This window comes from Capsicum annuum, chromosome 8 (assembly GCF_002878395.1).
Source record: "Capsicum annuum cultivar UCD-10X-F1 chromosome 8, UCD10Xv1.1, whole genome shotgun sequence".
In the NCBI taxonomy this organism is placed as follows: domain Eukaryota; kingdom Viridiplantae; phylum Streptophyta; class Magnoliopsida; order Solanales; family Solanaceae; genus Capsicum; species Capsicum annuum.
The window spans coordinates 24,299,059-24,371,147 of NC_061118.1; the positions used below are offsets into that span (position 1 = coordinate 24,299,059).

Genomic DNA, 72,089 nt, shown 5'->3' on the forward strand with positions numbered 1-72,089 from the left:
TAAGGTTGAGCACCTCGTCGTTGTGTCTAAAACCTTAAAGAAAGATTGGTGACAACCTGTCATTGATTACTTTTGTTATGGGATACTTCTAGAGGATCCAAGGCGAAGGACTAACATCCATCATCGTGCACCTTACTTCCTTTACTAAAAATACAAAAAAGACACATTATACAAAAGATCATTTGAAAGAGTACTCTTGAGATATTTGGGAGAGGAAGAAATAATTTAAGTTTACAAGAAGCACACTTGAGAGTATATGGATCATATTAGTCTGGACCAAAAAGTTCTACTTTCACATAAAAAGGATGAGATATTATTGGCCAACGATGGTGGAAGATTGCTTAGACTACAGTGAAAGGTGCAAGACTTACCAATTTTATGTGAATTTCATACATCAGCTTCCCAAATATCTATACTCGACCATCGCATCTTGGACATTCGATGCTTGGGGATTGGATGTTATTGGACCACTACCAAAGTCTTTTAATGGACACATATACATCTTGGTTGCGACAGATTACTTCTCAAAATGGGCTCAAGTTGTTGCTCTCAAGGAATTGAAAAAAAGAATGTTGTAAACTTCATTTGAGTAAATATCATCTATCACTTCAGAAGCGCTCAATATATAATAACCGACAATGGCAAGCCATTCGATAACAAGTCGATGAACAAAATTTATGATCTCTTTGATTTTAAGCAGTGTAGTCTTCTATGTATGATGTTGTTGCTAATGGTTTGGCTAAAGCATTTAACAAGACTTTATGAAACTTGTTGAAGAAATTCATCCTCCAAGTCCAAATGATACTGGCATGAACAAATAGAAGAAGATTTGTGGGCATATAGGATGACTTACCATACACCGACATAAATAACCCAATCCTTACTTGCTTTTAGAGTTGAAGAAGTCCTACCTTTTGAACGTTAAATACCTTTTTTAAGACTTGATATTCAGGAAGGACACACCACAGAAGAAAATTCTAAGTTGTATTTTGCGGAGTTTGAAGCTCGTGATGGGAAGAGGTTATAAGCTTAATAACATATTGAATGTTGTCAACCATGTCTAACTCCTTCTTTTAACAAAAGGGTTCGCTTGAGATATTTTCAAGTTGGAGACTAAGTCCTTGTAATAAGGAGGCTCATCATTACTTCTTATAAGTCTAAGGGCAAATTCACCTTGAAGTGGGATGAACCATATGTTATACAAAAGGCGTATTCAAATGGTGCTTACAAGCTTGTGAATGTAAATAGTGTGAATTGGTCCTATCAATGTAAAATTCTTAAAGAAGTACTATACTTGAAGGAAAATGATGCTACACAAGGCATGAGAATAAACTGCATATCCACTCTTGGCCCACAAGAGTAAAAACTATGTACAGCTCAAAAAAAAAGGTCCGCTTTGAAAACCTCAAAAGAGGAAGCCTAGGCAAAAGATAGGACATAAAAAATATATTTAAAAATACTCAGAACTATGTTGTGACTTGATTCTCTTTATTAAGGTACGAAGGTGCTTAGAATTTCATTATGAGTATAATTGTATAGGTGTCAAAATTTAAGTCTGCAAGTATTCTCCTCAAATTTTGAACTTGCACCAAATATTCATAGCACAATGAAGGCAACCCTTAAAAATAAAAAAAGGGGCTATTCGATGGGATTTGGAATGCTAAAGTTCTCCAAGACTACAACTATGGGCACAAATCTACCAAGCCTGTAGTTGAAGCCAAAAATCTATCAAGCCTGCAAGCTGAAGTCTCCAATTATGCTTATAAGCTGAAGTCTGTAAATTTACAAAGTCTACAAGCTGAAATTGTCAAATTTGCCAAGTCTACAAGTTGAAGTCTCCAAATACACCAAATTTGAAAGTTGAACCTCCAAAACTGCCAGATTTACAAGCTGAAGTTGTCAATACTTCTAAGTATTCAAATTAAAGCCTCTTGGATTTCCAGGTCTAAAGGTGAGCCCCTATGCACCTTAGAGTGACAAAATTTACCCAATACTTCTCAGGATTTTCCTTAAAAGGATCTCTAAATTTCCACGCCTTAAAGTGACAAAAATTGTCCATTTGCACCTTAAATTGGTCTCTCACAAATTTATCCTTAAAAAAATCTCTAAATTTTTATGCCTTAAGGTGGACAAAATATGTCCCTTTGCACCTTAAGTTGGTCTCTTCACAAATTTATCCTTAAAAGGATCTCAAAATTTCCATGCCTTAAAGTGGAAAATATTTACCCTTTTTCACCTTAAGCTGGCATTTTGATGGATTTGTTATGTAAAGCAGCCGAACTTGTCATGTCTCAAAGTGATGGAGGCGAAATTAAACTCTCGCACCCTAAGCTAACTGTGTGTATCGTTGAAAGAGACCTAATTTAAAGTCGTACTTGTCAGGTCTCGTAGACAAAGTTAAACTATTGCACATCACGCTGACTCGTTATGAATTCTATTTCAATCCTACAAAAAAAGGACAAGACAAAACAAATAAAGTACAAATAGAAGAGATATTATTACCTGTCAGGACGTTTCAAACTCAAAAGTCATACATCAACAACTTGGATAGGCTTGAGATAAGATATTCTAGTGAGAATGAAGCCCCGAAAGTCTGATTTCAAGCAATCAAAACAACTTGAATATCTTATCTCAAGGCAATCAAAACACCTTTTGATGGTGATGGTCCATTATCAAGATATAAATTATTTAGTGAGACATCGCAAATCTGAAATTCTCTTAGGGACAGAATTTAGGGTTAACTTCAAAAATTTGTCTAGAATAATCCCAGAGGTGTTGAATTCTAAATTTTGGATATGTTCTATTGCATGTGTCTGGTATTTATAGAATCAAACAAGTCATGATTTCAGTACTGCCACACTGAGATACAATTTTTTAGTATCGGGGTGTAAATTTAAAATTGTCGATGCATCAAAATCTAAGGTTGATTTCAGGATAACATCTGAAAAAATACCAAAAGTTTTAAATTATGAATTTTGGATATGTCATAGATCTATGTATCTAATTTCAAAAAAATTAAATGGCTCGCAATTTCGTCATTCTTGCTTCAGGATATAAAAGTTTTAGTAAAGATGCATAAATCTAAAATTTTCAACATGAGAAAACTCAAGGCTAACTTCATAAAAGTTTCTAGAATTACGATTTTGGATATGCTATAGATCTCTAAGTCTAGTTTTTAGAATATTAAACCATTCATGATTTCAATATTTATACAATAGATATGGATTTTCTACCACTAACATGTTAAGCTGGAAAAAAGTGACAAAAAATAAAAGAAAAGTAGAAGCGAAAGAAGCTACCTCGGCATTATTCATGGCATAGAAACCCCAAAACTGATATTTAAAAAGTGGGCAACCTATATCCTTTTATAGAGTTGTAAGGAAGTTGTTTCTATCTTCAATATAAATTCATATTGGAAGAGTTATATCCCTGATTAAAACTGGTTAAGTAAGGTGGTGAAAAGTTCTCCAAAATCTATTTGGAATTGGACAAAGTTAAGATATCCTAGTAGAAGTGGATATCATTAAGCAATTCATTATTGGAGTTGAATATCATGTCTCACTAATGGGTCTTACGTGTAGAAATTTATGATAATTTTTTTTTAAAAGGGAGTTTGTGACTTTAAAAAAAAGGTTTTTTCAAGAGGCAATATTAATATATAAATTGCATGGTTTAGCCTTAAATTTTCTCAACTAATGAAATGGGGTATTCATATGCATGAAAATTTTTGAACCACGAAGGTAACATGTTTAAATAAATCATACTTCCAGTCTAGTCTCTAAAGTATACACTCGACCAGTCCTGAAGCAGGGGCATTTGTAATCAAATAAATTTTATTCAAATTAAACTCAAGATATATTAGTCAAATAAATATTATGGATTAATTTAATTATTAAATCCAACAAATATGGATTTAATTAAAGTTCAAATTTTATTGGGTTAGTCCATTAATTTAAGCTACAAATGATGAGCCCAGTTTGCTAAGTCCGAGATGTTATCTTATTCGAGCAGCCCAATTAGTGTCAAATGACAAATGACATGGCACACCAAATCAAACAAATGAGTCAATAGAACCATGCCATGTGCACAAGATAACATGTTCCAATCAATTAAATATGGCCATGTCACTTCAATCTGATTGGTAGAAAAGAGTTGGTACTGACCATGATTCTTTCCTTTCCACAACTATAAATAAAGATTTCATATTTTAAAAAAAAGGTCAAGAATTCTAACCAGAAGGAAAAGAGAGCTCGTGGATCAAACGTCGCAGATTTCTCTACAAATTCAAGCATTCAAGATCAAGTTCATCAAGATTCAAGATCAAGACCACAAGATTCAAGAACAAGTTCAAAGGCCCTTGAATTCAAGGATAAGTCGAGATCATGTTCATCAAATCCATAAATCAAGATCTAATTCATCAAGATTCAAGATGAAGACCAAAAATTCAAGAACGGGCTCAAAAGACCATGAATTCAAATACAAGTTATGATTAAATCCATTAAGTTTAGCAACAATCAATATCAAGCTCGAAGCCCTTGAATTCATATTTGAAAAGTCAAATCAGAGGATTAATAGAGATTGCAACACTCAGATATTGAAATAAAAATGATTGTTGCGATATTTTTCTTGTTCGAACAATTATTTTCTCGATCACGAATTTTATTATCTACAAAGTGATAGAAAAAATTGAGTCCAGAAAAAGTGAAAACACCTCAAGAGATGTTTTCCGAAAAATCAAAAATTATGAAAACATATTCTGGAATAGGTTTTTGGTTTTCATAACCAAACAAGTATTCCGTAATAAATTGAAAACGTATTTCAAAATATTGTGATTAATATTTATGGTTAAACATCTACTTAGAATATTAGGTAAGTAAAAATTGACGGAGGGAGAGTACATTTTTTTTACCTTTTTCACGGGATTTTTTTAATTAGTTTTAGTTAAAGTGTTTAATAGTTATTGCAAGTGACGTTCAATTTCCAATCACTAGATTTTTGTATATCTCAGTTAGCTCATTTTCTTCCCTTCACTTAAAAAATGAACAAACAATTACTACACGATGCCTCTCAATTTTACCGAAGAGCTTAACTGCAATAACTCACTCAATAGCCTATCCAACTTTTAAGAAAATTAATTATATGAACTACTTATTGCCAACTATACATATTATTGGATGAAAAAGGAAAGAATAGTTAATCCTTATACATGGAGTAATAAAGTTTTGTTTTATAAAATACGTGTGTAACTTTACTTTTAAAATAAAGAGACGTGTCCTTTGAGAACTTTGTAATTATGAAAGTATAAGAAAGTAGTGATTTGTGTTTCTATTTGAATTTTCTTACATATTTTCATTATGCATTAGATTGATTTTGAAAGGAGTCTTGGAATAACTGGTAAAGTTATTTTCATGTGACTGGTAGATCACGGGTTTAAGCCTTGAAAACAGCCTCTGGCAAACTGCAGGGTAAGACTGCTACAGTACACCCTTGTGGTAGGACCTTTTTCCATACCTACACATAGCGGGGCATTAATGCACCAGGTTGTCCTTTTAACATTAGATCGATTTTTTTTTATAAAAAAAAGTACTAACAAAATACATTTTTAATTTTTAACATTATAAAACTTTCATTTTAGTTTAATTTACTAGTTTATTAAATAATTTCATCATGTTATTTAATAGAAATTACATCTATAGGATTATTAATAAAAATTCCAGCATGTCAGTCTGGGCATTGTTCATTTAGTAATGTTCAATTTTAGCAAGTTAATTAAATCTGTCATATTTTTAACACCAGATTTTAAGACTTTAAATTAATTTCATTATGTCAATCTGTCTTGTGTCTATAAGATTTTTAATAAGAAATTTTCAACATGTTAATTTGTCAATTTTCACCTAGAATCATGCCTATAGGACTTGTTTAAACATCAACACCACAGACATTATGCCTATAGGAGTTAATCATTTCCAGCATGTTTATCCCTTAATCAACTTTAATAAATCAAAATTCTACTTGATGTTTTATGTGCTAATTGCTTAAGTTATTTATTTCTTTTGTTTGATGCTAATTTCGAGTCTAACTAAGAAACTTAAAATTATATTTTATCTAAAATCAAATCCAAAATAGCATATTCAATACCTCTTGGACATTAAGTTAGGACGGATAGGCATTTTAGGAAATGCTAGTTTTTATCATTTTCTTTAGCGTGCTACTCAAGCTAATAATCAAACTTAGGCAGGAAGTGGGAGATGATAGTATGTATCCACTAAATAATATAAGCAATCCTCCCTCAACTGGGTTGCGAAGTATTATTTTAGTTGTATGGGGTGATCTCGTTAGGATTAGAAACCTCTCCAGCCTCAACTGTCTTTCTCCTATGTTGGGAGTGATCTAGATAATACACTTATGACTAAATGTCATGACCCAACTGGTCATGATTAGCACCCACCCTAACCTATAGCGGGAGAACCAGACTAACCGCACCCTTACTAACTCAAGTGTTACTCTTATATTCACCTTATATTAATTCTCAAGTTCTAAACAAGTACAAAAAGGAGTTTCTTCAATAAATTAAACTACCTATCAAGCCAACATCAATACTCAAAATCAATAGAGTGTGAAAACCACTATTTATTATATCTAGGATCTGAAGACACTGTACAAGAATATATAAGAATAAACTAAGTCTGAACAACAAAAATACCCAAAAACATAATTATAGGAAATCATTTTTATCCAGAAACAAAGGACATCAACATTAATAGAAGGATCGAAAGGTTGCTCGGTCATGGTGCTCACCCTCAAAATCAAGTTTGAACCACTAACTAGAGTTGAGGTAATGTGTCAGCTGCTGAAAGATGTTCTGCACCAACAAAAAAAGAGTACAGATAGAATCAGTATATCAACTAGTATTGGTAAGCATCATAGGCCTACTAACTCAATAATGAACAAATAAACAAGCTAGACAAGTACAAAAATAATCATAACCAAATTCATAATTAAGGACATTAACAACAAACTACATCATACAGAATTATGGATATAGTTCATAAGTTTACTTTCATAAGCTTTTATACATAGTCACTTTCATAAACAACTCATCACTATATATAATCTTTAATAAGACACCCAGTGCATATAAATGAGTACATATATGCAAGATGTGTGGATCATATCTTACTCTTCTCATCATCAACAACAACATCATATCGTACCAATATGATACCCGATCCTTTATCACAACACATTATATCTGTATTGGTGTGATACCCGATCCTTTATCACCCAATATCATCATAATGCATATGAAATAAAATGCAATCATAAATCATAAGTCATACTAAAAGGCAATCATAGATGCTTAGTTTACAAACATGCACAAAGCCAAGAACCATAGTCTACCTCAATTCCTTGCTCAAGTCACCTTTAAGCCACACTTTTGTCCTTTCATTCTCATACAATCCATTCTTGATCTAAAACAACAAGAGCATACATCCATTTCAATTATCCATCCCATTTTCAACTACTAGGGATCAAAATCATTGATTTTAGTCATAAACTCACCTTATTTCATTATTTTATGATTTTCTATTTCTTAAGCCACATGAATTCTACTTGAGTTAGAATGAACAACCATAATTCCACTCCCATTAATATTTTTTATCACCCTAAAATCATTCTTTATTGAATTATACACATTCTCACCCTTTTTATTAATATCAATACCTAGGGCTAAACCTCAATTTTCTACCATGAATTTATTTTTAAAAAATTTCCATGGTTATAGGAAGTAACTTCAAGTATAGAATGTAATTACTTACCTCCAAAGATGAAAAACATCAAAAATCCTTTGAAAATCGTCTTTCCTAGAGTTCTATGAGTTTCTAAAAAAATGGAGAATGAAAATATTTCTGATTTTTAAAATTATCAAATCCTGTTTGTGACCACTACAACAGTTAATTGTTACTGCCATGATATTGATGCAATGGTTAAAGTTTTGCTGCAGTGGTTTGCGCCTTTAAATTAAGGTCCGCTGCTGCGGAGGTACCACTACAGTGGTTATTTTTTTCATTGCAGCATTTTGAGGCAAAACCTCATGACCTCTCCCCAATTTTTGCTCATTTTACAACACACACCACTAATTGTAATATCGCAAACCAATTCCTCCATGATAATCTTTATTACCAGAGTTCTCGGGTCCATTTCAGGTACTGGAAATTGCTATGGCTTCCTAAACTCGTCGTATATCCAAATATTACATCAAACGTTACTATAAACCATCACATTAGTATCAGATTTCATTTTGCTAACACATCTCAAAAATCGTTCCATCTTAGACTAGCCTTAAATTTCTTAAAAATTGGCCAAGGAAAGTTTAAGTGCAAATTTATCCCATTTTTCATCGTAAAGACAATTTTGGATTGTTACATCCGATAATCATTGCACCTTGATTAAAAAATCTTTCTAAAAGATTTTGCGTTGCGTTTATCGATTAGTCCCTAACTTAACAGATTTTTATTTTATTTTGTATGTTTGTTTGTTTGGGTAGTCTAGGTTTATTTTTATTAAGTAATTCCTTTCTTGCACTATATCATTGGTTCCATTCTATCTTCTCATTTATCTAATATTCTTTATTAATTGTTTGTTTTTTATACGTCTTATTAATAAATAAAATTCATTTTCTCTTATCGCTTAAGGTTATATTAGTTAGATAAATATTTATTTCTTATATTTAATCACCTAGTAATTAGATTGATATTAATATTTTACTAAGCTTTCCTATATATTTTTGCTATTTAATTTAATGCTTCGTTTCTTGTTTAATTTACTTAGACGTTCTAAGATAAATATTTTTTCCTGTCTTAATCACTTAGTTGATAAATAAATTATTAAAATCAATTGACTTTTGTTTACCACATAAATCCCCCCACATAATATATGAATTAAGCTCGGATTCACCTTTGTGGACCTCGAAAGGTGCTTGACACCTTTCTTTTAAGGTAATTTGAACCCTTACTCGAATTTTTTGATGACATAAATTAATAATTAAATAATCATGATTGATATAGAATGGTGCTGTAATGACCCAATTTTTTGGAACCGGAACATCACATGGTGCTCATGATCCTGAAGGACCACAAGCTAACCCTCTACTGATATCTGTACCGGAACACTACATAATATAGATAATAAATGCAAAAATTGGCCATAAAGTTCAAAACATCTAAAAATACTCAAAATTTAAAACTGAATACTGATACATCTGTCCGAAAAGCCTTTAAACTATCTGAACTGTGGAGTTGATGGGACATGTCCCCAACTAACTCCCTACTGAAAATAAACTGTCTGATACGATAATAATAAGAATAAGGATCATTCTCGATTGAAGAGGACTCACTGCTATGTCTACTACTACTGACTGGGACTGAGCTGTTAAGGTTACTCTGGATCTCGTACCTCTGAACCTATAGTGTCAAATAAAACACCATAGCATAAATGTGTTAGTACGGTAATGTACCAAGTATGATTATGAGGTAAGGCTAAATGTAAGGGCTTATACATGAACAATTACCTAACTGAATAATCATGAGAATACTGAATGAGGACATATGCATGAATGCATAAACCATAACTGAAAATATCACAACTCGAAGTATTGAAACTCGGATACTACTTTACTGTCATCTGAACTCACTATTAATACCTGAGATACTGAATAACTGAATTTAATTATATCAATGGTTGAAAGTTGAGCTTTCTACTCTCCACTGACTGCATCGGAGATCAAACCTCTCTAACGGATGATTTCGGAATCTACTATCAATGATAAGAAAAAATTATATCTGAGATCAAACCTATCTATCAGAAGATCTCTGAATCTGATAATGAGATTACTTAACTGAATCTGAGCCTGAGATCAAGCCTATCTAGTGGGTGATCTTTGGATTTAATAATGAGATTACTCAACTGAATCTGAGACTAAGATCAAGCCTATCTAACGAATGATCTCTGGATCTGATAATGAGATTACTCAACTAAATCTGAGACTGAGATCAAGCTTATTTAACGGGTGATCTCTGGATCTAATAATGAGATTACCCAGCTGAATCTGAGACTGAGATCAAGTCTATCTAACGGGTGATCTCTGGATCTGATAATGAGATTATTCAATAACTTTATGTGGGACCATGCCTATCTAGCGGGTGGCCCATGAATCAATGGAACTATCTGAGTTCCTCACTAAGATAGATGATTGTATCTGACAGTCCTGATTTCTGAGTTCTTTTCTGAAGACTGATACTAAAACTGTAACTGTAGGAGTGCTCACTTAACTGACATACTCCGAATTTGAACTGGTAGGGTCCAACCTGTAACCCCAGCTAGAAGGGTGTTAATACCATGCCATGGGTAAAGACCTCTCTGGTCAAGCCTCTCTAACTGGTGACCCTCGCAGGAAGTCAAGCCTATCTAGCGGGTGATAAGCCTTTTCTAATGGGTGACTCCTACATTCTGCACTGGCTATGCAGTTCTAGAGTTCAGGGATTGCTCCTAAAGACTCTGCCTCTCTAATGGGGAGTCATCATCCCTGCACTCGCTCGGTGCTAGCTCCTACTCCCAACTGAAAAACTCTGAACTGATTCTCAACTTAAACTGAACTGAATCTGATACTGGTCATATTTCTCGACTGATCTAACTGAGTTAAGCTGAATTTACTTAGTTTTGTATCTGATGGAATACTACTGAATCTCATTATCTGACTGAATGATACTGAGCTTGGGATAGATTACTCGAATATTATTGAGAATTGAACTAAACACTTGAATACTACTAGATCTGAGCTGAGTACTGAACTGGGTCTAGAATACTAGCGATACTGAGATTACCAAGATTTCTAAGTTCTGTATTTATCTGAAAGTATAGAGTTCTATAACTCACTGAGTTCTGAGAATCGTGTCTTGACTGAGATTATCGTGAAAACTGACACTGGCTCTAGACTGCAGCTAAATTGTCGGGTATAAATACCCTCAGGACTCGATAATATAAAAGTAAAGCATAACCATTCTTGAATTATCAAGAACATAGACATTCATTCACCATCATAATCACTAAAACATCTCTTCAAGCATTTAGAAATCATAAACATGTAGTAGTATAGGGAGACATGTTATTGGCTCATGCTCCATTCAACAAGGTCTTGCATCAAACACTTAGCATGTATTAAAGTCTTAGCATGTATCGAAGAGCACATAATTGGGGAATTTCATGCTATTGTGTCACAATTTATTCACTAAGGCTTTTCAACAAACACTTGGCATGCATGAGCTTGTACACAATTGGAGATTTCTAGTCAGCATGCTATAATGGCTCTAATCCTTTCACACAAGCATTTTATCAAACATGTGAGGAACATGCTTTGCTTATTCAACAACTCCTACACTTAATTGACATGAACACATCACTTAATAGGCAACTTGATGAGGGTTTATCATGAACATCACATGAATATCACTTATTAGGGTCAAAGCTTGAAAACCTTGGAAACAAATATGAATCAAAACTTAATAATAGCATGAACATCAATTTCAACACACATGAATCTTGAAACCCCATAAACATAAGATCTTTGAATTTTTGAAAAGGGTTTTTGAGCTTCTTGGATGAAAGGGACCAAAAATCAACATCTATATACCTTAGGAAACTCTTTTTTGAAGGCTCTTAGAGAGATTCTTGATTTTTCTTGAAGAAGGAAGAAGGGTTTTGATTTGTAGGAAACCCTAGTTTTTTATGTTGAAGATGAGAAATGAAGTTATGATCCTTGATTGGATATAAATAGGGGCTGAAAAGAGTGGGAAAATACCCATAAAGCCCTTTTAAATTCGAGTTAAAAATGCTGAACGGGGGCTACGACGATCGAAGTGACGGTCCGTCGCTCAGGCTAATGGTCCGTTAGATCATCCATCGCACATTGGCCCAAAAAAAATACACTGCCTCGAAGTGACGGTCCGTCATACGTTGGCTAAGATTAGGTCACACTGTCTCAGCGCGACGGTCCCAGTGACGGTCCGTCGCAGCCTCGACGGTCCGTTGTCCTAGCCGTCGCACTTGGACTAGGAAAGAGAGTCATTGCCTTGGTTGCGACGGGCTGGGCGACGTTCCATCGCAAACTCGACGGTTCGTCGACCTGGCCATCGCACCTGGGTGGTTCTGACTGTTTTCAGTAAAACGGTCATAACTTCTCATTCGATGCCAGATTTTGACAAAATTGGTATCGATGGAAAGCTTATTCAATTCTCTACATGACAAAAATTCGATATTATGGTTCAAAATATTTATCACTTAGGAAGGCACTTCTCAATCTTTTAGGATCGAAGTTATGCTTCACTTGACACACTCTAAGGCTCAGACTATGAGAGAATTTTGCGGGGTCTTACAGGTGCCTAATTGCACCTTAATTCGCTAGGTGAAGACTCTTCTCATTAAATTATCCAAAAAGAGTTGTCACATTGAATCTCACTTTTCGTGAAAAAATAGGGCACGACACATGTAACAACCTTACTTTGCAAAATATGGCTAACTTTTTAAGTTGTTATAAAGATGGTCCAATGTCTATAGAAAAAAGAAAGCTACTTTACATTTTTAGCCAAATTATTTTTTTCTCTCTATCACATCTTTAATCTTTATCTTTTTTACTTCTCTTTAGTCATTTTTTATCTTAATTTTCTCTTTTTATTTTATATTTTCTTCTTCTTCCAGATGAAAAGAAAGAGCTTATTTCCTTTTTTTTCTTCCTTTTTTTTCTTCTTTTTTGCTTTTTCTTATGATAATGTTAGTTTTGAAATTGATATGTAATAGATCCAAAATTTGATTTATTTAAAAAACTCCATAGTTGAACTTTAAGTTTGAATCAGATCTCAAATTTTGAGTTTGAAAGTCAAACTCGCATATAAAATTTGAGATTAATTTTGAAATAAGTGCTGTTAGGTTTGCTAGGAGATATTATTGGGTGTTGTTTCAATTGATCTGAAATATCATATAAGAGCTTAAAACTTAAAATTTGAAGTGATTTAGAGGATATTTGAGTTGAATTTTAGAAAACACTCAAGGAAGAAGAAGATGCTATAAATTTTCATTGATTTTGTAATAAGCTCTGTTGTAAGTGGGTATTCGTGTACATATTGAGGAAATCAAATCTGAAATTTTTGGTGATTTGTTATAGTTTTTAGGTATTTTGAATGAATCTGATGCTTGGAACCAAGGAAGAAGACGCAATCGATTATTTGTATAATATTATATATGAGTAATTATATACCTCTAATAATTTTGCATGATGTTTTATATTGTGTGCGCGTCTATATATATTTATATAATAATATATATCTAATTGTACAAATATACATATATGTATATAAAATATTTAAATGATGTATCTACATTGTTTAGTTTGTGTAAAATAAAGAGGAAGAAAAATAATTGAAATAAAAAGTCTGTATTGCATATACAACAATATAAAAAATTATACAAAAAAGAACTTCATCATCTTCCTCAAATCCAGGCACTAAATTCATCAAAAAAAAAAAATTTTAAACTATACCAAATCATCCAAAATTTCAAATCTTGAATCCTTAGTACATAGTTGATCTTTTGTAACCATGCCCCTCGAAATAGAATTTATTTACGAAAAATTGGAACCTCGAATTGCAGAGAAAAAAACCTCAAAATAATATTGAATTCTTTCACCAATTGTGTATATTCAGTTTTCAATTGTATATAATTCGTCTTGTATAACAAGGTGAATGAAGTTTTTTGGGAGAGAATTAAGAGAGAAGTTAAATTGAGGAAGCACTACTTCATATATAACATATGACCGAAATAATCAGGTGTTATGCGGAAGTGAGCAAAGCAAACCTCGAAAGACGCTGCATAAGAAGATAAATGAGAAATACACCAAAAGAGACATAATAATTTAACATGGTTCCGTCAATTAACCTACATTCCCAAAAGGAGATGAACAATCCAATATATAAAAGAGAGTACAAAATATAAAGAGAGACAACCTCACACAAATTCACTCGAAATAAATAGAGGTTCTCTCAAACCCCTAGGACTACATTGGATGCTACCAAACTAAAGGAAAGGAACCTCTATTTAAAGAGTCTATAACTTTTTTTCTATAAGAATAAAGATTAGTCAAATATGAAGAATATGTTTTCCTTTTTCTAAAAGAAAACTCAATTATGATATTTAAAGAAAAATCAAATTATGGTAAAAAAGTCAGGACAGACACTCAATAATTCTCCCCCTTGACCTGAATTTCTGACAAAATAAATTTGTTTCACTTTTTTTATGTAGTCTTCAACAAGTTCAATTCTTATCTCCAAAATATTCTCTAATAATTTTTTGTCTCTACACAAAGTAATACTCTGATAAAAATTCTCAAATCAAAATCTTCACTATCATTAAATCGATTGCGACTAGAACTTAACTCGCCAAGATGACCACCGATTTAACTTGACTCTAATATCACTTGTTAGGACCAAAATAAACAAATGTCATGGGAAGCTGGCGAAACAAACCTTTTCTTTTGGCCTCGGACTCAACCACCCCTCCGGGAAACCCCAGAAACCACTTTCCATTGACCCCTTTCCCCATCTTCCACCCTTTTCTTTCTCCCCAGATCTCTCTCTCTTTCCAGTTGGCTTAATCTTCAATATGAAATTGCGCACTTTTTTCCTCTCAATTTCTCGTTTTTCCACTTTCTTGCCTTGATCTGTAAATGTTTTGATTTTCGGTTTTATTTCGTAATTCGTTGATTTTCTTGTTTGGTAATTTATGGTGGATTCCGAGAGCTTAACGCCGCCGCCGGCAGAAGCCGCGCCACCGCCGAAGAAATATGGAGTCACCAAGCCTTTGTCTCTCGCTGGGCCCACCGACGCAGATCTTCAAAGAAACGCAACATTAGAAAAGGTGCCAACTTTTTTGTTTTGAATTCAATTCTGGCTATGAATTTGTACTGAATTTTGTGTCTTTTTTTTTTTTTTGTGAAGTTTTTGAAAGAATCAGAGTTGTATGAGAGTGAGGAAGAGACGGCAAGAAGAGAACAGGTGCTGCATCAGCTTGATCAGGTAAGTTTTGAAGCTTAGTAGTATTATAGCTTAATCAGTTGTAGTTGCTTTTGCTATATTTTTACATTAATTTTGTGGGGGTATAAGCTTTAATTTTTGCATTCAACAACATACCTAGTGAAATCCCACGGTTGGATCTGGGGCGAGTCGAATGTGCGCAGACCTTGCCTCTACCTTTGTGGGGTAGAGAGGCAGTTATCATAATCCTTCAGCTCAAAAGGAATGTCGTTATAACAGGATTGCAAGAAAAACATAACAACCAAATAGCACAATACAAGCAAATAAAAGCCCAAATAGTAACACACCTAAAAGAATAGGAGGCTATGCAATTACTAAATATTACTACTATTAAAGAGGAGATAAAGGAGGAGGCGAGTCCACTAGTCTCTCGCATAAAGTGCGACAATCCTAAGGGCTGACCCTTGGTGCAACACCAGCATCATCGAAAGTGTTCTGAGTTGTTAATATGTGTTTGTGTTTCAGCTATACTGTATTATAAATTTAGGGGCTGTGATATATTGGGTTTTCAGCAAATGGAAACACTATATGAGAAGTTAAAAAGATCTTTTCTTTTTGGTTTAGGGTGTTGATTATTAGCCTCTGATTGCAGCTTTTGGCTTAGGGCGGAGTTGAATATGTGAAGACTTTCTTTGTTGAACCCTGCAATTAAACAACTGTTTTTGAGTACATTGCTAATAATCATGATGATGTCCATATTTGTTGCAAGAATTAGATCACTTGGGGTTTTATTGCACTTCCGGCTATTCATATTTTAGCACTTTAATCGGATGCTTTAGGGCTTTAGTAGGAATAAGTATCAAAGGAAGTGCAGGGAAGATAACCTGGCAGAATATTTAGAGCAATGTTCAGGGGAGCGTGATGCGGGAGAAAGCGACAAGGCTTCACATCACGCATTATGTGATGTATGATGCAATGTGACCACATCACTGAAGCAAAGTGCAATTTAATAGAAAAAAGACCTAATAGAGCATTCAAATAGTAAGTTATAACTGAAAAGACCACAACAACTATATAATCAACAATAAAGATAATATATATAAGCAAAATTTTAAATGAATCACCAAGATCACTTGAACACCTATTGCAAGAAACAAAATAGTTCAACAAAGCAAAACAAACCAGAAAAAAGAAAACTCAAATCTAAATTAATAATGTTTCAATCTATGGCTCTTCTAGTCCATCAAGATTGTCCAAATCTTCTATTCCTTCAGTATCACCATAGTGCTCATCTTCCTTATCTCCTGTTGAAGTAGCAACTTCTTTTCCCTTATTGTGTAAGCTTGAAGTACTACCCCTTAAACCATAACGACACCCGTCAACTCCACTTGCCTCTTTAACAACACCCCAAGTGAAATTAGTATCTCCCTCAAAAATTGATTCATCTTTAGCATTCTTAATTCCAGTTAGCCATTCATTGGCATCGTCAATGTTGTCCAAGCTAATTGGATCAAATCCATTGCGAGCGTTGTAACGATGCCTCAATGTTTTGTTGTATTTTATGAACAAACAATTCATTGAGGTGCTATAGAGTTAGTCTATTCCTCTTTTTGGTATGGATTTGCAAATAAATATTGGCAAGTATAAAGTCAAGACATTTGAGATATAATATACTTATCTCAATTTACTAAAGCTTTTCTTTAACTCTTACGTATACTATTTGAACACACTCCAATTTCTTTCATACACAGATGCACTACAAGTTAGACCTAAAATTTTGATGATGAACTTTTGTAACTCTAGAGTTTCTGAACCATAAAGCGGACACTATTCAACTATTAAAGTAAAGTAATTATTCAAAATTAGCAACTATGAAGAAATAACTCAAAAGTGTTAATTTGATAGAAATCTAGAAGGAGTCATTCACCTGGGGACTTCTTGTCTCTTTGTCTTGTGGCGGTTGGCATTCCAAAAAGTCCCTCGACATTTTGGTAAGAACTAATCTGATCGGTTATTTTATCTTGCATATCTTTATCACCAACCATCCTTTCAATGCACGTATGGAATTCTCTCATCAAACTCTTATTCAGTAAATCATCCTTACGATTATAATAGAGTAATGGGTTCAAGATATTACCAGCTGCATGCAATGCTGCAATGGTTTGTGGAGTTGATCACTCTACCTTTATCAATGATCTCAGAAACCTTTGCATATTTATGCTCCTCAGTAACAAAAAATTGTAATTGCCTCCTTAGCCTTACTCATTGCTTCATAAATGTAACTCGTTCGATGGTTTTGCCTCAACATCTACCAAACGAAGAACTGTAACAAGGGACCACATACTTCAAAAGCATAAGCAATATTGTTCCGAAAGTAGAATGAAAGCATTATCCGTGCAATTTCTTTTCCTAACACTTCTTTTGCAAATTTACTATTAATCCATTCTTCTCAAATGAACATAGTTCTCAAATTTGGCTTTTGCTTCAACATCCTCTGCAAGGTCAAAGAAAGCGTTAGCAAAGATAGTTTTGCCAGGTCTCACCAAGTTTCTTTGATGAGTGAATTTTCTCATCATATTCACCAACTAAGGCCTTTTGAGCAATGTAAGAATGCACCTTAATTGCCTTGGTGAAAACACCTTGAAAGGGTCTTGGCTTGAAAATATCCTCAAATATTGAATTCACATAATGGGCTGCACATGGAGTCCAATATATGTGCTGGAACACTCCCATTTCATAGAACCTGCCTTAACATTTTCAGCCGCATTATCTGTAACCACTTGAACAACATTCTCTGGTTCATTATTCTCTATTGTACTCTTAAACAAATAGAACGTTTTGATGGAATTAGTGGACGAGTCGCGGACATCAATTGACTCAAGAAATAAGCTTTATGTCGGAGAATTCATCATCACATTTATGCGTATTTTTCTGGTTCTTGCTATCCATTTATCCATCATAATGGAACGTCCGTACTTGTTCTATTCCACCGGATTCTCCTCCACAATTTTTTGTCTCTTCAACTTCTTTATATTTAGATAAGTGACACTAACCTCATGATAAGTGAGTGGCTTCATCCCTGGACCATATTGGCCTATGGCCTTAATCATGTCTGCAAAAATGTCGTAATTAACACAATTGAAGGGCAACTTTGCATCATACAATCACTGTGAAAAGGCCGCAACAACACGATCCTCAAAATTCCCTTGGCCACAGCCTGTAAATTCTTACCAGTTTTCCTTGAATCATTTCCTGGCTTCTACGGAAAGTAAGTATCTATTGGACCTTTCTTACCGGTTGATCCATAACTTGAAGAGGCTGATGCATTTTGTGATTGTTTTTGTGATTTTGAAAGAGTGACAAATACAGCTTTTCCTTCCTCCATTTCATCATCATCATCAAAATTAGTAACTTGTGGTGGAGATAACATTTGATGTTTTAGATTCTTTTTTCGCTCAACATACTCTTTAATTTCTTTTCTCACAGAATCAAGACACTTTTTACATTGCTGCACATCACGACAATTACCAATAAGATGTTTATGGCTAAAAGCTCCACCATTAAACGTCAAGCCACAAAAAATACATGTAACTTTGTTCCTATTGGTCTTACTTGCCCTTTTATTATATTTCCAAGCCGGATCAGACATTTAGAATTTGCTGTAAAGAAAGCATAAGAAACAAGTCAAACAAAAAGGAAAAAATAAACTAGAACTGAGGAAAAATAAAAAAAGTAAAACAGGAAAATAAAAGCATCAGTTGTTAAAAACAGCGCATCAGTTGTTAAAAAAACCCAGAGCATCAGAAGTGAAGAGGAAGAAGAAGAAGAAAAGAAAAGAGGTTGGTCAAGCAACAACAAAACAGTCAGCAGAAGTCGAAGAAAAGGGAGAAGAAGGAAGAAAGAAGAAGGATAAAGAAAGAAGAAAGAAGAATAGCCTTGCAAGGTGGTCCTTGCCCATTCACACGGGATTCCATGTGCCCCATGCTACTCTGGTCAGAGCCTAAGCTAGTGATGCTTTCGGCTACTGGACTTTCGCCATCTAGGGTGCAGCATTCGGGTTGCTCTCTATTACTCATTTTTGTACTTGCTTTTTTATTTTTCAATTATTTCTTCAATTAACAAAACGAAAGAGAATAAATAAGATTCTCTTAGCTCGTTCAGAAGGATCTCATAATTCAATTATCCAAGGCTGTTTATGTCTTTAGCATGACCACTTGATGAAATCTGGAGAGAAGCAGGGTAAATGGCCGATACTCATTGTAAAGGAAGACGACATTTACTATTTCCGTTACCTGCCTAAAGGCTTATTGGTAGCTCTTAGGTTCTCTGTCAGTAGAGTGATTGCCAAAACCTAGGTATGTTTTTGGAGAATAATAAGAAGAGACGGTTGTAGCTTTTAGAGGCGGAGAAGAAAGCTTACGATTCTGTTGGTGTGAAGTGAGCTCTAACAATCGAAGCGACTAAAAGAGCCTGCTTTGGTGACCTTACGAGGAAGTGTTGCTCATTAAAGTCAGCTTCAAACTTCCGGTAACCGCTTATCCCAAGGTAGGTGGGCTTAGATAAGAAATATAGGCATTTTTATAATAAAAAACTGCGTCTTTTTTTTTTTGGAATCGAGCGAGATGATATGCCGAAGTGGGTGCTAGCTTGAAAATCGCCGCAGAATGAAGCAAGGCTGTCGGTTGAGGTCTCACCGGGCGAAAGCCAGCCCCTAGACTAAAAGATATGAATAAAGTTGTATCCGATGAGATTTTACTAGTAGTGTACTCGAATCCCAATTTATTATTGAATATGGTAAGCTTTTCTAATTGTTGGTTAGAATATTCTAGCTCTTTTAGTAGAAACTTTTTTTGGCGAAGAAAAATTACTTTAATGATCAGCAACAAAATAGTCGCCTTTAGTGAAGAAGAGAGAAAGTTGAAACTTCAGTCAAGTCGAATGCAATAGAAAACCCTACAAAATTGTATATGTGAATCGCAACTTTCTTAAACAAAAAATTTTAACTGTCTTTTTTTTAATTTAAAAATAGCCCTAAAAAAACAAGATGCGAGTGCATCGCCTCACATCACGCATCACAGCGCATCGTGCATTAGAAGTCTAAAATGGTGAGGCTCTAGCTCACCTAAGAAGTCTACCAAGTCATCTATTTCCTCTATACAACTTTCTTTACACCAAAAAAATAAAGGCACTAAACAACTCCATTTCACATCATGAATGGAGTTGATCTTATCTTCAAAATGCATTCAGTTTTAATTCTCTGGACTGTCCTACTCCTATCTTCAAAATTTCTAGCATTCCTCTCACTCCAGACAGTCCACCAAATGCAAAGTGGGATGCTTATCCAAGTTCTCCTGCTCTTGGCTCCACTTCCAGCTTCTTCCCAACTACAAAAAGTGTCAACAATTTTGCTAGGCATCGTCCATTCTGAGATTGATAAAAATCTTCCATAGTTGATCAGTAATTCTGCAATGTAAGAATAGATGTCCCACTGTCTTAGCTGCTTCTGCACACAATCAACAGTGTGTAACTAAGATGATATTCCTCTTCCTTAGATTTTCACGTGACAAGACTGCCTCTTTTGCTAATAGCCAAGAGAAACATGCCACCTTCAAAGGTGTTTGAGCTTTCCAAATTTGTTTCCATGGCTAGATGTTGTTCTGCATACAAGTATCATTTAGGCACTTGTATCCTGAACTTACTTTATATGCTCCTTTATTGTGTCCATCCCACCCTAATCTGTCCATCCCATTTTTAGCCCTTGGAATGTGTCAAGATATTTGAGCAACTCAACCATTCTTGGAATTTCCTAGTCATTCTATCTTCTTCTGAAGAGTAGATTCCTCCCTTGAGGAGACCACATGTCTGCCACATTACTATTCTGGTTTAGCACTAAATCAAACAAGTCTGGTAACACTACTGATAAACTCCTATTACCTAACCACTTGTCTTTCCAGAATGCAGTTCTTCCTCCATCATTGACTGAAATGGTAGTGTGATTAAGAAGAATAGTCCACCAACATCTGATAGATCTCCAAGGCAGTAAACCTATATGGGTTGTTTGCTTCTTTAGTAACCCAACTATCCAATTCTCCGTACTTCAATTTGATCACCTTTTTCCATAGAGAATGTTGCTCATGAGCATATCTCCACAACCATTTCATTTTCAGAGCTTTGCTCCGGATCTTCAAATTTTTTATTCATAGACCTCCTTGTTTCTTTTCGGATATCAACACTTTCCACTTGACTAGGTAATAGCCCTTTCTGGTTTTGTTTCCTTGCCAGAAAAAGGATCTCCTAATCTTATCCAGCCTCTTACCACATCTGCAGGGATTGGAAATAAAGTAAGCATATAAGTTGGAAGGGCATCATGAACTGCATTAACCAAGGTAAGTCTACCCCCAATAGACAAGTACTGGGCTTTCCATCTAAAAAGCTTCTTTTCACATTTCTCCAAAACAGAGTCCCATATCTCTTTTGATCTTGATTTAGCCCCCAGAGGCATACCTAAGTATATAGATGGTAAGGCTCCCACTTCACCTCCCAAGATTGAGGCAAGAAAATCCATATTTGGAACTAGATTAATAGGGTACACATGGCTCTTCCTCCAATTAAATGCAAACCTAAAATGCCTTCAAAGAGTACTAGAATTACTTTTAAATATCTTATCTGCTCCTCTTCTGTCCCACAAAAGATCACTGTATCATCAGCATATTGGAGATGTGTCACCTTCAGGCTATCTCCATTTCTTGTTAGACACCTCAAAACCTGAAATCCATCCATTGTTTTTTGCAGTCATGATCATATTATTAAGACCTTCCATGGTAAGGATAAACAAAAAAGGGGACAAAGGGTCTCCTTGTTTTATACCCCTTTGGGATGCAAAGAAGTCTTCAGGTGCACCATTGATTAGTATTGAAAACTTCACCGTGGACATGCAAAAACTAATCCATCTAATCCACTTTCCCCCAAATCCCATTCTCTTGAGTGTGTTAAGTAGAAACCCCCAATTCACATGATCATTAACTTTTTCAATAGCCAATTTGCATAAGATTCTAGGTTTTTTTGAGCCAGCCTTGAATCTACGGCTTCATTAGCAATGAACACTGCATCTATAATCTGTCTCCCTTGGATGAAAGCCATCTGCCGAGAATTTACTAGCTTAGCCATTACCCTTTTTAACCTCTCAGTTAGCACTTTAGACAGTAGCTTATTAAGAAAAAACCCATGGTGGACCAATCAGGTCCCGGAGCTTTGTCCACAACACTCATATTCAAACAATTGAACATTTCTTGTTCCTCAAATCTTGCTTGTAATTGTGCTTTCTCATCTTTTGATATTGTGGGGCAGTTTCTTATGTTTCCAGTTGATCTCCAGTTCTCCGTTTCAGTATACAATTTCTTATAAAATTGTACAATTTCCTCTTCATTCACTATCTACCTTTGCACTTTTAGGTGATTAATGTAATTGCTTCTTTTGTGGGCATTGGCGGAGTTATGGAAGAATTTAGTATTGTTGTCACCTTCTTTCAGCCACAACATTCTAGATCTTTGTCTCCATGCAATCTCCTCATTTTTTAGCAATTCCTTAAATTCAACAAATGTTGCAGCCTTTTCAGATGCTGCTTCTTCTGTCAAAGCTCTTCTCTCAATTATAGTATCCATGGCTGCCATTATGCTTAGCAAGGTAGATCTTTGCAAAGATAGGTTTCCTTTTTCTTCCTTACTCCATTCCTTTAACTTGCCTTTCAGAGCTTTTAATTTGCAAGCTAGTAAATAATCTGGCTTTCCCTGGAAAGTGAAAGAAAGCCACCATGCTTTGACTCTGTCTACAAACCCTTCAGTGTTAAGCCATCAATTTTCGAATTTGAAGTATGATTTGTTTTGATCCCAAGGGCCACATCGTAGTCTAATAGGTACATGATCTGATGTCAGTCTCTGTAGAGTCGTCTGTTTCACCCTGTTAAATTGTTCACTCCACTGGCATAAAACTCTATCCTTGATGTTGCATTATTAGTGTCTCCTCTGAACCATGTATAACTTCCTCCTTTTAGAGGAAGATTTATGAGTTTCAGGTCTTCAATGGTATCAGATAGCTCTATCATCGCAGAGGTCCTTCTTTGAAAGTCCCTTTTTTCTGTTGAAAACCTACACACATTGAGATCTCCATATACTGCCCAGGGAGCTTTAAGTATCCCTTTCACCGCTCTAGCTCATCCCATACTTCTCTTTTTTCAACCTTACAGTTTGGAGCATAGACACCTATGATTGCAATTAAAGTTTTGGGACAAAGCTTCAAATTTGCAAGTTAAGGTATGTACCCCTGTTTCAATTACCTCTCCCTTCCACATTCTACTATCCCATAGCATAATGATACCACCCCTAGTACCACTAGCTTTTAAACACGCAAAATTAACCCATCTCCCTCCCCATAATTGTTTCACTATCTCTTGCAAGTTCCCTTGTAACTTTATTTCTTGAAGACACTATGTCAGCCCTCCGTTGCTCAATACAACTCTTCACCACTCTTCTTTTCCCCCATCATTTAATCCCCTAGCATTCCATGACACCAGGTTTAGCTTCATAGATCAGATTGTGAACACCCTTTTCCCTTGTTTCTGCCTTCTTTACTTTGTATTTAACATCAAAAGTGATTAAATTCTTCAGCTCATTGGCACCCTTAAACTTGTTTTTCCTGATCTCTGAGGATGTCTCCAACCTCATAGCCTGTCTGCAGGCATCTACTTGCATAAGTAACTCAAGGGCTTCCTTTGAAATCAGCTCCGAACATTTTTCCTAGCTTGATTATGTTCTGCCGAACCCATGCTGATGTGGATCTCCCTATTTCGATGATATCTGTTGATGCTGCTGTCACTATTGGTGTTGCTTCTTCCACGTTCCATAACTCTCCTCCCGTGCATGAATTACCCAACATGGTTTGTTGCTCCATGTAATTTTCAAGTGCCCGTGCCCTTTCCTTCCTTCCTATTATTTCCCTCGTTGTCTCAATTGATCCTTCCTCAAAACCTGTTTTGTTTTCCGTGCTGACACCTGCACTTGGGTTTTTAATGGAAATCTGAAACTCTTCCCTATTATTTCCCCCATTGTCTCAATTGATCCTTCCTCAAAACCTTTTTTGTTTTCTGTGTTGACATCTGCACCTGGGTTTTTAATGGAAATCTGAAGCTCTTCTGTGTTTTCTGCTTTATCGACTTGTGGGATTGCTGTTCTTAGCCTCGTAATTTCTTCCCACAGTTCATCAATGTATACACCTGTGTTGGGTTGGGCTTGGGGACTTTTCTTTTGTCGTAGCACTTGCTTTTGTTGGGCCGACCCATTTTTGGATATATTTGGGGGCTCCTTTTCTTGACTTAAAATTGTCACATGTTTCTCACATGGGTGTAACTTAAAATTACAGCCCACGTGTGTACTCCAGTCAACAGCTATCAAGGATGCTATTTTTGTGATAACTTCGAAACAAGGGTTTATCCGCAGGTCATTTTCCTTCGTCTTTTCTCTGCGAAGCAAGGACCTCTTGGTAAAACCCTTTTCTAGGGTTTCTCCCGTCACCAATTCTTCCGCCATGGGTTTTGCTGCTGCTACCGGCAACCTCTCAAAAGTTGTAACTTTTTCTTTCCAAATCAGGATTTTGAAGATGTAACCCTCTTTAGTAATGGAGATCTCATTGGAAATTTTCCGGCGTCTCCCCTGACCTCGATACGCGTCCATTTGAGATTTGAGATTGTTCCTCAGCTCAGTTTCCTCCTCTGTTCTACACCACCCTCCACATTTATCTCCTATTTCTTGAAAGGTTTCTTTGGACCACAAATGCATTGGCAGTCCGGTGGCTCTGATCCATGTTGTTTCTTGATTCTGCTTGTATGATACACACCCAAAGAGCGGGTTCCACCATTCTAGATGCATTTTTGACTTTCTCCGGACCCAATCTCCTTGTAGTATTTGTTCAGCCATGTGCTTATTTGGAAACTCAAATAGAAAATTGTGCCCTGCCATTTCATAAATGTTGACTTCAAAAGCTTCCTTCCAAGTCAAAGATGCCCACCTTCTTATATCTGCTAGGGTGGGTATCTCCATACCTCCAAAAGATCCAGTAATGCTTCTCCTTAGAGGGCCTTTCAAATTGTCAGAGCCTTCATTACGACCTTGTTGCCATTTACTGCTCTCAACCATCCTGGTGTATGGAACAGTCTGTTTTGAAGGTTGTTTACTGGTACTTTGGTGATTAGCATTTATGAATCTTTCAATCTTTAATGCCATGTCCTTCAACCCTTCATTTATGGCTAGTTCGGGGATAATAATAACTTCTCTAGCCTCCCCATTCAGAGATAGAAAGCTCATTCCGTGTATATTATATTTTCCGGTGCCATAATATTCAGCCACTTGTTCTTTTGTCCTCCACCTTCTCACCATATTTTTGTTGTCCTTTGAAGCTTCTTTGAGTTGTAGCAGATCCATTCATTCCGTTTGAGTTGCCATAGTTCCATCTTGTAATATCAAAAGATTTGAAGCCTGCATTGAAATAGATTCTGTTTTCTGCCATTGAATTGTGTCGATAAGTAACTAGAAGGAAGGCGCTGAAGCAATAATCACAGTGGGTGACTATTGATTGGTTGAGAAAAAAAGGTCTGTTGACGGTGATCGGCGCCGGAATGAGACCTCTACAGTCCTGGAAAGTAGGAGAGAGAAAGTCCTTGGTTACCATGCCTAGGAGCATTTTTTTTTACTTTTCCATAAATTTGATGTTCAAATTTTTTTTTTTCAAACACTTGATGCTCATGAAAATACTGCATAGTTCCCATCAAAGCAGTCTTGATCAGGTTCGGAAAAGTTAGGAAGAAGTTCATATTAAAACCATCAGGGCCAGGTGCCTTATCAATGGCACATGACTTTTTGCTCTCCCATACTTCCTCCTCCTCAAAGCTCCTCTGCAACCAGATTTGATCTTCAACAGAGATCACATTCGTATCATGGACATTGAACTCAGGTCTCCATTTTTCACTCTCTTTACACAGGTTCTGATAGTAATCCTGAATAGCGACTTTGATTGCTTCAGGTTCTGTGATATTTTGCCCCTCCAGTTCCAGAGAATCTATTTGATTATCTCTTATGTGACTTAGCAACCCTGTGAAAGAACTTGGAGTTTGTCTCCAGATTTCAACCATTGCACTCTTGATCTCTGTCTCCAAGCTATTTCCTCCCTCTTTGCCACCTCTTCAAATTCTAGTGCTAGATGTGTCTTCTGAAGGACCTCATCATCAGTGAGGCTTCTCTGCTCCTGAAGAAATTCAAAAGAGCTAATTTGATTTAGAATCTCCTCTTTCTTCTGCTTCCAGTTCACCCGGATGTTTTTACTCCACTGAATTAGCTCCTTCTTAAGAAGTTTTAGTTTGTTACCAAGAACAAAAGCAGGTCTACCCCTACTTGGGAAGGAATTCCACCAACTACTCACTTTTTCTTTAAATCCCTCCACTTCTAGCCACCAATCCTCAAATGATTTTCTACTAAAGGATGCACTTTTTTTACAAGTGTAATAGGTAATATGCCTGTGATATTGTCCAACATGTGACAATATTTATATTGAGAACCATTGATAATAAAATAATATTTAACTTGAGAACTTAACTTTTTTAGTGCCCCATTCTACATTTTAGCAGAATACTTTCTTATATGTTTCGTCAAGCTTAAAGTGGGGTGGGGTAATCAACAGTTCAGTAGTAGTTTGCACACTTAAATAGTTGCAGAAGTTGGAAGAACTTGTTGAAGTAGCTGCGGAAGTTATTATATTCGGAATCTTGCGTGGAACTTTTATTTATTCCCCACTAGCACTTATGTGGGTTATCTGGAGAGGAAGAATCATGAGAGCTTTTGAAGGGATATAGATGAATTTTGTTAAGTTGATGATAGCTTCCCATCACTTCTTCTCTTTTGCCGCACCCATGAAGTTTCTTGTCGTATAGAAGATTGGGTGCTTTCCGTAGACATGTTTTTTTTGGTGGGTAGGTTTTCTACTTTTCTGGTTTACTTCTTGTATGCAGGTGTGTTTTGGCCCAAACAATAGTGGAACACATTTATTTTATAAATATAAAAGAAAAAGGTGGTTTTGCCAGTATTCTTGCTGGAAATTTGGTATGGTGTTGCGAAGATGGTTATTACGAAAAATCATTTGTATCTCAAAGGATCAATGAGAAGAGGAACCTGTTGCCGGAGTGACTCTGAGAAAGAATTGTGCTACATTGAAAATAGAAGTGGTGCTGCTTTCGGCTATAGTTACCAGAGGGAGAAAGTCCCCCCCCCCCCCAAAAAAAAAAAAAAACATATGAACCTGATGCATACAAGTCTTTCTGTTTGTTGGAATACATTATACAAAGTTAAAAGAATGCATATTGGACATAGTGGCTTTCTTGTTCTGTGAATAGCTAAATATACAACAACATACTCAGTGTCTTCCTACAAGTGGGCCTGAGGAGAGGTAGAAGTAGACGGAAGAAGTATGGGGAGGTGATTATGCAAGACATGACGCAACTTCGGCTCAGTGTTTCGGAGAGCGAGAAGCGGGAAAAAGTGACAAGGGCTCGCTTCACTGGATCGAGAATCGTGAAGTGAAGCATATGCTTTTTTCAACTAAAGTGTTGTTTAATACAAAACTAGAAATATTAAATATGCATAGATAAATAACCAAGAACACAAAAGAAATAACATATCAAGCAAAATTTTCAGTTCCTAAATTAAACAGTAAATAATAGATACTAGAACTAGATTAAAACAGAGACAGAAGTAAAAAGACATTACAAAACACAGGGAAAATGCAGAATATAGATGAAAATCAGAACAGAATAATGAAGGAAAATACCAAGCATAGAAAAAGAATTGCAAAACAGAAAAACAAGATAGAGAAGTCGCACACTGCAAGTTGAAGAACTGAAAAAAAATAGAAACGAAACAGACAGAGAAAACCCTAGCAGCACAATCACAGGCACACATCAAAGAAAATAGAGAAAAGAAGAAGAGAGAGAAGAGGAAACTCACGCTAAAAAATCCCATCAGTCGCGTGAGATCAGTGAAAGAGAATCGCAAGGCTTTCAGCAGCAGAAGTAAAACAGAAGCTAATGTTTTGGAAGAAGTCGCACAAGTGTTTCTATAAAAATTTTAAAATAAAACACTAGTTCAGCAGTCACCTCTCTTAACCGAGCTTTTCTTGCTTTTATTACTGCTCTCGCTTCAGTCCCAGAACTGCTCACTTTTTCAGCCATGCCTCACTTCAGGGTAGAAAAGCGCTATATTGCTTCTTGCTTTACGCAATGAAGCACTCGCTTTTAATAACACTGCTTCGGGGATAATGATAGAAGGTTAGTGTGTAGTCGAGCGGCTTTCTTTTCTATTCCAGGAGTATTATTACTGTTCTTGTATCTTTTTGGTGTTATATTTCTATTACCATCTGTTGTTTATTTCGCTTTGGTTATCTTTTTTCTCTTCAATTATCCTTTTATCTGGCTGTTGTTTCTGCTTGTTTTTCACCTGTCCTTGAGCCAAGAGTTTTTGGAAACGGCCTCCCTATCTTCCATAATGTGTACCTCATCTGGGTGGAGGGTGATTATTAACATAATCTCCAAAAGACCTCTGGGTTGGAGTTGTTTCTGGTCACGTTTTTGGCATGATACCGGCAGAGTAATATCTCTGTGTTCGAAAAAGTTGACCAATGACGTGTTTCGTATCTTTGGTGAAAGTTTCTCAAGCATCTTTAGATAGAAAAATATGCATGTTCTAGTATTTTTATGTAATTTTTGATTTTCAGTTCTAAATAACAAATGAGTCAAGTGGTCTAAGTTTCAATTTCAATAGTGTGTAAATTTGACATGAAATCGTATAATCAATACTGGAGTATGACCAGTTTACATTAGGTCATAACTAAAATGCACATTGTAAGAAGCTTTATTTTGCTTTAAATTCTAAACATATTCAGCACTAAGATAATAATATACAAGTTTTTGCCCACAGATAAAAGAGTAAGAAGTTTTTAGTTGGTGCTAGTTTGGCTCTGTTATATCTAGCTCGTTCTCATGTATTGAGCAAACCCAATAAGCCTGCGAAGGACAACAAGAAGATGATAAGAACTGAGGTCAATGACAGGGATTTGTTTGACTTTGGATTGGGAAGGAAAAATAATCTTTTGGAAGTTACATTCCATAAATCCTGACGTTTCAGATAGCACCTGCCATCTTTCTCACAGTTATCAATTGCTAAAAGGATTTGTTTCATATCATTGTCCTGACCAATGTATAAGAGGTTAAACTAAAACCTGCTATCTTTCTGATTTCTCCATTCAACATTTAAGTCCATTCTCTGTGTGTCTCCAATGGCCTTGTGGAAGCTCTCCTTTCTGTTTCCACTTTTGTATAGAGCATATCGGCTGGATCTTCTATAGTTTTGCAACATAACATCTTTAGAATCTCTGTTTTGGCTGCATTACATGCTCTTCTTTTTGGAAAGTATGCCATTTATATTTCCAGTAAATAAAGTTCAAAAGTCCTACTCGTTGAGCTTCATCTTCCATCAGCATGAAGATATAGGTGAACTTTATGCTCTAATCTGTTTGATTCCATCTTCTCCAGCCCCCCTCTCCCCCCCTTTCATATTCTGGTAAGTCTGTTAGCAAAGAGTACAAAAAGGCTTTATTTCTCTGAAGCATCACATGCGTAAACCGTTATTGTTTTGTCTTCTCAATTAGTATCACTTGGTTATACTAGTTGAGAATTGTTTATACTAGCTGATAAAAGTCTTTATTACTTTGAAGCATCATACACGTAAACCGTTATTGTTTTGTCTATTCAATTAGTATCACTTGCTTATACTAGCTGATAAATAGGAACCAAGTTGTATCGGAAATATGGGGGTTCTCTCACTAATCTATGAGCTTGAATGCAGAGAAAGTAAGATACACAAGCCAAGAATTTTGTTGTGTGTATATGGATTTTGACAAGATGGGCAAAGAATGCCATCCAACAGTACACATTAGGAGAAGGCCTCTCCCCTGTGAAAAGAGCTTTACTATTGGTTAGACCTTTTTTCTTCTCATTATGTTTGAAGCACCTCAAATAGAGAATGAAATGTGTAAAAAAAGGGAAAAGGTTGCAACACTTTCCTCTTTTGTGGATGGTAATAATTGATCTAAGTTTTTGGATCTTCCACGTTTGTAGTAGCATATTCTTTTGTGGAGTTAAGTTCCAATTATGGAAGGAGCTGTTTGCACGACTCTGCTACCTGGTCAATTCTTCTTTTGTTGTTGATAACGTTGATATTTTGTGTGAGCTTGTACGCACCTCAACAATTCCACCAGGTACTTGCTATCTCCCACTGTCAAAGGTCTAGCTAGACATAGGGCAACACCACCCAGGGTGGGCATAAAAACTGGAGAACAGAAAAACCAAACCGAACCAAATTTGTTCGGTTTCGTTTTGTTTCGATAGTTCTGTTAAAGGGTAACAGTTCTTCGGTAACTTTTGTTAATTAAATTTTAATTTTTTTTTTTTATATTGCATTTAATATGTATGCTGACCCAATAAAGACCCAAGTCCAAGCCTATTTATTTTCTAAAAATCCTATCAGATCCAAGTACTATCTATTCTCTTAGTCTTAAGAATCATGACATTAGTTTGATATTAGTGTTCTTTGCATTTGTGACTGCTGAAGCCTGAATTCGTGACAACGTGTCTTATTTTGTCTTACTGTTTTAACTTTTATGTGCTACTCAAATAGGAAGCATGGGTACAACACTGCATGCCAGGTCTGCATCTTTTTGGGAGTTGTTCTTGCTTATATATTGCCGTTTCGGATTTCCTTAATGAGCATGCATTTGGTTTGATGAAATCAATTAATCTATCTTTTATTTCGTATTAAGCCAGATTTGTTTGAGTTTTATTAGTTCTGTTTATTGCTGTACTGAGCATGACTCGGAGATCTTGTAGCTTCATTGTTGAGTTCTTTTTCATAATTGATCTGTTCTCACACAGTTGGAAAGAGTATTTTCGTATACAAGATGTAAGGTATGTAGTTTCGCTGTGCAGGAAGGAGGAAGGAGTGCCGATCCATCCAACTTTAAGTTTTACTGCCTATTGCCCAGTTTTAGGGACTGGATAAGTGGATATGTGCTGATAATTTTGTTTCTCACTTGCACCAAAATGATCAATTTAGAAACACAGAATCAAACCGAACCAAATTAGGTAGGTTCGGTGTTCGGTGCTCATTTTTGCAAAACCGAACTGAACTTTGACAAAACCGAACCGAAGAACCGAATGTCCACACTCCTAACACTACCCACCAAGGTCTTAGGTAGATAGGAGGAAATTACGTAGTATTTTTTGTAGTTTGTGCTACCTTGTGAGTTCTTTTCCACTTTATTCCTTTTCTTAGCCACATAGCTTTCTTGCTAAGGAATAGGAAATCTCTCTGGGAAAAGTCAAATGCTTTTCATGGATTGTCACGTACAGAAAATGCCTCAGTTCTGATAATCTTGAAAATAGAGGCACAAATCTGGGTTATTTTAAAAAACAAAAAAGAAAGAGGCATAATTCTATGCAACAGATGCGTTCTCGTCTTGGCATTATGTAGAAAAAATTATGTGATCTGTCTTGGCATCATACGAAATCAGCTGAAGTGCTTGATGGTTCTGTTGGTCAGATGTAGTTTGATTACGAAGAAGTTGTAATGACTGGTAAATTGTGGTGTAGATTGTAAAATCATGGGTGAAACAATTGACTCGCCAGAGAGGCTACACTGATCAAATGATGGAGGATGCAAATGCTATAATATTCACTTTTGGTTCTTATCGGCTAGGAGTAAGTAAATTTCAGCACTTCACTTGATTTTTTCAGTATTTTGTTCTTTGTGTAGTAATGTAAAATATTTGCTTATCTATGCATCGTTGATAAACTATATGAAAGTAACCTGCAAAGCCAGGATTCTTGAAGTTGGGATAATTGGGTGATCAGATGATTGGACATAAAGATGAACATATCTAGGTACCAGATGCTAAAGTTGCAGCTAATAGGTCTTTCTTTGGTTTCAATTTCAAGTTTTTCAATAGGAGCAGCAGAAATTACATGTTTGGCATCTTGTTAAGTTGTCATTAAGCTAAAGATAGATTCACATATCTATGAAATGCCATCACATTCTGTGCTTTATTCCAATAGCATATCGGAGCTCTATATTTATTGTTCTTATTAATCTGAATGTCCTTTTGACACTTTTTCATTGTTGATGGACACTTCGTATGCTTATGCAGGTTCATGGCCCTGGAGCTGACATAGATACATTGTGTGTTGGTCCCTCTTACGTCAATCGTGATGTGAGTCCCTCCCTTTTACTGTTCAAAACTTTTCTCACTCTGATGATTAATCATAACCATTTATGAAATTTGTTCTCCTTTGGTTTTCTCTGCAGGAAGATTTCTTTATCATTCTGCATGATATTTTGTCTGAAAAGGAAGAAGTTAGTGAACTCCAACCAGTTCCTGATGCTCATGTCCCAGTTATGAAATTCAAATTTCAAGGAGTATCTGTCGATCTCCTTTATGCAAGTATATCTCTCTTAGTTGTCCCTGAAGTAAGTTGGAACATTCTTCTTTTAGATTTATCCTTTACTTATTATGTTATACCTACGTTGAAAAGCTGTAAAACTTAAAGGTCTCTACTGTTGTAAGTCATCTAGATTCTGTTATTTTAGTTTCATTTGATCAATGTGAATAGATAGCAGCTTCATTACTGTCTCTGTATTTCGTCATCCTTACTTCACGTCCTTCCAAACTGTAGAGGTGTTCATGTAGTAGTTGAATTATTATTAGATTATAATTGTGTTTTTTATACCTATTGTTTCTAGTTCTCTTTACTAATTTTACTAGACTGTTTTGTCTTGAGCCGGGGGTATATCGGAAACAGCCTCTCTATCTCGCCTTTGAGGTAGTGGTATGGACTGCATACACTTACCCTCCCCAGACCCCGCTTTGTGGGAATATACTGGGTATGTTGTTGTTGTTGTTAGAATTGTGTGACAAATTGCATTTAATTCTGTCTTGTAATTCGCATGTTAACAGGATTTAGATATCTCAGATCGATCTGTACTCTACAATGTGGATGAACCAACTGTTCGAAGTCTCAATGGGTGCCGAGTTGCTGACCAAATATTGAAATTAGTTCCTAATGCTGACGTAAACCTACTTTCCCCTTGTGTTATGGTGTCTATAAATGATAACTGAATTTCCATATTGATTTTCTCACAATTTTGCAGCACTTCCGCACAACTCTTAGGTGTCTAAAGTTTTGGGCAAAGAGACGTGGTGTTTATTCCAATGTGAGTTCTTATTCCCTCAACATCCTCACTGGTTGGTCTATAGTATTCATAAGCTGGTTAATTTGTGAGCATGATTTCCTACTTTCCCCTTCTGCGCTCTGTTTTTATTCAGGTTACAGGATTCCTTGGCGGAGTGAATTGGGCTCTTTTGGTTGCTCGCATTTGCCAATTTTATCCTAATGCACTCCCCAGTATGCTTGTTTCTAGGTTCTTCAGAGTTTATACACAATGGCGTTGGCCAAATCCGGTGATGCTATGCCCAATAGAAGAGGATGAACTTGGTTTTCTTGTTTGGGATCCCCGCAAGAATCCAAAAGACCGAACCCATCATATGCCAATTATTACTCCTGCTTACCCTTGCATGAACTCTAGCTACAATGTCTCGCCAAGTACTCTTCGAGTAATGATGGACCAATTTCAGTTTGCTAACAAGATTTGTGAGGTATAACATAAAAGTTCAGTGCCGTTCTCTTCCTTTTTGTGCTCTGCTGACGCATTTTGATTGGTAGTTTTGCTGTTTTCACTTGGTTCTGTCATCCAGGAGATAGAGTTGAGTAAAGCACAGTGGGCCGCACTGTTTAAGCATTATCTTTTCTTTGAGGTCTACAAAAACTATCTGCAGGTTGACATTGTAGCAGCAGATCATGATGATTTGCTAGCTTGGAAAGGCTGGGTGGAATCCCGGCTTAGACAACTAACACTAAAGGTGAGAATTATAATCACCAACGGAAGAAAAGAATATTAACTTGGCTTATTAGGGGAATCTCAGTAGTCCAGTTGGTTGGTTGGTTACTTATACTTTCACCTTGTTGGTGAGGATTCGATTCCCCATTTGCACCTTCTCCCTTTCTCTCCCATATATAATTTTTTTAAAGCTCTAATGGAAAAGAAAGATTCTGGGAGGGAAAAATCTAATTCAGTTGTAATGATAATGATATTTTGTGTGTTTTTGATTTTATTATGTCGATGAGAATTGTAAGTACCAAAGGGGAAAGAAAGAATTCTGCTAAGGAAAAATCTAATTCAGTTGTCATGATTCTATTGCTGGAACTCATTCCTATCCTTTGATGCATTTCAGATAGAGCGGGACACGAACGGGATGTTACAGTGCCATCCGTATCCTAATGAATTTGTAGACTTATCTAAGCCATGTCCACATTGTGCTTTTTTTATGGGCTTGCAGAGGAAACAGGGTGTCAAAGTGCAAGAAGGACAACAGTTTGATATTCGTGGCACAGTTGATGAGTTTAAGCAAGATGTAAGCATGTATGCTTATTGGAGACCAGGCATGGATATCTATGTATCTCATGTTCGGAGGAAGCAAATTCCTCCATTTGTCTTTCCAGATGGGTATAAGAGACCACGGCCATCTAGGAATACAAGTCATAGTACTTCTGAGAAAGTTGGCTGCATGTCTCCTGAAGAAAAGCATCCAAAGAGGAAGCAGGAGGCTGAAACAGTTGATGTAAATATGGGCAAACCAGGGAAACGTGCTTCTATTAGTCCACAGAGGATAGGATCTGTTTCTCCTCTAGGTAGTTCTTGTTGGTCTGATGGATCATCACAGATGATCGTTTCTGATGAGTCACAAAGGGAGCTTGAGAGTTCGTGCCTAATGGACAGTTCCAATGACAAATCATTACATAGGCTATTGGGCAGCAGAAACGATGCCTATCTGAGTGACACTTCCATTTGTACACCTGATAGTTTAAATTCTACAATGTCAAGGGGTTCCACATTATTCGGAGTTTCCAGAGAAGTTGATTTAGATAGTTCTAACATAAAATCCTTCCCAAGCAAGGAGGTGCTTGGACCGTGTGAAGACATATGCACTAGAGATGTTCAGACTTTTCAAGTCTTGCAGAATGATGAGAAGGGGGACATTTTGGGATCACTTCATCAGGATAATGTTGGGAAGCTGAATGAACCATTTATTCAGATTGGTTGCACAGAAAGTCTCGAAAGAGTGCCTGTATCAAATTCCAAAATTCAGAACCTCACTTGCGAGGTGAGTTTCTCTGTTTGTGTGTTTCGGCTCTTGAATTGTAGCTGATGACTGTGATTTATGGAATTGTTGAAGATAGTGAGAGCTAAGAGTCCTTTCAGGGTGATATAAGCTTGGCCGATCGGATTTCACAACTAGGGGATGGATGTCTAAGTGGAAATGGATTATTGGGTAATGGCTTAGCTGAGAAGTCACAGGTGGTGCAAAAGTTTCTTTGTCCAATTTTGCCACTTCCTCATCAAAGCTATGCATCGTATATGAGTTTCCATTATTATCTTTTCAAAGAAAAAAGAGTGCTCATTATTACTGTTCACATGCCTATTTTCCGGTGTTCAATCTCATTTTCATTTTGTTGGGTTATTATGACTATTGAAGAGCTGGGCATATCATCAGTTGTGTATTGGAGGTTCATGATGTTGGGGTCTTTGATTGTAATTGTGTCAAAACTCATTCCAATCTTGAAAAAGCAAGAGATGGGGAATATGTCATGATTTTGGATATAATCGGACAATACCCGGCTCATTATGTTTCTAATTCCCTTTTAATACGCAGCTCATTATGTTTCTCATTCCCTTTTTCTTTTCTAAAAATCATTTCTATTTAAATTTGATTCGTTTACTCGGCAATTCTCCGACCAAAATATGGTGGTGTTTAAGACTAAATTTCTACTTTCCTAATTAGCTATGAACATGGGTTATACACGTCTTGCTTAGACTTCTTCTGCATCTGGCTTTATTTATGGTTTCTCAGGATGGAGAACTTACTCACTGTTTATCATTTTCCATTTTCTAGCCAAACCTTTCTCTAGAAAGAGAAATGGAAACCCAGGATGGGACAAGCTCAGAGGCTGTGCAGGAGGCTGCGATAAGGCATGTGTTTCTGAGGACCTGTGTTTTATGATTTGATAGGTTATGTTATCTTTATTCTTTCTTGCTTTGTTCCTGTTGTGGCTTCTCTCTAGCAGGTTGAGTCTGGAGTCAACAGCTTGAATTTGGGTGGATTTTGCAAAGTTGGTCTGTTTCAGAACAAGTGTGGTTGTGAAAATGCATGCTTTTCAGATGGTGATTGAGGTGTTTGGATTAGTCTCCAAACTCACGTTTTAAAGTGAGAAAGAGGTTGCAGATTATGGTGTGATTTGTCTTCAAGCCCCCAATTCCCCCCTCCCTGTAAAAAAAAAAAAAAAAAAAAAACAGCCCAAAAAAAAATTATAAATTGAAAGGATAAAAAAGGAGCTGTGCCTTCAGTTGGAAGTTAAACCAGTGTCTTGCAGTTGAGCCGGTGTCGAGAAGAGACCTTGAATACGCTTGTGGGTCTGATCTGCTTCATTTGTTAAGAATCTCGTAGGATGTGAAAAACTAATGGCATGTGGATGTTTAAAAATGTAAGTGTTAGACAGGGTAATGGCTATTTTTTTCTTTTGAGGATTTAGAGAAGAATTGCCTTCTATTATTGCCTTCTATTGTGATGTAGCAGACCGTATAGTACTATTTTGTTGAACTTTCAGTACTTGACTAGTAAAAATCGTTGCATATCATATTCCTCTGTAGGTGATAAGAAGTATAATTCACTTCGAAATAGCTTTAGATATGCGGGTGTTTGGAGTTAAGCTTGACGAAGCTAGACTTCAGCCAAAATGTTTATAGTTCAGACATATGGTTAAGTTCAATCATTTTTGTTTGATGATATATATGACTAAAGTCTGCTATTTTCAGTCAATAACAAATTCTATGTAGTGAACTACGTTGTGAGCTGAAATGACTGAGCAACACATGGTTTTTCGTGTCTAGTGAATAGGGTTTGTGTTTCTTCTTCCAATCGGTCAACCAGGAATAAGTAGTAGTATAGAGCCGAGGGTACACGTCATATCATTTCTCTGGAATTATTTGCTTACAACACGATGAAAGAGTTCAGTCATAGCATGACACACTATTTCAAAGTCTTGTTATGAAAGATTACAGTCTCTACAAATGAAAATGTGGAGCAGTCTTTGAATAATTGATTTGATCTGTTTCAAAAGGAATTAAGAGTTGTAACATGCTCAAACTTATTAGTTTACTTTATGGACTATTCTCTAAACATACTCTAATGTCATTTTGCTGTGGGAAAACTACATGGGGCAATTTTCCACTTTCTTGCAATCTACATATCAACCAAAGGTTAACTCATGCATTTCGCTGAACCTACAAAGCAGTGAACTAATACGGCTCTTAAAATTGAAGACAGTAGAAAAACAACATTCCGATAAGAATTTTCTATTCTTACAACATGCTCAAACTTGGACTTAGAGGCACTATACTTATTGCCTATATTCTAAGATCATTTTACAAGACATGTCCATCGGTAACTTCTACTTTCTGCCTATCTCCAATATTACACACTGGAGATTATTAGACCATCATCACTACTATCATCTATTATCTTATTGGAATTAATACGTTTGTAACTTGCAATGTATTTTTCGCTGTTGTTGCCGGCAAGGAGGGGAGCAACATCATAATCTGTATCTGGTGATTTTCCTCCAGAATACCTAAAGGACTTGCATCGATGAATTATCTGCAGAATCTCTTTCATGGAAGGCCTGCTTGCAGGTAAGTTGCTCGTGCATATAAGCCCGAGTCTGAACACAGTCTTCATTTCTTCCAAGTAACATGCTTCCTTGATATCTGTATCTAACATATTATCGATGGCATTGTTCCCTTCTCCATGCTGCTTCCATGCCCATTCTGCCAGACTTGTATGCTCTTCCCCGAAATTTGGTTGTCTTCCTGTCACTAGCTCCAATAACACCACCCCGAAGCTATAGATATCAATCTTCTCATTCACCTTCGTTGTATAGGCATACTCTGTAACCAAACAGTCAATTTATCGTTAGTCATACTTTTAATAATGTCAACGAAATTGAGGTAAAGGAGTCATTGCTTTTACCTGGAGCTATATAACCATAGGAGCCTGCAACAGCAGACATGGTGTTAAGCTCTCCTTTCTTCTCTAAAATCTTGGCTAAGCCAAAATCAGCTATTTTGGCCGTGAAATCAGAGTCCAACAAGATATTGCTTGATTTTACATCGCGATGAATGATTGGTGGAGTGCAGTCATGGTGCATGTAGCAAAGTCCTTGAGCAGCTCCAATGGCTATCTCCAATCTTTTTGGCCAATCCATGACTTTATTACTTAAGGAAATTCTCCTCTTTCCATGAAGCCATCTATCAAGACTGTGATTTACCATGTACTCGTAAACGAGCAACTTTGAATCCTCGCTTGAAATACAACACAATAACTTCACTATGTTGAAATGTCTAATTGATCCCAATATCTGAACCTCAGCCAAGAACTCTCTCTCCAGAATGTAGTCTACTTTCCTATCGCTCCAAATCCTCTTCACAGCAACAAACTCATTTGGTCTGCCAACGGAAATTTTGTACACCTTACCTGATCCACCACTTCCAATCATGTTATTTTCTGTCAAACTTGACAAAATGTTTGCCTCTGTGAAATCCAACCTCTGGAATGAAGTCAACTTCCAGCTTGCAACATCGCGCTTATGCTTCTTCCTCCTGTAGTCTCTAACCATGAACAAGGTCGATACAACACTAAATAGGAAAATGGCGATTGCAAGGACTAGAATCAAGGCAAGAACTCTATGGGACAATCTTTTGGAATCGCTGACTTTGGTGTTACAACTTGGAAGATATGGAAGTGAGTTGGTGGAACAAAGGCTGGGATTATTCAAGAAACTGTTTTCAAAGGCTAGGTTAGCAAATGCATCAGGGATATTTCCAGTAAGTTGATTGGAAGATAGGTTAAGGCTAGTGATCCTTCTCACACCAAGTTGAGGTGGAATTGAACCTGAAAGTTGATTCTCAGACAAATCTAGAGCAACCAGATCAGGGATTAAACCTAGAGCTGCGGGAATCTTTCCAAAAAGTTTGTTCCTGGCAAGATCCAATATTGACAAAGATTTCCAGGATATTATGTTGTCTGGAAGTTCTCCAGACAACGAATTACCATCAAGCTTTAGCTGTGTTGTCTGAGAAAGACTAGTCAATTCCACTGGAATCCGACCTGAAAATGAATTGTTACTTGCCAGAAGTACCATTAAACTAGGCCAAGAAGATATTCCCACTGGAATTTCACCAGAAAACTTGTTGTTACTGATCTCTAACCGCGAAAAATTGAAGGCAACATTGCTCGGCAGCTCCCCGGAGAACGAGTTATCACTCAATAACAAACTTGTCATGTTAACCAAAGTCCAAACCCCAGACGGAATCTCCCCAGTAAACTGATTCTTGTAGAGCTGGATTGTACGTAAAGTAGAACAATTTTCCAGTGATTTTGGTATTTCTCCAGATAGATTGTTAACATAAGCTACAGCACCAAAGAGAGTTCCTCCAGCACACAAATGCTCTGGTAAGTTTCCAGTGAAGAAATTCACTGAAACTTCAAAAGCTTCAAGCTTTGAATGAAGTCCCATTTCAGATGGTAAACTCCCATTCAATTTATTCCTGAACACTTTGAATTCCTTCAAAGTTGAAATCTTGGCAATGCTTTCTGGAATTGCTCCATACAATTGGTTTGAGAAAAGATTCAGAATCTCCAAGTGTTCAAATTCTCCAAAACTTTCAGGGATTTTGCCAGTCAAATTGTTGTTGGAAACATCAAGTTCAATCAAATTTGACGACTCAAAAGTTTCAGGAATCGAACCCGAAAGCCGATTACTGAACAAGTACATAATCGTCAAATTTTTCAACAAAAACAACCCAGATGGAATTTCTCCTTCCAGCTTATTGTAAGCTAAATCAATATGCTCCAGACTTTCAAAATCCCCGAAACTTCCAGGAATCTCACCTACCAAATTTGCTTCTCTAATCCAAATAAACTTTAGTTTCTTCAGCTTTCCGAACTCCGGCGGTATTCTCATCCCAGAAAACCCATTAAATGCCAATCCCAGATTTTCAAGATTGGTCAAGTTCCCAATTTCTGCCGGAAATGTTCCATCAAACAAGTTCATATGCATGTACAAGCTCTCAAGCTCCGTCAAATTCCCGATCGCCGGCGGTATATCTCCGGTGAAATTATTGCCATTCAAATCAAGATACCGGAGTTTCCGAAGCCGGTAGATATCTTCCGGGATGGGACCCACAAAGTAATTCTGTGAAAGATTCAAATGGTGCAAATTGGAACAGTTATATAGAAAAGTTGGGAATTTCCCGGGAAGATAATTCCCAGCTAAATTAATATAACTAAGATTCTTGAGGTCACAAATGGAATTTGGAATTTCGACAGTAATATCTTTCCCAGGAAGTATAACTCCGGTGACTTTTCCGTCATCACACTCAATTTCCGGCCAGTCACAAGGTGAGGAAGTAGAATTCCATGAGTTGAGAGATAATGGGTTTCCCCATTCATGCTTTATTTTCAGTAGAGTGTCACGTTCAGTGGTGATCGGAGATTGTGAAGCTACCCAAATGGGTATGAAGTTGAGTAGCAGAATGAGATAAAGGGACCGTTTTCCGGTGAATAAGCCGGTCGGAAAATGGGATAACTTCATTTGGAAAAAAAGTGGGGGTAGAATTAAGAGTTGATTTTCAAATGTTTAGTCAACATTGGAGGTGTGAAGAAAATGGCAAACGCACAAAAATGAATATATAGAGATAGTAGTAAGAGAATAATTAAATTGAATAAAATAACAAGTGGGTGAGTAAAAGTATTGATATTGAATAAAATAACAAGTGGGTGAGTAAAAGTATTGATTCTGTTGAAGCTTCCATTGAGGTGCCAAACACAAAAAGCTTCGAGATTTGGGTCCCGCTTTATTTTCTTTTGTTTGACCATTGAAAAATTTCCAGCTCGAGGAGCTCAGCACACTGTGCGTCAGTCGTCCACCCACCCAACAAATAATGTTTGGAATTGCACTCCTCCCGTTTCATATGTCGGCTTGACAGTTCTTTTTCTTTTTAGAAGGTTTTGAAGTTGATAGATTTGATTTTGGTGAGTATTTGGAGATTTGAGCGTCGTATAGAAATTGTTAGTTTTATTAGCTAGGAAAGTCATTTGTGGGTTAGTATCATTATTGGTTCGGGTCTCGAGGCTTTCAGTTGAATTTCTACTAGTTGGTTAGAATGTTGAAGTTATTGATCTAAAGTTGACTTGGGTTAACATACATTGAAATCAACCTCCGTTGGTAAATTTGATGATTTCATTGAGTTGAAAATATCAAATTTAGGTTGATAACATAGTTAGATTGTGTTCATTGGTTTCAAACGCATTTCGAGGGTCCATCGGGGAGTTTTGGACTTGTATTATTTCATCTGTTATTGTCATCTAGTGGATGACACCTCTTCTTCACGAATGCGACACCTTTGTCGCGATCATAGAGGAGAAAATTCTCCAGCATCATGATCACGGAGGGTTATTAATGGTTACGAAGAAGGGAAAATGAGTGGGCCTGAATTCGGGGCAAAATTGTTCATTGCAAGCGCAATGGATCTTAATTGGGTAGATACATTATTGCGAAGGATGGTACGCGATGGCGATAAAGGAGCACCTGAATAGAATATTTAATTCATTTCTTGATCAAAGACCCTATAACTCCATTTTTAAAGCTTTGAAACATGATTTCGACAGATTCTAAATGGGATTTTTGAGATTTCAACATTGGGTAGGTTTCTAAATCAATATTTTACCATTTTCAATGATTATTTCATGATTTTACATTCAAATCTTAGATTTTCGACTTGAAAATTTGAGATTTTTCGGATAAATTTAAAATGATGCTCCACGGTTGATTTCAACTCCATTTTTTTTCTTTTTTTAAAATAAAATTTTAGATTTGAACTCATTAGATTATGAATAAATTAATTGTTTACTACAATTTCAGATTTTCCCTTGTGGGCTCGAGAATGACTTTTGGATTAACCACATAAATCCCTTCCCTCGTGAAAGTATTTACTTAAAATCTCGGCTAACTCTTTCTCCCTAATTTGTGAAATATACTTATACATTAGGTCGACCCTCATACATTGCTGGAATGTATGAGAAAACTGATTAGCCTATATTTATGGAAACAAAAATCAGATACTATCTTTTTCTTCCTCAATTAACGCCATTAATTACCTATCATTATGTTGTGTATGATTAAATATAGTAACTGAAATTCAAATTCAAAAAATATCTTAAACATCATAGTTAATTTTCTTCTTTGTTGAATTACGTTCTGAAAAAAAAGATTGTCATCTGCTTTCTTCAATTCTCCAAAAAAATCAATATGAACATCTCCATATTGTTGTGTCATTAGGGTATTTGAGAGTCGAAAATTATTTATCAATCCTACAAAAGTGACCCAATTATTGTTTTGGAAAGTATAGCCTTCTTGAAATTGATTGCTACAATCTCGATGGAATTGAATATTGACGAAGTTTGTAAAAAAATTGAAGTAAAATACATTATTGAAGGTAATTCTTCTCCAATTATTATAAGGAATGACAATGGAGTGAGAGTTTACATTGAGTTGAAGAATTTTTTTTCAGAATTTGTTAATTTTCCACTGTGTATTTCCACTTTCGACAAGTCGAATAAGGATATCGAGTTTGATAGTGAAACATGGGTTGTACTATGTATTAAAGGTAGTGAATCTAATTTTGTTGCGTTAACGGTCGTTGAAACGCAAAATCAGTATTCATTATACGTTCCAGAATTTGAAATGAAAAACTTCATTACTAATTGCAAGAACACCGAAATAAAGGTTGATCAACTTTATAGGGATAAGCAAACTCTGGTTGCAGTAATGACAAAATATGCAATAGCAAATGGCTTCAACACCAAAGCTAAATGATCTGACAAACAAAGGTATGAACTGAATTTTTATTTTAATGTGTTGAAGGTTTAATGTATGGTTATAATCTAACATATGTTTTGTACGAACTGCTGTTTTGATGTTGTTTTCTGTTTGTTGAATAAAGTATTAGTAACGTATAATATATACTCATACATTTGAATGAATGTATAATGAAATCGTAACAGACGTAAGTTCTGCATTTTAATTAAAATCATGAATTTAATATCTATATTATAATACATTGACTACTATTTGATGCAACTATGTACTGCACTGTCGTAACAAAGACTTTAAATAGGTCCTCAAGGCGTCTTGTATGAATTATTCAGAAATATTTGTGATAAAAACATTTGATTCAGAACATACATGCAGTCTTAGTGATAGAGTACTGAATAACTTGGATGCGACAACAACTTTTGTGAGTGAATTTACAACACTAAAATTAATTAATCACAAGAGAATGCACATACCCGCGGACATAATTGAAGAGATGAAGGCTGTTTATGGAGTTGATATTAACTACATGAAGGCTTGGTGCGCAAAAGAGAAGGCAATTGCGATGCTTAAAGGTGGACCAACTGATGGATATAAAAAAATGCTCCGTTATGTCTATATGCTGAACCAAGTGTATCCTAAATCGCACATTCGGATGCATAAGGCATTAGATAATGAGTTTAAATACTTATTTATTGCCTTACATCCCATGATAAGGGGTTTCGAGTTTTGCCGACTTGTTGTAGTTGTTAATGGTGCTTATTTAAGCGGTCCATACAAAGGAGCCTTTGTATCGGCAAGCACACTTGATGGTGCAGGTATTATTCATTACTTTTATTTTTGACTCTGTGATCATATGTAGTTTTCTATGTATTGGATGTGCTTATACATTGTTGTTGTATGTATAATGATTTCTATACTTGCAAAATCAGTACCTATTTTATTGACCTACACATATTTTATTGGATTTTTTTATTTAGGTTGTATTCTGTCATTAGCTTACGATGTTGTGGATTCGGAGAATGACAATGCGTGGACTTAGTTTTTTCATCAGTTTAGGAAAATATTTGGAAAACGGGACAACATGTGCGTTGCATTGAATCGAAATGAGAGTATCATAAAAGGCGTGAGCATTGTTTATCCTAATGTCCCCCATCTAGCATGTATTTGACATTTATGAAAAAATATTTGCACACATTTTAAAAAAAGCAAAGATAGATTTAGTGACCTTTATTATTCTATGGCTAAACATTATATCAAAGGTTGCTAAGGTTGATCACAGGGTTAAGCAATACCTAGAAGAAGCTGGATATGACAAATGGTCTCGATGTCACTCACCTGTTAATAGAGGTAGAATGATGACCTTTAATATAGCCGAATGTATTAACGGTTGCTTGGTAGAGGCTAGAGAACTTCTTATTCTAGGTTTCCTTGAAGAATTTAGAATTTTATTTGCCGCATGGAATTGTAAGAATAGTGAAATTGCATCTTATACCAACATAACAGTCGGGAGAAAATTTGAAGAAATTCTAACTCTTAATAGGGCTAAGGCTTTGCGGATGACGGTATGTATTAGAATATTTATGAAATTAAATTTCTTTTTTTATTCATTATAAATTTTTATGTTAGCATATGTATTAAATTAAATAATTTGTTTCTAACAGGTTAAGGCAACTGCTAGTTATCTTTACTGTGTATATGAATCAGGAAGTAGGTACATTATCGATATTGAGTGTGACACGTGCAACTGTGGCCGGTATCAAATTAATGAAATACCCTTTTCACACGCAATTATCGTATTAAAGAGTAAAAATGTAGATGTAAAAAATTATGGTCGTTACTGTTCAGAATTGTACAGGGTAAACACCGTTGTCAAGACGTATGAACTCCCGATAGTTTCAATGCTAGACATGAAAGATTGGAATGTTCCTCAATTTGTTGAATATGAAGAAGCTGTACCGCCCAAATACAGAAGACCTCCGGGTAGGCCAAAGAAAGGAAGACATTTGAAATCAAGTGAATTACTTTCTTCAAGTTCGAACTGTTGCGGTAAATACAGACGTGCAGGTCACAATCGAAGGACGTGCGATTTTTTCCTAAAGGAAATGTGAAGAAGATAATTTATTTTTCTATATGCTGATGCTTAGTTTGGTTTTGTTTGAATAATCATTTTACTTAGTTTATGTTGATACTCCAGAATAATTTTTAACTATGTTTTATATTGTTATTTAAAGTTTATTTCTTAATAACTATTTGAGATTTTCACGACAATGTTCTACATTATATATAGATCATATTGCATTGACTTATTATTTACCTTTATAATATACTTACATGTGTATAAATACTATATAAATTGGTAGCTACAACACTAAATACTCATTCATATGTAGTGTATAACAAACAGTTAAACATTAAACTGTCATATTTATGTAATATATAACTTTTTTTTATAACTGACCATATGTACAGTTTCATGTTTAAACAACAAAAGAAAAGGCACACTCATGTATCGTATTTTATTCAAATTTAAGTTGCCATTGTATAATGTGTTATGTGTATGAAAATATATTATACTTAAGTTTATATATATGATACATATTATTTTTGGTATAACATACTGTTATTTGCGTACGAATCATACATTTAATAGTGGAAACTACCACAAAGTATTAAATATAAAATACATTAACAGTATGTTATAAATGTATGATATAGTTTTATACTTTAGTTGTATGTATCATCTTAAAATTTTTGTTATTTTCGTTTAAGTTATTAACTTTTAACAATTTGTATGATAATATGTTATACACAACTTTAAATGTATGAGACACATGTTCAATGTATTAGTCTCATTCTGTATAATACAAACATTATATGTTATTAACTTATAAATGAATTTATGTATCAAAACAGAGTATACATTTGATATACAATAATGTGTTATGCTTAAGTTTATATGTATGATATAAATTATTTTTGGTATAGCATACTCTTATTTGCGTACCAATCATACATTTAATATTGAAAACAATCACAAAGTAATAAATATAAAATACATTAACAGTATGTTATAAATGTGTGGTATAGTTTTATACTTTAATTATGTATGATTCTAAAATTTTTGTTATTTTCGTTTAAGTAACTTTTAACAATATGCATGATAATATGTTATACATAACTTTAAATGTATGAGACATATGTTCAATGTATTGGTCATCGTCTGTATAATTCAGACATTATATGTTATTAACTTATAAAAGAATTTATGTACTGAAAAAAATATACGTTAGATATACAATAGCACATTAATGTGTAATTTTTTATACGTTATATTTAATATAATGTACAAGAAACTTAATATCTACCAAATTATATAGTAACAATACAATATATCGAACGTCATTGCAATACACTTAATTAAAAGATATGTATGTATAAGAAGATTAAGGACATCAATAAAATCTAAATTAAAATCCAACACCAAAAAATAAGAAGTATTGTATCTTTTTAACATCAACTACTAATGCAACAATTAGATGTTTCCATGCAGGCTATTATAAAAAAGTGCTACTCTAAAGTAACAATTGCACTTTCATCAGTTGATTGAAGATTACTATTCCTTGGACGAGGATGATCGTCATTATCACTTGTGTAAGTTTTATTAGCCTTTCTCACTCCGTAATGCCATAGTAAAGAATCATAACGTGCACGTTGAATTTTAGTTTCAAAACCACATGAATTCACTTTTAGTCCTTCATTTAATATTTCTACATATGCATCCACAAAGACGCCACAGTCCTTGATTTGAAAAAAAATTATGAAATAACAAGTCATTCAATAATTATAACATGATTATAAATGTAAAAAAATATAAATCAAAATCACTTACAAACTATTAGACGCTTGCTGTGGTATGTTTTGAACGTAGTCAACATTAAATGAGTTTGGATTGATAAGTTAAGTATGCTAACCAAGCTTGTCTTTGTACGCTTCCACTGATGCCTATTCAGTTTGCACTATCTTTTCCAAAAAACCACTGTCCGACTAGTAAGTAGGCAGCATCACTGCCAACTTTTGTATTTCATTTGGTTGTTTCCATTTCTTTTACTTGATAATGAGTCGTAGACACGTATCACTCTCTCCTTCAACACAATTACAGCCAACACCCAATGATATTCTTTGCCAGAATTTACTGGAACATAGACCTCATCAACCATATGCCATGGTAATCCAGCAGAAATACAAAATCTATTAACCGTGTTTGTAATTGAATCTTCATTCTTAGCCACAACGTATGATTCTGCATTGTCTTCTTGTGTAGATATTTGAACGGATGGAGCATTTGGATAATATTAGCTATATGTCTTCTCGATATATGTTTTGAAGAAGCAGATGGTTGTTGTATATCTATAATTATCACAGAGCTGCAACATTGATTTTTTTCTCAAGTGGTAGAAGATTACATCTAAATGCTACATGTACAAACATAGTAAAATATAAAAATAATGAAACAATACAGAGTATACTTCAGTTTCTATTAGGTACCAATTTTATCACATTAATATTTGAATGACTAGTACTATATGTATGATAAAGTATTTACATCATTTTCTATGTATGATGCAAGATTTTACTGCAGATTCTAAAAATAACTTCAGTTTATAACAAAAACATATATGATATGGTATAACAGGTCTTACATGTATGATAATATGTTATACATAACAATACCAGGTGCTACATGTGTGATAATATGTTATACATAACTTTAAATGTATGAGACACATATTGAATGTATTTGTCCCATTCTATACAATAAGGTATTATACTTCAGTTTAATACATAAGATTTTACCACAGATTCTACATCTTATATACTTTGGAAAAGGTATTATATTTAATACATAAGGCATTATACTTCAGTTTAATACATAAGATTTTACCGCATCTTCTATGTAATAAACTAATGCAGATTCTACATCATTTTACTTTAGTATTATACATAATAATTTACTGCAAATTCTACATCATTTTACTTTTGTATTATTACTTCATATTTTAATTCAGTATTATACATCATTTCTATGTATGATGCAAGATTTTATTGCAAATTCTAAAAATAACTTCAGTTTATAACAAAAACAACATGTATGATATGGTATTACAGTTAAGTTTCTAAAAATAACAACATGGAAGAAAGTTAGTTTAATTTACTTCATTATTTCAGCATGTTTTAGGTTGCGACATTAAGTAAAATCAATTCTTTGACTATGGTTGTGCAACGACGATGTCCAACTGTAGATAACCTAGTCCTGGACTATTTTTCAGATAATGATTGTCGTCTTGTTTCCTGCACAATTATCAAGGTATAAACATCATAAAAATTTATATTGATGTAGTATTTAAAAAAAAACAAAAAAAGTTTTCAAATCACTTACTTGCCTGCATGATATTTCAATAACCCTACGGCTAGACATTGAGAGTAATCCACTATCAATTCATTAGGCAACTCTTGGTAAATGGTACAACTATCGAAAGCATACTTCTGCTTCTCTTCATTAGTAGAATTGCCCTCATTCTTAGAGCTTGTACCAAATTTGTTACGTACGGGGACTTGAAAACCCTTGTCTTTTTTGGTCTCTTTTTACTGGTGCTTTCGTGGCTTCATGCTCCCGAACTTGAGCATCTAAAAAATTAAGCGGAGACTGACTGTCGAAAAATGTCCATTGGCTCTTGGTCATTATATTTAGAGTACCAACATCCAATTGATTTGTAGTTGAAGGTGTTGACAACCCAAATAATAGTGCATCAATAGTGTTTTAAATAGAATAAGTTATTGTGCCACTGACATGTAACGCCCTGAGTCTGTACTCCGAATGCTACACAGTGCTTATGACCTCGAAGGACCACATGCTAACCCATGACTGATATATGCTGTGAGCACTGAATAATAATACTGTAATAAATGCAGAAAATAGACTAAAATGCCATAAGGTTCAAATTCTAAAATACTGGTAAATAATAATATCTGATAAACATCTAAAATCTGAATACCGTATGAACTAGTCTAGTCTGAAAAGTCTCTAACTGAACTGTCTGAATGTGGAGTTGATGGGACAAGCCCCCAACTAACTCCAACTATTGAACTACTAATAATTGAAATAAAAGCATGCCCTCGATAGAGGAGGACTCACTACTGAAGTTGTCACTGATAACGGAATCTTTCTATGCGCGGCAGAAACCTGAACATCTGAACTTATGATATGAGACATCATAGCACAAAAAAAAGTATGCGTCAGTACGCAGAATGTACTGGTATGCTAGATAAGGTAGGCTGATATGCATGGGTTTATATGTATGAACAATAATTGACCGAGTTATATGAATATAACTGACTGAGAATACTTGTATAACTGAAACTGATGAAACATTAATTATACAATACTGTGCACATATCTATATATACTGTTTCTGAGATCATAGTAACATTGGATACTGAGTTCTCATAACTGAATAGTTGATATCTGAGTTTACTGATAACTGTATTACTGATAGCTAGGTGATTGTTTCTGACAGTCCTAGTTCTATAGAACTGACCTAAGTTCTATAGTCCTGATTCTGTAGAACTGAACTGAGTTCTATACTGAGACTAAAACTAAAACTATAAGAGATAATCATCTAACCGACATGCCCCTTCTCTGAACTGATTTAGGGTCTAACCTATAACCCTAATTGGAAGGGTATCAGTACCGTACCACGGGTAAAGAAAAGCTGAAGAGTCACCCTCATCTGGCAGGTGCTCGGAACAAGAATGGTGGTATGCTCAATTGGCAGGTAGAACATCTCATCAAACCTCAACTAGCAGGTTGATGTCTCAACCTACGTTGGCTACATAGTTCTGAAATACAAGGACTTTTTCTAAGGATCACACCCTCTACTGGTAGGTGAGTCCCCATCCTTGGATTTACTCGATGCTGAATCCTACTCCTAACCGAATAGATACTGAATTGATTTCTAAACTGTTCTAGGCTAGACTGAACTATTACTGATCGTGTTAATTAACTGAATTGGACTGAGTTTACTGCATACTGTAACTGATTGCGTGTTCTGAGTTCTATTATCTAATTGGATATATCGAGTTCTGTACTGACTGAATACTACTGTACGTGATATCACTGAGACTATTCTGAAGTTAATATAATTCTTGGTAAATAACTAGATTGTCGGGTATTAGATACCCCAGGATTCGATAGTATGAAAAATAAAGCATAACATGATCTTAAAAAGCATTACAATGTTCATAACTCATTCATAGAGATATTTTATCAAACATTTGTAATATATAAGCTTGCACATATGCTAGCATATCATGATTTCCCCATTTAATCTACATGATCAATTTACCAAACACTTGGGAACATAATCTATGCACATAATACTAATTAACGTGTAGGCATCATGATTTCCAATCCCAACTCACAAATTCAAGGGCTATAACATGAATTCACATAATACTACACACATGTCAAATTAAATTTACATGAATCTTGTAATAAATTATGAATTAGAAATCCAATTAACATCATAATCATGAATACATTCAAGCCCAACATGGAATTCATGAAATCAACAAACTTGAAGTTTTAAAAGAGGTTCTTGAACTTCAAGGGTGGAAGAAACACTTGGATGAACACTTCACATACCTTGGTGCTTGAATTCTTAAAGATTGATGGTGAATTCCTTGAATCTTGATCTTAACTTTGATAGGTTAGGGTTTTTTCTTGAGAGAATTTGAGAGAAAGTGAGCAATTTAGCCTCTAGTGTCATCTGATTTTATGTTTTCAGGTTGAAAATGGGTGGGATAATGACCTAAATACCCCTTTGGATGTGGGCTTTTAATGACTTAAAACGTGTCTAGTGACGCGCAAACTGACGCACCATTTTGATGGGGCCAACGCGATGGCCGACACATCGCGTCGAGTCTGCATTGATTTACTAGAATTGCACTCTGAAGATGGGGAAAAATATTTGTAGACACGGCGAGTCGAGATCGCGTTGACCCACTATTTTGGTCACCTGAAAATGGTTTAAACGAGGTTTGAAAAATCCAAAACTCACCCGAAGTGACCTACTAACATTCCTGATCATGGATCAACCTAAAAATAGATATTTTAAGGTCATAAAGGTCGTGAAATAGGATAGCCAACTTACAAAAGCTAAAATATTTCTAAGTATAAACCCTTAGCTGAAATTTCTAAGTTTGGGACCTCCTTTCAAGCTTTAACGGACTGAGTTAAACTTAGAATTTTACGGGGTCTTACAATATCTCTTTCTTGGGAATATTTATTATCGAATAAGACTGATTATGCTAAGAAATACTGATGACTGAGTTTATACACTGAACATGCATATCTGATGCATAGAATACATGACTGAAAGTACGGATAAGCTGAGTTTTCATATTAAATATGCATATCTGATGGATGAGTACATGATTGAACTGATTCGTGAATGCATGACTGAATATGCAACTGTAATGGATACCAAGTTTATAACTGTAACTGAACATGGAACTAAGCCAATCTAAGGAAGACTGTTACTTTAAGCTGAGAATACTGATGAACTAGAGATCATTTACTGAACATGCACAACTGAAACATGATTATATGAATGAAAGTACTGATAACTGAGTTATCATACTGACATGCATGACTGTAGCTTGACTAAGTTTTGAAAATATGACACATGACTGAGCGGTTTCATGAAGGTATGTACGATATGAGAATGCTATGCAACTGAACCGATATAGAGTTGTAAAGGTAATCTGAGCATGGAACTGAATGGATTCAAGGAAAATTATTACCTTGAGCTGAATCTGAGTTTGTGGGTAAGAGGCGAGGATACTTGGTCCGTATATCTACTTCTGCTTCCCAAGTATCTCCCTTAACGGATTGATTCCACCAAAGAACTTTGATTAGAGGAACCTCTTTGTTCCTTAGTTTGTGAATCTTGATGATCGAGGATTTCTACTGAGATCTCTTCATAAGAGAGACTGTTCTAAACAACTATACTCCCTATAGGGACTACAACTACTGGGTCACCTATGCACTTCCTAAGCAAGGAGACGTGAAACACTGGATGTACTGAAGCTAAATCTGAAGGCAACTGAAGCTCATCAGATACCTTTTTGAAATGACTGAGAATTCTGTAAGGACTGACATATTGAGGACTGAGCTTTTTCATTCTCACCAAACCTCTTTACTCCCTTTATGGGAGAGATTTACAAGAATATGAAATCACCGATATCAAACTCGAGATCATTTACTGGACATGCATGAACGGGAACATGAGAACATTACTGAGCCTGAAACGTGATACATGGACTGAATATCATGAACTGAACTAATTCCTTAGATACATGCCATGACATGGGAATGGTCATATGGCTGAGATTGGAATGAGAGAGTCAACTTATGGGTAGTTATTACTCTAACTGGATCTTGTTACTTGATGAGAAATTGGAAGGTGCATCTCCCCCTTGGGACATTATGTCCCCTGAAGAATGTTGACTTGGCTGAGATACTGAGGAAAAATTGGGATAATGCATAAAGCACCTACGAACTGAATCATGACAGGATATCTAGAATTTGAAATTAAGGCATGATACATGAACTGAGCTAAACTTGTAACTACCAGGATGCTCTATTATGGAACAGTCATACTCATAAGACTTTGAATAGGACGACTGGGTGGAAAGATAGGAAACCATACGAACTTGTTTGCCTAACTGCTAAACTGAATTGCTGGCTTTATAGTGTAGCTCATACTGAAAACTTATACATAATTGGAGCATTTTTTTGACACTCTTTCTATAAAATTCTACTGACTTTAGGGAGCAAGGAAATTTTGGCATGGTCTAAATAAAATATCTGAATAAGAAATCACCACGTCGCTACAATTCTGTAATATGGAGCGAGGCCTATGAAACATCATCTAAGATAGAGTTACTAAGCCTTATGCACTGCAACTACTAACTTGCAATCTTAGCCACGTTTCTTAACTATTCCCTCAACTGGAATTTCTACTTCAACACTGTATTTCACTTGAGGCTATTGAAAATATTTACACGGGCACTGAGCACAAATGTATAAACATAATAACTTATCTAACTAACTGAATAGCTGATAGCTGAATACTGGTCATGTAGGATTGAACTGTACTTAGTCTGGACTGAAACTGTAGAGTATTACACATATAAGGTAAGGACTGACTGAGCATCATGAGATAACTAAGCATAAATTCGTGAAAGCTGTATTATTTAAGAATACAAGACCAAGCATATAGCATTATTCTGAAATAGTCTATAAACTGAGGTACTGAAATACTAATAACTGATAAATATACGCTATGATTAAGCAAACCTAAAATTGAACTGGGTTACTGATCTGATTACTCGACCGAGACTATAACTAAGATGGTAACTGAGACTGTAACTGGGACCGAATACTGGGTTCTGATAACTACATGATGGATACTAACATAAATTAAGGATCTGAATAGACACTCACACTTAGCATTTTCTCAACTTCTCATCTCATGAAAAATTCTGATTTCCCTCCCTTTAATAACTAAATACAACTTCTTGCTAGCCATTTACTTAGCACATTCACCCAAAATTCATGCTTATTTTCATAACTACAACCTCGTGTAAAACAAGCATGCAAAAATCTTTCCTTATCATGAAACATTTACTCTCTCCCATCTAAGCAATCGCTCATCACTATATTATTTTATAAGGAGAGTTTACTAAATGGTTAAAACATGAGGACCTGAAGAGTAAATGAATACTATGCCGAACTCGACACTTAACTGAGGCCTGAGGAATAGAATATCAGCATCATGGATTTATCAAGAGATATAAACTGAGGATATACACGACATAATCTAAATTTAGTCAACCGTTAGGGGTGTAGCATGAGTCATGGGAACTGAGCATATTGTAAAGCATGAGTACACGAGTCATGAGCTGCATGACCTGAGTTTTGAGTTTCTGTATTCATGGAACATGATTCATAACACTGAGTGAGCTGGAATTTCTTATACTAGGAACGATAAGCGTACATGATTTTTGATCATATGCACTAATATAAGCTATGATCATAGAACTGACATATAAGGCGTGAATAGATATTGTGATAGCTGAAGTGCAAGACTTTGCACTGAGGTAAGGATAGGTTGGGCATCATCCCTTCCTACCACTTTTCTACATATTCTGACATTACTACTAAAAATCTAGATACCTGACTTGGTTTCTTGTTCTACCATCTCCCCCTAAGCTTAAAGCCATTATTCTAAGTCTGTGAACTACTTAATAAACTTTAAATCAAACTAAAAACACTTTACTCTAGAGCCTGATATATAACAATACTTGTAAGTACTAAACTCATTCTGAAGGACTACACCTGATAATGTAAGATCCATTGCTAGTACTTTCTTTTGATACATGATTCTTAGCTTTCTATTTCCCTAACAATCATCTTATAGCAACCTCAATATTCACTAACTTAGAATTCTCAACTATTCTTTCTACTGGTTCAATAAAAAAATTCAAGCCTAAATCAACTAAAATTGAGTACTGCCTCTTCTCTCAATGATTGGCCCATCAGGAAATTGAAAATGGATAATTCTATTTCTGTAATCAATAAAAGCATAGCATGAATGAAGATAATTCATGTCGAGAATGACATCAAAATCAGATTGTACTAAGTCTAGTGAAGTGACTTTCTGAGATACCATAACCGGACAGTTCCTGTATACTCGTAGGGATATGATATGATATGATAGATTTACCCACTGGGGTAGAGACTGATAAGGGCTCTGCTAGAATTTTGAGACTGACTTCAAATTCAATGGCTATATAAGGAGTTACAAAGGACAAAGAAGCTCCTGGGTCTAGAAAAGCATAAACATGTAAATGATAAACTTGTAACATACCAATGAATATATCAAGAAAACTTTCCTGATCTTATCAGGACTAAAGTGTATAAATCCTATTTGGGCATTGCCCACTGGTGCACTAAAAGTGGTGCCCTGCTGATTCGGGCGATCGGACTGAGCTGAGAGATGGATATACTGACTCTGCGAACCTGACTGAGGACAATCTCTGATTCTATGGCCTGGCTTGCCACATCCAAAACATAACCTACTACCATCCCTACACACGCTCTAATAGTTTTTTCCATATTTCTGGCAAGGAGGATTTGTTTGGCCACTCTTTGGCCTTGGCATTTTGGCCCTCTTATTTTTTTCTCCCTCTTTTCCTATATCTCTTCTTCTCACTCTGGGGAGCTTGAGCCATAAGCCTAGATAGGATAGTAGCCAACTAATTGTTCTAGGATACTACTAAATAAGCTAAGGCAGTGAAAGTAGTCCTCAGTTTGGAGTGAGACACATGCTCATTCAGGGGATCTGCCTGAATGGGCGGAGGTGCTGGCTGATTTTCATTCCTTCTTCCATTAACTTTTCTGGGATGCATATTCTATAGACGGAAGGAAGGAATGAATTAGACTAAGATTTTAACTTAAGCTTATGCTCACTCGCACAACATGAATGTTGAAAGAAGGGAAACTTTTCCTAATATGCCACATGACCTCTTGTCCATAAGTGTGGCGTGCTACACACCCATGGATAAGACTCTACTAAATGTGGATTTCAAACTCCCTAGTACTCTATCGAACCTTAGGCTCTGATACCAAGTTTGTAACACCATGAGTCTGTATCCCAGATGCTACGCAGTTCTTATAACCCCGAAGGACCACAAGCTAACCCATGACTGATATCTGTTGTGAGCACTGAATAATAATATTGTAATAAATGCAGAAAATAGGCTAAAATACCAAAGGTTCAAATTCTAAAATACTAGTAAATAATAATATCTGATAAATATTTGAAATCTAAATACTGTCTGAACTAGTCTATTTTGAAAAGCCTCTAACTGAACTGTCTGAATGTGGAGTTGATGGGACAAGCCCCCAACTAAGTCCAACTACTGAACTACTGATAACTAAAATAAAAGTATGTCCTCGATAGATGGGGACTCACTACTAAAGCTTTCGCTGATAATGGAATCTGTCTTTGTGTGGTCAGGAACCTGAGCGTCTGAACCTATAATATGATACATTATAGCATAAAGAAAGAGTATGCATCAGTACGTGGAATGTACTAGTATGCTAGATGAGGTAGGCTGATATGCATGGGTTTATATGCATGAACAATAACCGACTCAGTAACATGAATATAACTGACTAAGAATACATGTATAATTGTAAATAATGAAACACTAATTATGCAATACTGTGCATATATCTACATAGACTATGTCTGAGATCATAGTAACAATGGATACTGAGTTCTGATAATTGAATAACTGATATCTGAGTTTACTGATAACTGTATTACTGATAGCTGGGTGACTACTTTTGACAATCCTAATTCTACAGAACTAATCTGAGTTCTATACTGAGCTCGGTGACTATGTCTGACAGTCCTGATTTGATAGAACTAAACTAAGTTCTATACTGAGACTAAAACTGAAACTGTGAGAGATAATTATCTAACTAATATTCCCCTTCTCTGAACTGCCCAGTTGGAAGGGTGTCATTACCATGCCATGGGTAAAGACAAGCTGAAAAATCATCCTTATCTAGCAGGTGCTCAAAATGAGAATGGTGGTACCCTCAACTGGCAGGTAGAACACCTCATCAACCCTCAGCTAGTAGGTTGATGTCTCAACCTATGCTAGCTACATAGTTTTGGAATGCTAGGACTTCTTCTAAGGATCACACCCTCTACTGGCAGGTGAGTCCCCATCCTTAGGTTCACTTGGTGCTGAATCCTACTTCCAATCGAATAGACACTGAACTGATTTCTAAACTGTTCTAGGCTAGACTAAACTATTACTGATCATGTTAACTCACTGAACTGGACTGAGTTCACTGAGTACTATAACTGATTATGTGTTCTGAGCTCTATTTGCTGATAGATTACTGAGTTCTGTACTGACTGAATACTACTGTATGTGATATCACTAAGACTATTCTAAAGTTAATGTAATTCTAGATAAATAGCTAGATTATCAGGTATTAGATACCGCTAAGACTCGATAGTATGAAAAGTAAAGCATAGCTTGATCTTAAAAAGCATTACAGTGTTCATAACTCATTTATAAAGACCTTTTATTAAACACTTGTAAGATATAAGCTTGCACATATTCTGGAATGTCATGATTTCCCTATTTAATCCACATGAGCAATTTACCAAATACTTGGGGAACATAATTTATGCACATAATACTAATCAACATGTAGGCATTATGATTTTCAATCCCAACTCACAAATTCAAGGGCTTTAACATGAATTCACATAATACTACACACATGTCAAAAAAATTTACATGAGTCTTGTAATAAATCATGAATTAGAAACCCAATTAATATCATAATCGTGAATACATTCAAGCCCAATATGGAATTCATGAAATAAACAAACTTAAAGTTTTAAAAGAGGTTCTTAAACTCCAAAGGTAGAACGAAACCCTTGGATGAACACTTCACATACCTTGGTGCTTGAATTCCTGAAGATTGATGGTGAATTCCTTGAATCTTAATCTTGACTTTGATAGGTTAGGGTTTGTTCTCGAGAGGATTTGAGAGAAAGTGAGCAATTTAGCCTCTAGGGTCATCTGATTTTATGTTTTGGGGCTAAAAATGGGTGGAATAATGACCCAAATACCCCTCTAAATGTGGGTTTTTAATGACTGAAAACGTGTCTAGTGATGCGCAGACCGATGCACCATTTTGATGGGGTCAACGCGATGGCCGATGCATTGCATAGAGTCTGCATTGATTCACTGAAGTTGCACTCTGAAGCTGGGAAAAAATATTTGTCGACGTGATGAGCGATGCGGCACATCGAGATTGCATCAACCCACTGTTTTGGTCACCTAAACATGGTTCAAACGAGGTTTAAAAAATCTAAAACTCATCCGAAGTGACCTACTGCCATTCTTGATCATGAATCAACCTAAGAATCGATATTTTAAGGCCATAAGGGTCATGAAATAGGATCTCCAACTTACAAAGGCTAAAATACTTCTAAGTATAAATACTTAGCTAAAATTTCTAAGTATGGGACCTCCTTTCAAGCTTTAATAGACTGAGTTAAGCTTAAAATTTTGCGGGGTCTTACATGACATCATCCTACATGCACGAATATGGATGTTTTATGTGTAACTCTAACATATGAATGTATAAATCTAATTATACATAACTTATATATGTATAAGGTGAATCATACATAGCAAAACACAAGTGGTAACACATAACAGTTATATATATATATAAGGTGATTCATCCATAGTATTACATAACTAATTATACGAAACATATATATGTATAAGGTTATTCATACATATCTATACACAATCAGTAATACATAACATTTATATACGTAACATTTATTCAAAATACCTTCTGATCACTTTGAACATCAGTTTTTGTTCTACATTATATATTTGTGCTGACACATGCTTGGATATTCATGTCCACAGGTTGAATTACAATTGGATCATCATTTGTGATTTCAGTTAGTGGACCCTTGGCCTCATCTTCATGCTGTTTAATAACGGAAAAAAATAGGTTTACATATGGTAGATAGACAAATTTATAGTAACAAACCAACATGATTGACAAAAAAATACCGGTAAATCCTCCATAGATGAACTGTCCAATTTTTTAGATTCTTCACGACCTTGTTCCATATCAACCATTTTCTCATCCTATATAAAATAAAAATACGCATGTATGACAATTTCATCAAAGTAATATAAAATAGATTGTAAAAAAGTTTTATACTAGTGATTCTTTATTTTTTTTCTTTCTTCAAAGATTTAACGACCTCAACAGGTATATTGGATATTACTATTACCAGCTCACCAATTTTCTTATCAACCTTATAACGTATAGAAAAATATATTATTAAAAACAACTCAATCTTTTTTAAAAAAATTATCAATAAGAAAGTTAACTTACATAGTAGTTGATGTAAGTCTTTTTCTCCTCCATGTCTAAAGTTAACTTAGAAGTCCCTTCATGCGTTATGGTAGATGAAGGAACAGACTTGGCTTGGTCACGCTCAGGAGACACACCAAATTGTCCTTGCTGACCATGTTCAAATTGAGTTGATGCCTTATCTATTGAATCCTCTTGATTTTTGAAAAAAGAACTCATCACATAACGTACTGAACAAGGACGTGTAGATTTCTCTTTATCCTTCACCCGTGGACTTTTTTCTTGAAATATAACTATCTTTTTCTCCTCGATGCTTGTTCAGCTGATAAAGGTAAATATAAATCAACCTTAATTAGAATTTCCTGCGGTGGTATAGTGCTGAAATCATCAAAGTCTTCAGCTGCATTAACAACACGCGGTTGGTCTTCAGCTGACCTTTTCAACTTTCGATCAATAGATGTGGAGGCAACAGATGTTAGAAGTCGATCATATATCTCAAAATCTTCGGTAAAATACAAATTCAACCTCTGAACTTCTTCACTTGTAGGTTGTAAATTCTTGTAAGAAAACTAAAAAGGTGAATTTCAAAATGAAATATTAGAACTTCAAGAAATTGAATTGAAAAAAAAATAATTAAAAGGTTATACAGTTACCTTACTGAACATGCCAGCCATAGAAGACTTATTCTTAGGCCTGGTACACTCCACAGATTAGTTGAGTATTCTTGGGATGATGTTTCTCTGATTGACAACAGTTTTTTTATCGACCTCAGAGCAACACTCAAACATTCAAATGTTGAGTACGTGAGGCATTCCACCAAAGAATATAACTCCTTTGCGACGAAGAAATCCTTCCGCCAAGAGTTCATCAACTTGTCAAATATAATTTTTCTCCATGGAAAGTGTTTGTACTGACCATCCTCAACCGTCTAGAAGTGGGCTAAACTGATGGGTGATTCACGATGCTGAAAAAACAAAAATGTATGAACAAAGTATAATATCACAAGTTTCACTAGGTATTCCAACTTTAGATTGGGAAAATACTTCGACATCAAAGATAATTTTGGCAATGAAGTATACATATTCTCATCAATATTATCGGTACATGTAACGCCGGTAATAACGACAAACTCAAGTATAGTAAATTTTAGGATATTCCCCTGTACCCACACATGAATCTCATCTTTATTATCCTGCTGGATTTCTAGCATCAGGAGACATTTTCATATCTGCCCTATCCAGTTGCACTAAGACATGTCGAGAAATACCCCAAAAAATATATTTCTAAATGCCCCCAAAACATCTTCTCCAAAATACGTCTTTATGTCTTCGCCAAAAGAACGGTTACATAAGCTATCAATATGCAATGGGTGAGCAGGTACTTTGTCATACGGTATTTTATGCCCTGAATAAATAAAAGCAGACTCTAATTAAGAGAGAAAAAGATACCAGCAAACTGATACAATATTAAAGATAACATTATATAACAAGTTGCACATATATGTAGGCACCTTATACATTTAAAAATAATCTGTAGTAATGTATAATGTCATACTATACATATAAATATTTACCTTAAACATGTATGACCTATAAGCTTGTCAGAAGGTATAATGTAACCTTATACAATGTTAAGACTTTCTAACTGTATAATACCACATAATACATAAAATGCCTCTTATATGCAATAAGAACTTCTTAATGTATAACATAATGAAATATATAGCAGAAGACTTATATTATACATTAGTCTCTAAAATAACTAATGTATAATGTCTGAAATATTATTACTTATATATTAAAATATAATCTTCCAAAATGTATAATGTCACACTATACATATAAAATATTCATCTTGTACATGAATTATCTACAAACTTATCAGAATGTATAATGTAACCATATATAATATTCAGATATTTGAATTGTATAATTCCACTTAACATAAAAACTACCTCTTCTATGTAATAAAATTTCTTATTGTATAATATAATGAAATATAAAGCAGAAGACTTATATTATACATTAGTCTGATAAATAAAGTAATGTATAAGGTATGCACAACTAAATTGACTGAACACATTATTCATACAACCTATATAAGGTATACACATTGTATAATCCTACAATATGATTATCAATGTATAATTAACCATTTACTGTATTAAATCAAATAATATAAAATCTATACCTTTGGAAGACGTGGTTGTCCGGAATCATCAACCTTCTTCTTACTTGTCGATTTTGAAGATGACTTCTTCGAACTAGAACTGGCCACTTCTTTCAATTTCTTCATGGTTACCAGGTCAGTTCTGTGCTTGGAAAGGTTTTCTGTGAAATTAGGTACTTCGTAATCAAATGTACCAGGAACAAAACCAACAACGGAAATATTTTGTTCTTGAGCATCTAACTGACTAAGTCCTAGACTAAAGCTAGGACGAGAATCCATTACCAAATTTATACTATCTTGATTAAGCACTAACAACTATAAAATAAAAATTACAAAGATCTGACTTGTAATATATGAAAAAATAAAAAAAATTGAACTATCAAACTAGAATGGGATTGCAAAAGAAAAAATTTCATAAAAATAAACATGCAACCAAAAAAGAATTGGAAAATATTCTGATTTGGTAAAGTTGAAAAAAATTCACAAATTCATGAAGAAAACAGTAAGTTCAATTAATACTTGAAAACTTACAAAATCGTAACCTCTAAGTACACGATGCTTGAATTTGGGCATGAATAATGGGTCTAAAAAATGGATGAAAAATCAGATGTGTAATGGGAGAAAAAGGCGATTTATTTTGGATGTACAAGGAATAGGAGAGAGAAAGTAAAAAAGAGGAGATTTCAGTACTTACTTTGGGATTTATGTAATTACTTTTTCAATATGGGATCTTATGTAATAAGGCAAATTTATCTTGTGTATATATGTAGATTTTAGTTAACTTTTACACCCTGATTAGAAGTATAGCAATACGGATATCATTAGTTTCATTCGAGGCAATTCGGAAAAGCAAGACTTACTTGACCGTGTGTGTCTTCTTTTAAGGAAAGTTGATACTTATTTTGACTCTTTTTCAAAGTATTTATGTATTAATTTCTTGTAATTGAAGTAATGGGAAATGGGGTCTCGCATAGATGAGATGACGAACACCTATGAGGATACAGATGTATTGGATAAGCTAAAAATGAAACTAATGACTTGTTTTAATTTGAATATTTCCTATGATTATTAATTGTGATGTGAAAAGTAGATTGATGCATATGTTGAATCAAATAGGCTTTGAAATTAATGATTTATTCCTTTATGAATGAGAATTGAATTACTTGATCTAGAATTGATGAATTTGGACTTGAAGTTAGTATTATTAAGTTGAGTATGGCCTTGTGAGCTTGATTGAAGTGTTTTGTTGTTTCTTATCATTCTGTTTTATGTATATTCACTCATATTCATATCATAACATTGTAAAAATAATATTTTGAAAAGGATTAATTTTTAAACGAGCATGTCTGATCAGAAAGTGTTTCAGATTTATTTTATTGATTTATAATTGTCATGCCTGATGAAAAGTATTCCTGGTAAAGTTTACTAATTTTTAACTTGTATGTCCTATGCGAATTTTTTTCAAGCAGCCTAATGGAAAATATTTTTGGATGAATTTATTAATTTACTTGTCCGATGAAAAATTATTTTGAGTGGATATATGTACCTCGTGTATTTTCCATGGATCCCAGCTAGCCAGGCAAAGTTGTGGGTATATATTATCATACATTACATCATATTTCATCCAACTCATCATTTTCATATGGTTGTTTCGATGCGATTGAATATTATGGTTAGTGATTTGCTGATATTATACTGAATTGAAAAATAATGGATTGGAATGATGTTGTTTCCCTCATTGTTAAGATACATTTATTAAAATAGGTGTGGTTTTTTCGGGTATCGGTCATTTGGTTGTTTTGGATAGTTGATTTTGATATTTTTCATCATCACTTTTAATTAGAGTCGATCGATGCTGCTGTTGAGTACATGTGGATGGTACTCCACTTGTTTCTTTTCTAGACCTTACATGTAGGTATTGAATTGGTGATTCCCAAACGTTGAGTTGTGATTCCCTGATGATTGCTTTCGGAGATTTCTGAGGTAGCTACTGTTGAGATATCCCTATCATTGTCTTTATGCTTTCTTCTGTCCCTTTAGACATTTCTTGGATTATGTATTATTCTTTCGTACTCTTAGGGATCATTTGGTGTGAGGTACTAATACAAATAGTCTCAGACAAAATAATAATCTCGGGATAAAATTTTTTGTGCTTCGTTTGGTTGCTTAATTCGGGATAACTTATCCCGGTACTAATAAATAGTACTGGAATAAGTTATCCCATACATTTGGTGGTATAACAATCCCATCCTAATTTATCCTTGGGATAAATCCATGAAAAGACACAATTATCCTTCAAATCCTTGATTATCACTTTTCATATATATATATATATATATATATATATATATATATATATATATATATTACTTTACTACTATATATAAGAAAGAACGTGAGATTTTGATAGTCCTCACATCAAGTTTGTTTTGTCAATTTTATCCCTAATTTAAATTTTAATTACTCTACAAATTTTTATCCATTTGCTAAATTTGAAAAATTATATGAGCTTATTAAATGCTATAAAAGTGATGAGTTATGGAAAAATGAAAGTAACACCATAAAAACTACTATTTATACAATCAAATTCAAAATTAATCCAAGGATTTATTGTCTTTCTATTTTGTATATATGTTTATTAATCTTATTTCAAATACTCATTTTTTCTAATAAATTTATTGTGGACAAATAATTAAAGTATCTTGACATTTCCTTTCTAACTTAACACATGCTTAATGATTAAAAAAAATTATTTTTTATATTTAGCTAAAAATATTTGAAAATTTAATTTTAATAAAATATAATTTGACTTCCAAATATTAATGATACTAAATATTGAAAAATGAGAGCAATTTTTTTTCACATTTTTCGATGATGAATTTTTTTTTAACAAAAAATGAGATTATCAACATTTTATAGAATTTAGGATAAAATAAGTAATTTAATATAAAATATTAAAGTTTCATACACGTTTAAGAAATATCAACATAAATTTCTTAACAAGTATCTTTCGGAAAAGAAACTAATAAAGTTAAAAAAAAATTAGTAACTTTTTAATTTTTCTTGTATGGTTTAATATGAAGGAAATTAATTAAGCTAAATAAGATGGAGGGTATTTTTGTAAACAAACTACGTATTCTTAAAAAGAATGCAATGCATATTATTTTAGTACCACAAACCAAACAACCACTTAAAAGTAATACCAGAATAACTAATCTCAGTACAACTATTCCAGTGTAACTAATCCCAGCATAAATTGTTTCCCAACCAAACAACCCCTTAGAGACTTGTACATGTACTTCCAGACCTTGGATATTTGAGATTGTCATGTACTCTCTTGTATTAGTTGGTTTTGAGACAATTTCGAACTTTGGTGGTGTTTCTATTTTTCTTCTACTTATCATTATTATTATCTTGTTAGTTTTGTTTGCACTTGTGGGAATTATCTTACCTATTGTGGAAGGTGTGATAGGTGTCATCACGATCCTAGTTGTGGGTTGTGAAATCTTTAAAACGTATTATTAAAATTTATCTTATTAAACTAATTTTATTAATTATACTTTGAAAATCTATGTTTGACTACTAATATTATATATTGTCATTAAAAAATAGGAGTAGTATTAAAAGAAAATGATAAACTTTCTTCATTTCATAAATTTGACAAGTAAATTAAAATAATTAATTTTTAATAAGCGGACCAAGTAAAATAAAACAAAGAAAATAGCTGATTAAGTTTTCACTGATGTTAATGATATATATATATATATATATATATATATGAAAGGTTTTGACTATAATGTCCTTAGTTGTGCGTCTTCTTTTCTTTCTAAATTAACATAATTATCATTGAATTTGTATATTGAATTAGACATATGTCAAAGGCAAATTTGAAAAGAGAATTAATACCTTTTATTTATTTTTTTTGTGAAGTAACAATTATTTGGACTAACTTTTACTCCCTCCATTTCATAATAGTTGACTTTTTTTATGCGTATGTTAAGAAATCATAAATAAAAAGATAATTTTATTAATTCACCCCTTATTATACTTTTTGGAAACTTTACAAACAAGTGTGGATATTTTTAAAAAAATAATTGCAAGGATAGTATGGGCAAAAATTAACTAATGCTTTCTTGATTTAGTAAAATGACCAATTAATATGAGACAACTATTTTTTTCATTCTAGATTGACAAACTTATCATTAAATTTGTACATTGAATTAGATATGTGTCAAAGGAAAATTTGAGAAAGAATTAATAGTTGAAAACTTTCCTTGAGTCAACTGATTAGCCTTGACAGTCAACTCGCCTGCAGGTTAGTATACTAAATAAAACAGAATGATATTAAAAGCATAAGTAAGTAAGTAATCAAAATACATAAGGTTTATCCTGGTTCGGATCACCAATGTAGTTCCTACTCCAGTCTCCCTAGGTTACAAGGGCTTCCTTTAGAGCTTTTCAAAGAGAGAATTGGATTATAGATGGGATGAATAATTTTTGAATCTCAGTTTGTTACTTAGATCTTGTGACACAGCCTCAACTGGTATAACTAAGTTGACTCGATATTTCTTTTTTTGTAACTATTGTAAATTGAAAATTACAAAGCTTTATGAAGACTAAAGATTGAGACACACTAAGAGTTTCCTGTAAAGTTGCATGTGGTATTAGTCTTCGATCTTTCTCTTTATTTCCTTCAGCTAATCTAGCTTCTCTACTCTAAAAGAAAAAACCAAGGGATTTCTTCTCAGTCAAGAATTTAAATTGATCCCTTGATTGATGATTCATATCATATGGTACGTCCATATCATATATGTCCGTACGTATGAATGACCTCCCTTTCTCTGCATAGAATCATAGCCATACATGTTCATATCAGCTATGTCCATGTAGAGGGTGTGATCTTCCTTCCTTTCGTGGTTTATTAAGAGATCAGCTTTCCATGTTGCTCTGTGATTATTGATTTCTTCGCTGTAATTTGCGATGTAATGAGATCTTTTCCATATCTGGCTCTGACTTTCTTGTAGTTAGGGATCTTGTGAGATGCTTCTCCAAGTTTTGCTCCATAGACAATCCTTCTTGCCTTGATTACATCTTCAGTGTATTCTCTACGATTTTTGTTATTAGTTTGTCATTATTAAAATATATTATGTGAATATAGGAAGATAACAATCTCCCCCTTTTGTTAATGATAAATAATAAATATCAGTTGATTTTTCTGTGCTTATAGTCGGTTAGCTCCCCCTTTCTTGTTTACTCCTTTGTGTCCACATCAGTTGAATACTATGTTCCTTTAGTCGGCCGACTTCCCCTTACTTGGAGACCTATTTGATGTTTGACCTTCTCCTTCTTTTGACATAATAAAAAAGAACAGAGCATACAAAAAAATAAATAGAGAAAACAAAGACAATATAACAGAGGACCATATAATATTTCTAAAAAGGAAGAGTATAACAAATAGTATGGCAGGATGAGTTAAGAATTATCAGTTAAAGACCCCCCTTCCTCCAAAAAAAGGAAAGGGACAGAACCATTTTGAATATATAGTTCATAGATAAACGTTTGGCCAGAAAGTAGGTAAGAGTATTGTGCATATTGTGACCGAAGCGCTTATAGGGTTTTTCGATATTCTTTGAGAAACTAAAATAGGAATTCTGGACTGATATGGCAAGCTTGTTGTTGGAGGAGTTGGTCTTAAATTTGATTGAGTCCACACAAGCAAATAATATATTGAACAACTTGACACACTCCTGCTTAAATCCATCAACTGTTACACACACTTTGCCCATATCAGTATTGATTTCCTTACCCAACTGCAATAGGCTGATAGTTGACTCATATAGATGCAACAGTTCTTCCTTGATCACCTTGAGTCAATCCTTGAGTTTCTTGATTTCTTTCATCATAGGGAGCACAAGATTAGATAAATTTTTGCTTACCTTAGGGAGATTAGTTTGTGCTTTTGTAGAATCCATGTTGCACTATTCAGTGTTGAGCAAAACATATCCCATGCTGGCAAATGTTTCAGAGTCATATGTGGCTGATACTTCCACCACAGGATACTCAAAGAGATCAATGGAGTAGTAGAGAAGGATTCTGGTAATTAGCAGTCCATAGGGTAAGCTAGCGGAGGCATGAGTATGCACAACACTCTCTAATATATATTCTCGAAACGACAAAGCCAAATTAATTTTGTATTTTTTGACCATGCAATCAATACAAACACTGATCCTTCTTCACTTTGTCGCCAAGTGTCGCGTATATGTCCACCTTCTTCAATGGACCCTGAACTTCAACAACTTTTTGAGAGAAAGGAGTTGGATTTTTTTTTTGGTTTCAGATTTGAGAGTATTTGGCTAATTTCTCTTTTCTTTCTCCTAACTGCCACTGTAGGAGTGTATGACTCTCTCACCTTATTGGATAGTATAACACCCCTCTCGGATTTCAATTCTTCGGCAGCTTTAGTGATAACCTCTAGTTTTTCAAGGAGTTTATCTTATCTGTCCTTGTACACTTTGCATTTGTAATGAGAACATGAGGGTGAAGAGGGGTGAAAAGGACCACTGTAAGGGTGAGAGGGACCAGTGTAAGGGTGAGAGGGACCTGTGTAAGGGGTGATTTTAAACATTTTTTTTTTTTTATCTTCAACATACTCATTATCACGAATGGCATCAACATCAACATCAGGATGGATGCCACTAATATCAACAACTCCATCAGTAACACCCCTAGAAGAAGCACCCGGATCTATTGTAGTAGGTTGGTCATGAAGAGACTCAACATTAGGCTGACCTTGCCTAACTGCTCTTCTTATGGCTGTTTCTCCAGCCAATTCTTTCTTTATTAAATCCACCGTTGGGTGTACTATTGTATCAACAAAACCTAGAGTACTAAAAGAAGTCTTGACCAACTCTGACTTAGTAGGTAGGATCCATGGATGCATAACTTATAAAAAAGACAGATACGTTTAAATTATATAATAATTTGCAGTCAGTTGGGTTACATGTTAACACAGACAACTTATGCAACAGATGATCTATCTATCGCAATAGAAGATCTATTTGTCGTAATAGATTAATAATATATTACATTAGATTACCCATCTATTGCAGAGTTTGCAGTAGATGTGTAATCTGTTGAGTCAGGTTCAGAGAACCAAAGCAACAGATGGGTAATCTGTTGTGAAATATGCATTGTCTGTCACAACAGATTACCCATCTGTTTCACCAATTGCAGTAGACGGGTAATCTGTTGCAACAGACGACCCATCTATCGTAATAGATGGCACATCTGTTTAAATATCTTTCTTTCAGTCAAATTATTTTACTTGAAATAAGATGTACTGCATCATCTGGAGGGCTAAAGAGATCAGCCTCCTTAATTTTTGTGTTGCTCTTTATAGCCAACCACCTAAGGATCCTTGGATGAGAAACCTCATCCGGGTAATCCTTGACCTACTTTCTAATGGGAGGAATGACTTCAAATACCCAAGCCTAAAATATGTAAATAGGAAGTAAACAAAAAAATGTCATAATAATTATTCAATATAAATTAATGCATGAGTAGATAAATAATAATTAAATTTATCATGAAAACCCAAGGAAAGCCATATAATGTGATCATGTTTGGGGATAACTTTATCAGTAAATATTTGTTAGTCAAGTTGCAGTTGTCATATCCCTAGGGATGATTATTGAATTTATCAAAATCCTCAGCAAGCGCCAACAAATCATCTTTTATGACTTCGTTGACGTCTCTTGCCAATATAACGGAATGGGAAAACCAAACTAAGCTCAATTGCTCCTTATACTGCTTTGGTATGGTTTTATCCTTGAGATCTTCTATCAAATCCGCCTCTTTGTCGCTACGTTCCTTAATGTCGAACAACCCATCTATTGTTTTCTTGCGTTTGTTGGTTTTAGTGGGTGGCTGCTTAGATAATGCCTTCCCTTTATTTGATGGTGGTGGTTTGGCTGTCCTGATTTCCTTGAACTTTTTGTGGGGTGTTTCCTCGATGAGAGGTTCTTTTGGACGATCGCATCTCAAGCCCGTCACTATGGCAAACTCTTTCATGCCAAAACAAACTGGCTTGCCGCAATAGTTGATCTAGATTTCATCCATCTTTTCCCCCCCACGTCGAATCTTTATCATCCCTCACGTACTTGATCCTGCGCTTGAGAAGACCATATACCATGTTTTTTTGGAAATGGGCAGTGTGGTCCTCATGCAGCTCAAGAAAGCATCCAAATCAGCTCTTATTAAAAAATTCGTCTATGTTTTCATTCTTCATAATATTCCTAAATTTATCAAAAGGTTTTCCCAACTGACATTTAAGTACAAGATCACCAGTTAAATCTGCAGGGTCATCTATCGGCATCGCAACTTGAAACCTATCAATACTAATAGTTTAAACAGGATCATGCTAGCATTTCGATCTTAATTCATACCCCATTGGTGATGCATTATCATCATGTTGATCAATATCCTCTTTCTCACTTTCTTTTTCATTCTCTTGTTGTTTATCTTCTTCTTCTTCCTCACTTTTATTTTCCTCACCAGCCTCTATATACCCTTTTTCACCTTTTTTTTTTATAACTTTCCTCAGCTTTATATTTTTCCCTGACTGAGATTGTTTAGGAAGTTCCTCCGAATCCATATATACTCTAGCCTTTTTTCTTGGGTAAATCTTAGGAATAGACCCAAATTGGGGTGACTTTTAAATTTTAGCCCCAAATAAAAAAGCTTCTTTAAAATAGTCTTAACCTATTAACTAATATTTTTTGGACGAAATTATTCCTGACCAATGGAGTAAATTATATGATCCTCATGGATAACAACTCCATATTTATATATTTTAACTTTTATTTTTTTCTATGTTTAATTTTGCTTTGAATTTATTTTTTTCTTTTTCTTTTTAATTTTTTTCAATCCTTACTTTTTTTCCCTTTTTCCTCTCAATTTTTTTTCTTTTTTCTTTTACTTTGATTTTTAATTTTTTCTTTCATCTTTTTTTTTTGTTCTTTTTAGTTTTTCTCAAACCTTTTTTTTTCTTTACACCTCTCAATGTCTACTTTTATAATTTTTTTTATTTTTCTTTAATTTTTTTTCTCGACCTTTATTTTTATTTAATCTTTTTTTATTTTTATCAACCTTTATTTTTTCTCATTCTCTCTCAACTTCTACATTTCTTTTATTTTTTTAATATTTTTTATTTTCTTCTTTTTCCATAATTTTTTTGGTTCTTTTCTTCGATTTCTTCCATTCAAGTTACATGTCATGAGCAAAAGTTGACACTATCACATTATAAAGACAATTTATGACTTTCAAACAACAAGCTACGTTTCATGGACAAGAGTTGATACTACCTCATTGTAGAGAAAAGACTTATGACTTTCAAACAACAAGTTATGTTTCATGGGCAAGAGTTGGCACTACCACATTGTAATTTGATTCATGAGATGTTTATAACTCTTACCTTAGAGGCAAGACTTAGCTCAGGAACTTTCAAACAACAAATTATGTCCTGCGGGTAAGAGTTGACTATACCACATTATATTTTCGTTTATGAGATGTTCTACAACTGTTGCCTTACAGGCAAGACTTAGCTCAGGGACTTTCAAATAACAAATTATGCCCTATAGGTAAGAGTTGACTCTACCACATTATGTTTTCATTTATGAGATGCTCTAAAATTATTGCCTTAGAGGCAAGATTAGCTCAAGGACTTTCAAACTACAAATTATGCCCCACGGGCAAGAGTTGACTCTACCACATTATGTTTTCATTTATGAGATGTTCTACAACTATTGCCTTAGAGGCAAGACTTAGCTCAAGGACTTTCAAACTAAAAATTATGCCCCACGGGCAAGAGTTGACACTACCACATTATGTTTTTATTTATGAGATGTTCTACAACTATTGCCTTAGAAGCAAGACCAGGGGTGGCAAACGGGCGGATCAAGTCGGATATGGACATGTCAAAAGCGGGTCATGTGAAAATGGATAAAATATCCAACGCAACCATATTTGATTATGGATAAAATGGATAAACCCAATGGATAATATGGATATCCATATTATTCATTACTTCTTATTATATAAAGACAAAAGTACTCTTATATTACAAGAAAAAATACATGACTTAGGAAACAAAAGTTTTTAATTGTTTAATTTAGCCTATGTTTCGATTAATTACAATCCATATCCCATCTTGCTAATTAAATACACTCCACAACCTCTCTCTTTTATTTCTCCCTTAACTTTCTCCTTTTTTTCTCTTTTCCAGCTATTTTTTCTTCTTCTTTTTTTTTTTCCTTTTCCTTTTTTTCTTTTTCATTTTTCATTTTTTCTTTTCCGTTTCTCATTTTTTCTTTTCCATTTTTTGTTTTTTTTTTTTATTTATTTTTTTCATTTTGTTACATTTTTTTCCTTTTTTGTATTTTCTTTTTCATTTTGCTTTGTTCATTTATTCTTTTTGGTCATTTTTTTTGTATTTTATTCTCTCATTTTTTTGTTGTTATATTTTATATTTTATATTTATTTGTATCATATTATATACTTCAAATAAATTTATTATTTGTAT

General features: G+C 34.7%; 2 protein-coding genes across 16 annotated transcripts; one reads left to right on the forward strand and one right to left on the reverse strand.

Moving 5' to 3' along the window:
* Window positions 1–14,457: 14,457 nt before the first annotated feature.
* LOC107847812 (nuclear poly(A) polymerase 4) lies at window positions 14,458–36,978 on the forward strand. Of its 15 annotated transcripts, XM_047395347.1 has the most exons (15): window positions 14,950–14,964; window positions 15,045–15,122; window positions 30,020–30,148; window positions 30,292–30,431; window positions 31,822–31,929; window positions 32,376–32,438; window positions 32,534–32,695; window positions 33,183–33,296; window positions 33,377–33,439; window positions 33,552–33,881; window positions 34,062–34,145; window positions 34,518–35,447; window positions 35,546–35,641; window positions 36,237–36,313; window positions 36,406–36,978. In XM_047395347.1, exons 3-15 carry the CDS (start codon window positions 30,061–30,063, stop codon window positions 36,431–36,433), a joined length of 2,283 nt encoding a protein of 760 aa, XP_047251303.1. In that variant the 5' UTR covers window positions 14,950–14,964; window positions 15,045–15,122; window positions 30,020–30,060; the 3' UTR covers window positions 36,434–36,978. The 15 variants fall into 15 exon arrangements, 14 of the variants coding, with proteins under 14 accessions (XP_016547851.1, XP_016547821.1, XP_047251302.1 ...); XM_047395355.1 differs by lacking the exon at window positions 30,292–30,431 and having other exon boundaries at window positions 14,904–14,964; window positions 33,981–34,145; XM_047395349.1 differs by lacking the exon at window positions 35,546–35,641 and having other exon boundaries at window positions 14,949–14,964; window positions 33,981–34,145.
* A 679-nt stretch (window positions 36,979–37,657) lies between these two features.
* Window positions 37,658–41,151, reverse strand: LOC107847804 (receptor-like protein kinase HSL1). Its single transcript, XM_016692305.2, has 2 exons — window positions 38,370–41,151; window positions 37,658–38,287 (listed from the first exon to the last, which is right to left on the reverse strand). Exons 1-2 carry the CDS (start codon window positions 40,990–40,992, stop codon window positions 37,815–37,817), a joined length of 3,096 nt encoding a protein of 1,031 aa, XP_016547791.1. The 5' UTR covers window positions 40,993–41,151; the 3' UTR covers window positions 37,658–37,814.
* Window positions 41,152–72,089: the final 30,938 nt, after the last annotated feature.

Coding starts and splice junctions, on each gene's coding strand:
- LOC107847812 (XM_016692365.2), top strand. CDS start 14,830: ATGGTGGATTCCGAGAGCTTAACGCCGCCGCCGGCAGAAGCCGCGCCA. Junction 34,146..34,517: donor TTAGACAACTAACACTAAAG/GTGAGAATTATA, acceptor GATGCATTTCAG/ATAGAGCGGGACACGAACGG. Junction 35,448..35,545: donor TTCAGAACCTCACTTGCGAG/GTGAGTTTCTCT, acceptor GAGTCCTTTCAG/GGTGATATAAGCTTGGCCGA.
- LOC107847804 (XM_016692305.2), bottom strand. CDS start 40,992: ATGAAGTTATCCCATTTTCCGACCGGCTTATTCACCGGAAAACGGTCC. Junction 38,288..38,369: donor CTATGGTTATATAGCTCCAG/GTAAAAGCAATG, acceptor GTTTGGTTACAG/AGTATGCCTATACAACGAAG.